At 33.8% G+C, this 72089-nt stretch overlaps 2 protein-coding genes across 3 annotated transcripts; both read right to left on the bottom strand.

The window, feature by feature from the left end:
• Positions 1–3942: 3942 nt before the first annotated feature.
• On the bottom strand, positions 3943–5187 carry LOC123665667. 2 transcript variants are annotated; one of them, XM_045599935.1, is made up of 3 exons: positions 4801–5187; positions 4463–4659; positions 3943–4071 (listed from the first exon to the last, which is right to left on the bottom strand). In XM_045599935.1, the coding sequence occupies exons 1-3, from the start codon at positions 5153–5155 to the stop codon at positions 4057–4059; spliced, it is 567 nt and encodes a 188-aa protein (XP_045455891.1). In that variant the 5' UTR covers positions 5156–5187; the 3' UTR covers positions 3943–4056. The 2 variants fall into 2 exon arrangements, with proteins under 2 accessions (XP_045455891.1, XP_045455890.1); XM_045599934.1 differs by having other exon boundaries at positions 4463–5187.
• Positions 5188–33394: 28207 nt separating this feature from the next.
• On the bottom strand, positions 33395–56070 carry LOC123665387. Its single transcript, XM_045599700.1, has 4 exons — positions 55979–56070; positions 54601–54755; positions 44500–44639; positions 33395–33532 (listed from the first exon to the last, which is right to left on the bottom strand). The coding sequence occupies exons 1-4, from the start codon at positions 56068–56070 to the stop codon at positions 33449–33451; spliced, it is 471 nt and encodes a 156-aa protein (XP_045455656.1). The 3' UTR covers positions 33395–33448.
• Between the last annotated feature and the right edge of the window lie 16019 nt (positions 56071–72089).

Consider the following 72089-nt stretch of genomic DNA (forward strand, 5'->3'; position numbering starts at 1 on the left):
AGGGAATGTACCCGCTAACCCGCATTAGACAACGTGGTGGATTAAGCTCAGATCCTTCTTCTACATGGGGAAAGAGGACTATGCCCAGCAGTGTGATATTACAGGCTGAAGCGAAGCGAAGTGAAGCCTGAAACAACAGTAACGATAGTAAACAGTAAGATATCATTATTTGGTGTTCCGAAAATACTGTAAACACAATTTCTATGCAAAAACAAGATGGCTAAAACAAATTAGCATGGCAAAAATATAAATTACTACCCCTTTTTTTTTAAATTAATAAATTCCATTTTACAAAAACTAGATAAAGATCATATTTTACAGTAGGCGCTCGGTCTACACACGACTTCGTAATTAATATGATTGATGTATAATACATTTCAAACTTCAAATACGCAAACACGTCTAATTAACGTAGACGCTGAGGCGTAGACGAGTTCTGATTTAATTTTCAAGTTCAAATCCAAGTTTAACACTAGACCAGGTTACATTATACCCGCTCGACAAATATGTTTAATTTGCTTTAGGATATTGAAATATATATGCACATACGTATGTGTATAAAATAACACGCACCGCACTGAATTTTAATACGATATTATAAATAATTGTAATGCTCGCAAACAAAAGTTCTGATGTAACATACATAAAAAAAAATAAAAAAAATTACAGTCGAATTGAGAACCTCCTCCTTTTTTGGAAGTCGGTTAAAAAAAGAGTGTGCTTTATTTGACAGTCCTCCCGTGACTACGATCGCTGTAAAGTAATTACTTCAATAATTAAACGACTCATACTAAACTACCGCATCCAGGATTTGAATTATGTGTCTGAGGTTCAGAAACACCGATAATACGAGTGCATACACTCCTACATAACAGATGCCAAAAAACAGCCGTATACCTATTTCAGCAGCAAGTACTAGTACTAGTACTAACCGTTTGCTACACGTTTCTTCCAGTAACTTCCAAAGATTCCACTGCAGGTTGGTGAATACTAACTTTCGAATTACAATACCTTCTCTCAGAAAAGTAATAAATTCTAAATTGTTCATCGAATTTTATTGCAGTGCAAAAATAGCATAATTAATTTAATTTCAAATCAAACATTTTCATCATCAAGAATAATTCCAGTAGCTTTAACGAAAAGCTCTTATAAAGACCTAATCGTCAATACCCATTTAATTTCACTAAAAAAAGAAAAAAAAAGAAACGGAAAATAAAGTGATTGCTTGCGGATATCTTAGGTATAAATAGAAATAATCTCTTCTTACCGAGGTCTGAGGACAAATAAACCTATTTCTCTTGAGTGATTAATTCACAGAAAAACCTTGTTTTTTTTATCAGTCAATAATATGCATAGTACATATGTGGGATTGAGGATGTCAGAGTACCAGCAATGAAACGAAATATCACCTTAACACGTTTATTTTAAAGTTATACCTAATTCACCGTGCACCCGCTCGCTCGTTAACCGTCTCTCTTCCAATTCAAATCTATAATGGCCGAACACACTATATCCCTTTCACTCATTCTTCCTTTCATTCACACTTCACAGATTAACTATTTAAATCATTTACATTCAATAATCATTCCACATTCGGCCCTTCCTGACAACATGGCTGTCCTCAGTCATCCAATGTAATAAAAAAAAAAAATCTTATAGTTCAAGTAAACAATAATAATAAAAAAAAATATTACAGACACTCTTGAGATACATCTTTAAACATTATATACTAAACCTTTTAAACATTATATACTAAACTTTTTAAACGCTATATACTAAACTTTTTAAACAATAAATAAACGGAATACAGAACTACAACTTGTAAGAAAAACTTAATCAATACTTTATTACCTGACAACTTAAATAGCATCTTAAATTGAAAAAAACAAAAACATTATACAAGTAAGTAACATCTTACATTATATACTTAATTATTATAAAGTAGGAAACACTTTTATAACTTTATACACTCTTTTATAACATCTTAATTTATACACTCATCATACATCCTATTAAATCTTTGAAAATAATATAACAAATCAAACCAAACAACTTACAAAAAAAAAAAGTAATTGCTTAATCATAAATCAGGCCATGGCTTCATGAAGTCACATGAAGTGGAGGTTCTACTAGGACCTTCAAAATTAGAGACTACCTTTTCAACATCATACCTATCATTGTTCTTTACATTAGTTACAATATATGGACCTAAAAATTTTGGTTTCAATTTCATACAACTTCCATATTGAGTGCGTTTGATAGCAACCTTATCACCAACATTGTATTTAAAACTTTCTTTCCTATTTTTGTTAAAATTTTTAATATTTTCTTCTTGTGTTTTTAATATTTGTTCCTTTGCTTGTATTCTCAATTCTTCTCTTTGCTGTGTAAAATTATCTATATCTGCTTGCTTAATTAAATCGTAAATTTCTAAATCTTGTTTATTTTTCATTTTTACTCCTATTAAAAGCTCAAATGGTGTAGAACTTACACTTCTTTGGTATGTACTATTAAGTGCTCTTTGTACCGAGCTAACATGTCGATACCACAGCGCAGGTGATTCTATGCACATCTTGGTAAGTACCGCTATAATAATGTGATGTATCCTTTCAACTTGACCATTTGCTCGGGGAACTCCTGTTGTAATTTTCACGTGCTCAATACCTTGTTCTGTACAATAATCCTGAAACAAATGACTAGTGAATGCCGTACCTCTGTCAGTTATAAATCTTAATGGGTTACCAAACGTTTGTTGATGAATTCTAATTTTGTCTATTACTTCATTCGCAGTGAGACCTTTAGTTGGAAACAACCAAACAAACTTTGTAAAACCATCGATAGCTGTAAGAATATAGTTATATTGTTTCTTAGTCTCCGTCATGGGTCCTACATGATCTAGATGAATTGTATGTAGAGGCCTTTCTCCTTTATCTATAGTATGTAAAAATCCTTCTTTTTTACCTGCTTTATTAACTGCTAATAGGCAAGGAATACATGCAGCTATGAACTCTTGAACCTTTTTATTTATATTTTTAATGAAATAATTCTTATTTATCAATTCAGTAGTTTTCTTTATAGAAAAATGGCCATTGGAATGAGCATTCCCAATAACAGCTAATTCCATACTTTTTGGAACAACTAATAATTTTTCATTTCCTTTATAAAGTAATCCATTATCCAAATAATAGTCATCGTAGGGTTTATTATCCTTTAATATGGTCGCAATGGCCCTCAGACCTTCATCATCCTTCTGTGCTTGCCGTAAGTTCTCATGCAATGTTGATACCACACCTACATAGGGATTACGACTTAATGCATCAACGTGTCTCATTAAACTTCCAGACCGATGTTCCACTGTAAAATCAAATTCCTGTAAAAACATTGCCCACCGTGCTACTTTAGGTGTTAAATCTCTTTTTTTAATTGTCATTGTAAATGCTTTGCAATCTGTTACTATTTTAAATTTAACTCCAAATAAATAACATCTAAATTTTTTTACCCCTTCAACGACTGCCATAGCTTCTAATTCATAACTTGAATATTTTTCTTCCTGTGGACTATTTTTACGGCTCATGTAATAAACAGGGTGTAGTTCATTATTTTCATCACATTGCATGAGTATCGCTGCAATAGCAAAACATGATGCATCTGTATGTAATTCAGTTTGTAATTTTGGATTAAAAATCTTTAAAACGGGGCTACTAGTTAACTTTTCCTTTAATGTATAAAATGCTTGTCTTTCTTTTTGATTAAAACTAAACTTTACATCTTTTTTCAAAAGGTTTGTTAAAGGACTTGCTATTTCTGCAAAATTTTGAATATATTTTCTAAAGTATGAGGCTAAGCCAACAAAACTTTGCACTTGTTTAGTTGAGCTTGGTTCTGGGAACTTTGTTATAGCTTCTATTTTATCAACAGAGGGACTCACCTTACCATTACAAATCTCATGTCCTAAGAATGTAATACTTTTTGTTATCAAATTGGCTTTCTTCCAGTTTATTATTAATCCATATTGTGATGCTACTTTTAAAACTTCTTTTAATCTTATTAAAGCTTCTATTTCATCTTTTGCTGGAATTAAAATGTCATCCAAGTATATTAACACCCAACCCCTTAACATCAGGTCACGAAAAATAATAGTTATAAATCTCATAAAGTAATTCGGACATATGCTCATACCAAATGGAGCTCTAAGAAATTCAAATTGTCCAAGGTGACAAACAAAACTTGTGTATTTAACCGACTCTTCTGATATTTTTAAATGAAAGAATCCATCTTTAAGATCCAAGGTACTAAATATCTGTGCATCATATAATTTATCTATGTAGTCTTCGATTAAGGGAATAGGAAATTCATCTTTAATTATTTTCTGATTTAATCTGCGGTAATCAATGCATATTCTGAGTGATAAGTCTTTCTTTCTTAAAAGGACTAAGGGACTTGAATAATCAGAATAACTTACTTGAATAACTCCTCTGTCTAACCATTCTTTTATCTGCTTTTCTACCTCACCTTGCTCTGTTTGTGATATGCGACGTGGACTTGACCTTATGGGGATGTCATCTTTTAATATAATTTTCATTTGAATAGGCGCTTCTTTGATTTGTTGAGGTTGGTAATTGGTTACTAAATTTTGCACTTCATTTTTTACACGTTCATCTAGAATATGATTAATGTCAGGGAAATCACACAACTCATCATAACTACTCATCATACAACTCATAAAATTATCATCTGTTGGGGTAAACCACACTTCACAATCTTTCATACATGTTAATACATTACGCAAAAAAGTGTTACCTAGAATAACTTTCCAAGGAATTGAATCTTTAGGAACAATGTAAAAATTAACATTTTTATATTTATGATTATCTATCAATATATCTAAGGTAGTCGCACCACGGGAATAAACTTTAGCATAACCTATACCAGTTAAAGCAATGTTCATATTTTGATTTATGGGAGCACTCAGTTCGTTGAAAAAATCATTAGCTATTAAGCACACGTCACAACCGGAATCTATTAATGCACTTGTCGTTTTATCGCACAAACTTACAGTTTTTAAAGGTTTTTCACGATATGATTTATTACTTAAAATTTCGCTTACGTTTTCTTCACTTACAACGCCAATGTTGCATTCCTGTTCATCTTCCATCTCTTTCGTTATATTATAACAAGCGTTATTCGTCGTGTGAGTGGCCAATGCTTGTACTTGCCTAAGCGCGGGATCTCCGATGATATCCGAACGCTTCCGAAACGATGACGCTATGTCTTTCTTTGTTGTATGAGTGGCTGGTTTTTGTACTTGCCTAAGCGCGGGATCTCCGACGATATCCGAGCGCTTCCGAAACGATGACGCCGCACAATTTGATGAAATATGGCCGTACTTATTACAATTGAAACATTTTTTACCTTGAGTTCTATTTGGACATTCTTCTGAAATATGATTTTTCTCCCCACAGCTATAACAATGTACACTACGACGATTTTTATGTGCCTTATGCGAATCAATTATTAAGTTATTTTGAAATGTTGCTTTTTTCTTATAAGTTTCATATACTTTAATTTTTTCTTTAAGTTCAGCGTACGTCGATGCACCATAAAGCATAATTTTATTAATTTCTAAGTCTTGAATACCTTCGATAATATATTTAATAGCAATATAATCAGCCATTTTACCTCTTTTACCCATTTCTTTCATTGTGAATACATAATCTAAACAGCTTTCATTTCTTTTTTGTTTGCGGGTAGACATAATTTCATGTATCTTTTTTTGATCGATTATATCAGGAAATTCTTTGATAATAGCTGCTTGAAATTCAGACCATGACTTATGTGTTTTTTCAGCTCGTAACCACAGTGCCGCAGTACCAGCTAATGCACGTTTAGCCACAAGTAATTTTTGAATTTCTGTCCAAGAAAATATTTCACCGTTATCTTCAATTTCTTGAAGCCACTTTGTTATCGGGTAGCAATCGTCTTGACCAGTAAATTTAGGTATAAGCTCCTCCGCCATGTGCAACATAGAATTGTGTTCTCGAGGCATCCTACTTTGCGTTGCCAAGTCCTGTCCATCGTATGGTTTCGACATCTTTTGAAACACTACAGGGCTTAACAAGTTCCACTCGTTTGCAAAATAGTTCCTCGCCAACTACAACCAAACTCGCCGCCGACCACGTTGCCGCTTAACGTCTTTAAAATATAAATTTTGCCTCTTCGTTTGCTGGTATATATCCTCCTTATCCTCCTTATCCCGGACGAGCCCCCAAACATATATGTATAAAAGCCTCACAACGACCTGCAGTAGAATAAATATTATATGGAAGGAGTTCAGAAACACACACACACACACACACACACTTTGTATTTGTTGTAAGTTGAGATTGAACTTGGAGCTGATAGCATACAGCCAGTTGCTAGCAGCACCGCGCAAAGCTTCTGCTAAAATATTGTTTATTATGCTAAATTAGGTTTATGTGGGTGAACGTTTTCAGTTTAAATTGGTAATTTAACTTTGAGATATAAAATAGTTTTCCAAAATATAAAAAAAAAAACTATTTAAGTAGTTTTAGTAGGTAAATAAAATTAATCATAAGATCAATTTTATATCAACTCTTGATTGTAATGCCAATTAAAACCAATTCAAAGCAAAAAAGTAGTCGGAAGCTAATACTTCACACCATTACTATAGCTTCATCTTTTAATTCTAAGGATGAAATAAAAGAAACATACAAAATCTACGCGGTATTGGTGGTGAATAAATAAGGCTAGAGTAGTACCAACCACCACTAATAATAAATAAAAAGCTACCTCGTATAACGTGTGGTCTAATTTAGAAGATGACGGAAAAATTATGGTATATTCAAAGTAAATTATATTTTAAATCTGTATATATTAAATTATTATTGTGATTAGGTCACAACGGGACTGCCATTTTTAGCCCTGCTGAAAAAGTCACTAAACTAAAATAAGTAATAAGCTATTAAGTAACTTTTAAGTGATCTTTGATGCATTAGGCTAGCAATAACCAAAACATTTATGGAAAATAAATAAAAAGGAGTGTATAAAAAAAGAACAATGGAAATTCTAATTAAAGGGTTTGAATTTTTAATAACACATGTGGTACCTTTATGTATGTTATTCACTAAGGCGTCTTCAAGCCTTCTAGCCCACACTACTTTATCATCTTTCTTCAACGCGTCTCTTCAATTACTAAGACTAAATAGTCAAAATATTGATGTTTGCTTGCGAACCAAAACAAATGACTTCAATTACATTGGCAAGTAATACAACGTAGGTAGACAAAAAAATAGTCCAATAAATGCGCATTATCAAAGATTACGTATAAACACTTCATTCAGATCTAGAATAAACTCAAAAAGAGATACAATACAAGCATCAGCTTTCGATTAAAACAAGAATCATCAAAATCGGTCAAGCTAGTAAAAAGTTCTGAAGTAAAATACATTTAAAAATACATTCGAATTGAAAACCTTCTCCGTTTTTGGAAGTCGGTTAAAAATACTAAATACCATTCTCTCGTAACTCGTACCATGCAAAAAGTCCGTGGGGACCGAACAGGCTGCAACTCGGAGTTTGCCAATTAATATTGCATCAATTAATCACAACTTAGAAGTGACAGTGAGCCGTTGTTTGTCTTGAATCGCCGTGGGTGCAGTCGCGTTATAGTTTAAATAGACTAACTAGACTTCACGTAAACAGCTGTTTATTTAACGCCATTTTGAAATATTAAAACCTAACTAGCTTTATTACTTTTGTAGGTTGTGAGTAGATCATACTCATATATGTATGTAGTATGTATGAGGTAGGACACAGCAGGTTATATCATTTAATGAAACAACTTTTTTCGGGTTTTATCGCGGTTTATTAACTTTTTTTTTTTCATTCCCGACGTTTCGGATACTCTACAGCAACCATGGTCACGGGAGGACTGAGTCCGTGACGTCCTAACGTTACAAAGTTATTCGAAACTACCCGACATACATCAATATGTTATTTAATCCTATCTACGAAGAATGTGCTAATTGAGTAATTAATCTGTGGTAAATTATGCTTGGTTTTTTATTTAATTATAATAATGATGGGGTCCCAAGCCGGTGGTAATAGTCAACCATCTTTTCTATTGAGAAATTAAATGAGTAAAATTCGCGTAAACATTAGAAAACAATAGGTTATATCATGCTCAAAATCTGGAGAAGCTCGACTGTGGAAGTATCTTGACCTTACATAAAATCACAGCTAAATAATACTGCTTTGAAGCAGTGTTGTTTTCCTGCGGGGTGTAAGTTGACCAGGGCTCCTGGGGTTAGAGTCAACAAAGCGCTTGCGATTCTTCAGCAGGCCTAGCATGCGCACCACGACAAAATTTTGTCTACCCCTTTTCTCGTATTATCTCTCTATGTCTACAGTACCTAACATGCGTGCACGTGAAACTCTTCTCGTGACGTCAATAGAAGAGATAAACATTAAATTTTAGTGATCTGTGGTATTTATCTCTACGGAAGCTAACATGACATCGTAATTTTGTCGAATTTAGACGTTTTAAGAAGAGAAACTTTTCGTCTTCAATATTATCGACGAGAAAGACGTTAAATAAAAAATAAATAAAACCGGGTGCCTATTTTTCGCATACCATGGCGTTTCCCTATTATAATTATATAATTTCGGTATACAAAGAGCGGGAAGCGCGAAAAGTCGAGTGAAGTGTGCCATATAATGGCACAAAAAACGTATAAATTTGCGCCCTGTTGCTTTTTATTCTAAAACAACGCGTGATAGAATTACAATTATCTAATGTGCGACAAGATATAAATCACAACACGAGCATATTGTTTTACATATATAATTAAATTCATTTAGTTACGCCGTTTTATTTTCCATATTATATTTTTTAAATTAGATATACACTTTTAACTTAGCCAAAAGGCCGAGAACATTGTTCTATAAAACATGTGTCACTCGTTTGAAATTATACTGTGAATCCAAACGTTGGCTCATCCCGGTTTGGTCAATAACCTTGTAAATTCAATTTTACGACATAAGAAATAAGAATGATATTCAGTTGTGATTATGGTAGATAATGTTTAATTTTTGAAATTCCTTCTTTATTAAAATTTCATAATCGAACGAATTACAAAGTGTTTTGAATTTTGGAAGTGATAGGCGAAATTTTAAGATTCTTGTATTTCTTGTTTATTAAATTCGTTTAATAGTTAGTTAGTCAGTGTTGTTAGTTAGTAATATTTAGTTAGTGTTTATATTCATTGTATATATAGTTTAGATTTCGATTAAAAATAGTGTATAGTTAGTTTGTTTTCTTATTATTTGTTAGGACTTAGGTTTAGGTGTACAATTTTTACCTATTTAGGCATAAAAATGTCTTTCAATAAAAAAGTGAGTGAAACATCGGAATCGGTCTACCCAGTGAAAAGTTCTGAGGTAATACATTAAAAAAAATACACTCGAATTGAGAACTTCCTCCTTTTTTGGAAGTCGGTTGATGAAGGGAATTGTTTAGTTTACAATTTACAAGAATAAAATTCGTTGTTCGCATAAACTTAAATAACAGGTTGTTATTTTATAACAGGTATTGATATCTGTTATTTTTCTATAACAGTAACAGATATAACAGGTAACATGTTTCACCAGTTATAACCCACGTCTAATGCTGACAAGTGTCAATTAATACTCAATCAAAGTACTCAATAAAAAATTAAATATAATTAAACGTAGTGTAAATTTAGAATGATACCAGTGTTGCATTATAAAAAAATGGTATATTTTTTTGTAAGGGCAGCACAAGTTTCTCTACTCGACAAGGCGAAGTCTTCGGAAGAGAATTTTGTCTCTCGTAGTGCGCATGTTAGGGTAATCGAGAAAATACTCGATGTAGACATTATCTCTCTCTCTCGTCAAGAGATATCTCGTTGTATGCATGCTAGGCCTGCTGGTGTTGCTGGCGTCTATAAGTTACGGTAATCGGTTACCATCAGATGAGCCGTATACTTGTTTTAATTTTATTTTATTATTACTAGCATTCACTATGAGTCACATTTATGCTTTTTGTACATTAAAATAAATAAGAAATGAAATTTATACCTCATAATAAATTATGCATGCAAGAAAAAATTAAAGAGTGGCTGACTCCGCTTAGTTATGTGGAAATAGAATCTCTTATACACCATGCTAATTAGCAAATAGAGGATACGGTGATTATGAACCCTTTCAAGGACTTCTCCTTAATAAATTTCCGCTACAAATCACATTGTACGCACACACATATACATACATAACTTTCATACACCCACCTAAATGACACCTCACGTGTTATACTTGTATAGAAACATTTGTAATGTTAATTAACAAGTAGTGATATTATGTAATGTTATTTTTGTGTTATGTCAATGTAAGAGTGAAGTCTCCTGGCACAGGCATTAACATACTTAAAAGGAGACTACAATCGTTGGTCCCGTGGTTGTAAGAAATTTATTTGTTTTAAATTGTATGTATATACTCGTATATAATATACACCATAATATTCATATAATCTCCGAGGCACGGTGCGAAGACCTACAAGAACAGACATCCAAACCGTAAAAAATATTTTTGCTAACAGAAATATCTAGCCCAAACGGGAATCGAACCTATAAGTCAATCAGTCAGTCAGTTCAGCCTATTGCAGTCCACTGCTGGACTAGGCCTCAAAAAGACGTATAAAATGTCAGTGTTTTAGGCGACTACACGCACCTCTACACCAGACCGGTTGTTGACTTATACTTCATATAAACTATACAATTATAATATCTAATATATAAAATTCTTGTGTCGCGGTGTTTGTAGTTAAACTCCTCCGAAACGGCTCGACCGATTCTCATGAAATTTTGTGTGCATATTGGGTAGGTCTGAGAATCGAACAACATCTATTTTTCATCTCCCTAAATGTTAAGGGTAGTCTACCACTAATTTTTTTTTTAATTTTTATATAAATTATTTATTCTTTATTTTATTATGATTTGGCGTTGAAAAATACATACAACCCAAAATTTTCACCTTTCTACCACCAACCCCTATTTTTAAATAGCGTTTAGCGGGCAAGACAACGTTTGCCGAGTCAGCTAGTAATTATATAAAAACTAATTGATGTTCGTAAGTCTCGCTAAAACACGAGAATGCCTGGAGGGGTTTGGCAAATTTTGATCTTGAAATATTTGTGGAAGTTCAAGGAAGGTTTAATCGGTAAGAAACAAATAATAAGAAATGGAAAATACTGAAAACGACCACTTAATCTTTCAATATAAATTATAAATGTTCCTAGCTGTACAACCCTTACGTTCCCGGAAAAAGGTTCCCTCGGGAGGTAGAGAGAAATGAAACGCCCAGTGTGTATTGTTTACCACGATTTCACCAATACTCATATACAGAGTTCGATATAATAATAGCGTGATCTAAATGACGCCTAGCGCCATCTAGTGGTACATAACTTTCAACTATATTAAAAGCTATACATAGTGACGCCTTGCGCCATCTATTGTAGACGTGGTAAATCACACTGGTAAAAAAAACTTAAATAATTGTAAGTTGTAGCGTTAACACTGGCTGTGAAATGTCGTCTCTTTTGTCGAAAAATTTGTAAATTGATTGTCCAATATTTAGAGGTGGGTTCAGAAAGTGTTTTTTTATAATATATTTCTCACAAATATATATAGGTCATACGAAGTTACAGGTTCGTCTTGTATTAAATAAAGTTTATTAGTAGCTCGTTATGAAAATAAAGCACTTGATATGGCCGATGCCTGAAACAAATAAATATGAATTGATTGGATTAAATTCTATTCAGAGTCAGAAGTAAACATTTCACAATTTCTTTTATTACATTTTAAAACTATTACAAAATAAATATTACACACGAATAAATATTCAACGATGTAACCTTTATTAATTTCAAAATGCACTTCCCAGTTAGATAAATAAAATTTCCATCAAAAGTATCGTATCGATTTATTCAATTTTTCCCGTTCGATTTTTCATATATTTCCATAGTTTAAAAAAAATACGCCGCTAACCGGGAAATTCAAATTCAACATAGGCACGTACGTTTTATTTACGTTGAAAACATATTGAAAGGTATGGATGACCGATTTTTTCAGTAAATTTCGACGCAGGGCGAGAGAATGAAATTTTGTGATGAACCTGAGCCTATTATGTACGTTACCTGTCACAAATGACATAAGAACTATAACTACCCAAGGATTATAAATTCTAAAATTACATACAAAATAAATAGAGAGTGTTACTAAGAATTTCGGAGTAGCCTGACTGGGGTAATAAATAATAAATAAGTATCTTATATAATGTAACGACTTTTTCACGGCGTTTTATCACGGCTTATTAAGTTTTTTTTTTTTAAATCTATTTATCTGTCTTAATTTTTTTGTTTTTTTTTTATCGTTTATATCTATTTTAATGTTTTTTTTTTTTTTTATTGGTTTTATCTATTTTAATTTTTTTTAATCGACACGTTTGAAATTTTTAGAGTATGCTGACTGAGGAGTACATCAAACACAGACAATCATAGTACAAAAGATCATAGTCACCTAGTACTGCTCCCAAATTGTACTGTTTTCCTGTGATGAGTAAGGTACCCAGAGCTCCTTAGGAGAGTCAGTGGGTAGCGTTGGCCACATGCTTACATGTGTTGTATATATCCATAGGCTACGATATCTGCTCACCATCAGGCAGACCGTTGTTTGTCAGTCTAGAGCACAGGTTTCTAAACATTTTTTTTCTCATAAACCATTTTCAAAATTTTCCTGGTTCCGGTGGACCTGCTGCAACAACATCTACCTCTCCCGTGGACCCCTGGGCGTCCACCTGGACCACTTTAGGAATCGATGTCCTGAAGGCACATAAAATAACGCTCAAGACAAAAACCGGGACAACAAAGTCAAAAAAGCTAAACATAAAATGCCAAACTTTTTTATATAAAATAATACCAAACTTAAGAATTGCTCTTTCCTTGAAGTCTATTTAAAATCAACGTTCATTACAATTTAATCGAATGAATGTCAATATTAACAACCTATCCCATCGGCCGAAAGCCATTGATAAAAAGTCTCTACAACGGACACACTAACTTTTTCCATTAACTGTCTTCGGAATAGATTCAAACCCGCGTCGAAGTAAGCGATGTACGCTTCGGGCGTTTCCTCACCGCATATTCAATTTTATATTGCATTTTATCGGAAAAGTCTGCTAGATAAAGAAATCGTACATTTTTTTAATCTTTTAAAAACTTCACGGACATTCTAAAATGAGTTTTGCGAGATGTAGGTGTTTTTATATTATTTTTAAATAATTTTCTAAGGATTTCTTCGCACACTGATTGTCCAACAAGATCCCTATTACTAAAAATTCACAGTCCATCTAAAGTTTGTATCTTTGGAACCTATTATATATTCAATGTTCTAAACATTTTTGAATATCATATCAAAAATTGACCGTTCCAGCGGGGATCGAACCTGCGTCTCCGACTGACCGTGTCGGCGCTCTAGCCAATTAAGCTATGGAACGATGTACCCATTAGATCGAAACTTTTTGATATGATGATTTTATTTTCGGTTTAAGCGAACCAATTTTTTATATGATATTTAAAAATGTTTAGAATTCCTAATGTGTGGGTAGCACAAAACTAAAATCGTACATATTAAATGTTCTGTTGTACTCTTTGTACGTACTTCATCACTTATGTACACAAGAAATCTTAAATATGCTTAATAATGCAACTTATACACAAAGCAATAAAAATTTGAGCGTACCAAAAAGATTTTATTTCAACATTAATTGATACCAATTAATCTTTCATTCTGATTTAGAGACATCAGATTCCATAATGGGGTATTAATCCTATTATATCAAAACAGGGGATCCCATTTAATTCATAATCAATTCGTTAAAACGAAGTATCCTATAGAATTTCATTGAGTGAATTCTGACCCGAGAGAAAGTCCGAAGAGGGATAGGCGTCGATATTTCACGTCAGTTCCGAAACGTATCTAACGTTACGAATTGAAAGACCGATGTTAGCGTCGTTTTTATTTTACCTTTTCGAACATATGGACAGTTTTTGCGACGAACATTTCAGTTTTATTACTATAAAAGTGAATTTTATTAATATATAATAACATTGAAATAAAATCTTCTTGGTACGCTCTAATTTCTATTGCTTTGTGTATAAGTTACATTTTTAAGCATATTTAAGATTTCTTGTGTACATTAGTGATGAAATACATACAAAGAGTACAACAGAACATTTAGTATTTAATAGATTTCAAAGATAGAAACTAAAATATAATATATAATAAAAGTAATTTAATGCCTTGATTAATTTAATATGTAACATACATACAAAAAATTTAAAATACTTATGAGGTATGGCATTACAGGAAATACCTTGCTCAATATCTGGAGCAGCCTTACTAGAAAATTACGTAAACGTCACTAAAAACCACAGTCAAATAATAATAATTTGAAGTAGTGTTGTATTCCTGTAGTGACTAAGGTTACAAACGTTCGTAGCTTGTTCGCTAATCTTTTGATGAAAAAAAAAGTACTGAAATGTTTCCATCACTAACTTATTGTTAGTATAATGATTGCGACTTTATTGATAGATTTTCTACAAAAAAGTTTGCTTCACTGCAAGTTGGAGATAATACACAATTTTCTCAACGTCTCTTATCTATTTTCACTGTCACTAGATTTAGGGTGAAACTCAGAAATACCTGGATTTAGACCTTAACTAGATTAATTACTAGTTATTCTCAATCTCATCGTTGTTTATCCTATCGATTGAGTCTGAATCAAAATAAAATCAAAAAATTACTTAATTATTCAAATAGACTTCAAAAGTACTTTCGAATCGTCATATTACAAATTCAAATTTTAAAGCGATTATTATTTTTAAAAGTAAAGCTACCACCAAATCGGAATGTAGATTCAGCACAGAAGAATCAGCAAGAAAATCGACAGTTACTCTTCGAAGTCGGTCGAATATAGAGCCGTGTAAACCAATTCCTATTAAGGCGAAATCACCGAGAGGACTTCATGTACTTCAGAATGGTTTAATGATTTGTAAAGCCTGCCCACTGGCTCACCTGGTGCACTGGATTTATATTGATGGTAGAACTGACAGCTAGTTACGGAGTCAATATAACTGTACTACACTAAACTCAACTAACTATACTACAGTGTGAGGGCTTTGTGATAAGAAAATATAGTCAAAAAATTGTGTGCAAATAATTATTATTTTAGTTTGTTATTTCTTGTTCATTTCTCTCTCTACATTTATTTATTTAATAAAATTCAATTAATTACATTTTCAACAATTTATTACTAACACAGTTAAGTATGTACTTTTTGTATAAATAAAAAAAATATATATCTCAGACTGAACATACGCTGTATGGTTACGGCATTAAGAATATAGCCACCCCCTCTCTTCCTGTGGGTGTCGTAAGAAGCGACTAAGGGATAACACAGTTCCGCTACCACCTTGGAATATAAAAAGCCGACCGATGGCGGGATAACCATCCAACTGCTGGCTTCGAAATACACGGGTTGAAGACGGGCAGCAGTCACGAATCCGCCTGCCCAGCGTAGTGTCTATGGGCAACACTCATGAGTTCGCGCTATTTTTGGCGCAACCTATGTCCAGCAGTGTCCAATCTAATAGGCTGAAATGATGATGACGATGATGATAACTGAACATACTGTATCTATAGCCTACTAGAGTAAAACATTCTAGATGAGTCTATAATACTAAGTTGTAAAGAAAAGAAAAAATATTTTAGAAGTAAAATTTCACCGTATAGTTAGTTACAAATTTTAAAAATGAAAAAGAGTTTTTGAATATTACTATTTTTTTTTTAATATTTCTAAGTCAAATTTATTGAAATAAACATAAATAAAAAAAATAAAGCTACAATATTTCTAGGAAGAGACGTCTGTGCACAGCAATAAGACGTTTCTTCAGACTGTCACAGTACAGTAAGCACATAACAGAGCTTATAAGATTCCTCAAATGTAAAAAGGATTTCGAGGAAACAAACTGTAAACGTTTAAATCTGATGATAAGGTCTGATGGGTCACTTATTTAAATGAAAAATGAAAATATAATTTCATTAATAACTACGAATTTAAACTAAATAAGATTGATTAATATTTTAAATGCTAAAGTTGACAATACAATCTTTTTCTTTTTTTCCGCAGAGGTTTTATTGGACAAAAGGAGGACAAAAGGAGGTTGTGTTTGTATCCTGTATGAATATTTTTTCTATTTCCTTGTAAACAACTAATTTGTTAATTGTTTTGTTGCACATTATTAAATTCGTCTTGGTAGCGGAAATAAACAATAAGATGTTAAATAAAATAGAATCTGTCATATCTCTTAGCTGCTGTCAGTTTTTTTTTTTAATTCTTGTTAGTCACTTTATTTAAAAGCAATCTTAAATTCTTTCAATTCCAATTATTATTACGTCCAGTGGTCGAAATTCGACCCCAATTAATTTAAATTATAAGTTTGAACAACAAGGTTCTGTTGTCAAAACTACACTTCTATAATAATAAACAAAAGAGTATATATGCGTGTGAATGTGTGTGTCAAATACATGGTAGTGTGTAATTTTTTTTATTGATTTTTTGTATTTTTATACATAATTTAAAAAAAATATTAGCATTCTGCACTCTTTCTCTATATAAACTATAAGTGTGATGATGTGTGTGAAATTTCACTCTCCTCCGTCCGCGCTTTGTAAAAAGGGGTACAAAGTTTTTGCTTCACGTATTAATATATAGATTTTGCTATGTGAGATATCTTGAATTCTAGTGCAATATAAATAACTAGCACCAGTATAATATAAAGTATTCATACTTCTTAGCAATGAGCCGAGAAATTATATTAGTATTGAGTGAGCTTTCCTGTAACGTCAAAGTAAGTAGGTCATTTTACATTTAAGAATACGGCCAGGAACCGTTACTGACGGACAGACGAAGCGGCTTAATAATTCAAATTGGTACAGCGTAATTGACGGCAGATAAAACATACAACTATTTTTAAGTTCTTAAAACTTTTTTTAAAGAAAAAAGTTTTATTTGAACAGGTTTGGGTCAGAGTCAAAGGCCTTTGTTGTTTACTTTTAACCGATTTCTAAAAAGAAGAAGGTTCTCAATTCGACTGTATTTTTTCGATGAATATTTTTTTAATTAAATGGTGGTCTTTGTCATATGGCCGGTGTGCCGGTCTATTTAAATTTAATCAAAATCGAACGAGTACTTTTCGAAATGTCTCTAATAATTCGTATTTACTTGACTATTTTTTTCGTCTACGTTGTATTACTGGTCAATGTAATTGAAGTCAATATTTTTCGCTTGTACAAATCAAACATAATTATAATTACGTAAAACAATTTTATTTATTAAATAATACCCATTAAATTTATATAATTAATAAATTTATATTTAAATAATTTATACAGATGATATGACTTTTAAATCAATTTTGGTAGTTAACCAAAATCAAAATTTGTATCGCAATTCTTGAAATAAAATACATTATTTGATATCCACTACGCTTATTGACCGGGAGTTGGCAGACATATTTCCCTACTATGAGTAACAATCGATACCAGGCATCTCTGGTAACAACCGGTACCAAAATCTTAACGTGCTCTCCGAGGCACGGTGGGGTGACCCATAAGGACAGACCCTGTAACAATACCCATTACGAGCAGGAATCTAATACGCGATCATCAGTGTTTTTTTTTATACATAGATAGGCTGGCGTTTGACCGCTATTTTTTTTTTTTTTTTGGGCGCATACACGCCAAACGTACCGTTACACCAAGAAAATGTTAGAGATTGCTTAAACAATCAAATCCCAGCTCCTTCTAAATTGCCTAAAACAGAAGTTAAAGAGTAAAAAACAAGAAATTGTTTCTCTGATCATCACTAATCTAAACCATTCACTAATGAGTATAGTTAATGAACAAACGAACGACAGATGTCTTCGGAGACTTTACTAATAGATGAAATGCATTATTTATTGATCCCTCGTCAACGGGTATTTGTTACGAAAACAATTGTTTTCTAGGTATTACTTATAAAGTTAAATAAAACAATAAAATTAAATTTTTATATTTATATTTTTTGAAGACGCAAACAAATATGCTATTTTGAAATTAGTTTAAACCAGACTTAGAAAACGAACTTTTGGAGGAAATTTAAAATTGAGGGATTCCGATACCCAACATTGAATTCTGGTCTAGTTATTGATCTTACGGAATTATAAATTGGTACTGTATGCTATGTATATTATGGTTGTATACTATGGTCTGTTCCGTTTATATCAGTAAACAGTGTGTACATATGTCTCAAATAAAGGATTTTCATTTCCATTTTAATGCAAATTAAAAAATTTAACATGATGTTATTTTCACCATTATATAATTATACACATACATAAATTGTATCTTATGTGTGTGTATAATTGTGCTGAAAAATAACTACGCGTATCTCAGTCATGACATATTAAATTTTAAAACTTATTCCATTTCTATTACTAACATGATATAAGTAAAATATTTTAAAATCGAAAGGTTAATTTGCGTTAAACCTTACCTTACCTTACTGTATACCTAATGTGCTTATAATAACAATGTAAAAATATGTATATTGTTAGTATCCTTAAATAAATAAATAAATAAAATAAACCTTGCATTTTGAACTATTAAATTTTCTTCCATATCACGAGTTGAAATTTTTTCGTGTTCATTAGAAGGACTGGACCGGGAATGTCTGATCTGGACCGGATAATAACGCAGAAGATTTGTCTGGACCTGATCCGGATGAGTACAGCCGGTTCATTCCGGTCCTTTTAAAAAACACGAATGTATAGTCTTGAAAAAATTAAATTAATAATATTTAAAAAAAAATAATAAAAAAAGGGGAATTGATATTATAAATATGTTACTTAACATAATTATTATGATATTTATTTCCGTTTATTTTTTCCGATTTATTATTTATTTATGTTTTTACTTTAAATATCAATTATTTTTCTTTATTTTTATATTATTAATTAGCTATTGCTATTAATTAAATTTTATGTATGAACTTCTAATAATTAACTACTAATTAACTACTATTCACTACTTACGTTTGCTCCACTGTGTAGAAATGGACTCCCTGCTAGACTATCCTGATAACTGTATATATACTAAGTGCGCTTAAAAACATTGATAGCGCGATTCAGGCTCAGTTTGCGTAATTTCCTTCGGGCTATCCTGATCTGGACCGGACCGGGTCCTGATCCAGTATGCCTTACCATACTTAATTACATTTTACATCAGGCTGTCCTTATCTGGACCGGACCGGGTCCTGTTCCAGTATGCCTTACCATACTTGATTATATTTCACATCAGGCTATCCTTGTCTGGACCAGACCTGGTCCTGATACAGCTTGCCAAATCTGGCATACCACATTCTATCCTGATCCAGTCCTGACCTTTTTTCTAGTCGGGGTGGATTATAAAAATAATAAAATTGTGTTTTGATAAAACTGCAAGCGAAGTAATTCCAGAGTATCTCTTAAAGATAGGATAAGATATTAGACAATTCGCAAAAGAACGAAAATAACCGACATAGTCCACAGAATTAACAAGTTGGAATGGCAGTGGGTTGATCACCTATGTTGCAAGACCGATGGCCGCTGGAGCAGACGTGTCCTGGAGGGAGCATGTTGGCAAATAGACAGTGGGACGTCCTTCGGCCCGCTGAACCAACGATCTACTTAAGAACGTCGGTGGAGGCTGGATGAGGAAAACTTGCGGAAAACTAGGATATTTGGCGCGAACTTGGGGAGACCTATCTCCAAAAGTGGATTGCGATAGACTGATGTAATTTGATGGTGTGATAAGGTTGATTCGCACCCAAAATCTCGGTATAATATATATTTAATTTCATATGTATTACAAGAAGAGAACACATTTACTATATTATCTGATTGTTAGCTCAAGCACGGGCATTAAGTTGGCTGCATTTAGAACAGACGACGTTGTGTGTATGCTAAAGATATTATTGAAGATAGAAAAATTGTAACGGAAGAGAAAATAATTTACTTGTGTGACTGAAATCTGATGCAGTGGAGGGCGTGATATAAAAACGAAAACACCGAAATTGTGGGCCAGTTCTCGATTAGCAGTGTTGTCGAGAAGTTGAACTTAGATATATTTTACTAAGTTATCTTGAGCTGAGTTGTGTGAAAACAATTTTTTTTCATAAAAAAATGTGTTTTACTTTCCAAAACATTTCACTTTAAATATAATATATAATATACTTACAATTTCAAAACCCCTTATGGTAAAAGTTAATGGTGGTATTTGTGTAACTTGTTCATGTTACTAAATATATTTCGTGCAGAGTAAACAAAGCTAAGTGAGGGTTAAATAAACACTGTCCCCAGTATCTTGGAATAGAGATTGTAACTTGGTATAAAGGGGACGAGTACATATACCCTGCTTAAGTAACGACTAATATAAAATTACATGATTTAATATTCCGTTAGCTTTATGTATCCTTAATTTACTGTAATATTTAATAATGACTTTAAATTATAAAGCGACTATTCCTGCGAGAACAAAGAAAGGTTATCGTGCAACTACTATATAACAAGAGCAGTTTTAACATCCGAAGATCTTCTCTATCTTGACTGAAATTGTGTCTTGTCCGAAATTGCCAAAATAATTCAACTTTATCTGAATATAGCTCCTACGGTTAAAGGATAGCGTGGAAACCTTAGATTAAGCAATTCAGCATAAACAGCATTTAGGAAACTACATGACGTCTTGTCATGCAAGAATTACCAATGTCATAAGACGAAAGTCTTTGAGGGATCGTTGCTTTGAGTTGAGTAGTTACAAAGTAAGTTACACGGTTGCTAACTATGCTTTTTTTTACGTGGGGAAAATCCATCATGGATACCCTCCGGCGCGGGGTGCCAGATTATGTCAGACTCCTACTGACTAAAAAACCACCACGTGTGAACAGTACCTGGGTGGGGCGAGATGGGGTCGCGCTAGCATTCGCCACCTCAATTGCTAACCATGCTTAGCCTAGCCTAATAGAAAGGTCATAGCAACTTTTTTAACGGTTTTAGCTTTATCTTAAAAAATATCTACCTAGTGTTACACAATTTTTCATATTACAAAGCTCGTCGTGAACAACATGATTCGACTAGGCTATTTTTTGCTAACCATTCATTGTAAATTGTTTTTAAGTATCAATTTCTTTAATAGAAAATTATCCTATTCCATTGTTTTATCAATTTACCGCACGATCAGTGTTTTACTTTCCTCCCTCTGAAATACGATAAATATTTTTATTTACACAATACAAATATTTCTCTTTGGAACGAATTTTATAAGAAAGTAAACAATACAGCAAAACCATTCTAAATTTACATGATACCATATAAATTTCAAATTTAAGTAACAAAGTAACACAATCTATCCTTATACCGCTTGTGCAAAGTTTGTGGAAGTTGTTTATCTTAACAAGGGTCATTTTATCAGTTGTTAACATCTCAGTTGTTAAAACGTAATTGTGGAACGGATATAACGTAATTTAAGTTAGCGGTCGTAGTAGAATGTAGCAGGTAATCGAGTGAAAATTTTATATAGTCGAATAGAGTGATCAATGTATATTATTAGTACTTGTAGATAATATATATACATGCACCTACTTCTATTTTTTATTTTCTTCCCTAATATTTGGAAGGGTATATATGCACTCCCAAACGCCATCTTCTGGGTCAATGGACAAGTGTGTGACGCACAGCGGCCTTTATGCTTTTTTGATCTAGGTATATTATATTCATGTATGTCGAAACAAAATCTATATATAAGTCAAATTAAATATATTTGAATCAGTACATAGATTACTAAACTTTGACCAGCACGTTGGCGCAGTTTGTAGTGAAGCGACCTTGCTTTCTGCTTCGGAGGTTGTGTATTCGGCTCCTTCCCCGAGTATGGGTGTAATATAAATATTTATTGATACGTATTTGTATTATTCATACCTTTGTTTATCGAAAAAAATGAAGGTATATCAGTCTGTTACCTATAACACAAGCATTTATTTGCTTAGTTAATGAACAGACGACCATGTATGTAGATATGTTATAGATCACTTCAGCCTATCACAGACCACTGCTGGACATAGACCTTCCTAAGTTCGCGCCAAATTTCGCGCGAATTTATGTGTTTACCCACGCCCAGCAGTGGTCTGCGATAGACTGAACTGATGAACTAAATACTTGAACCAAGCTTCTTCTGCATTGGCTTCTCCTCTTGAGTTAGCCTTCCTGACATAAGAGAGAATTGATATATGGATGCAATTGTGTTATCCAATGCCAATCAATCTCCAGATATAATCTTATACTACAGCAAAATTCAAACATTCCATACACTTCATACAACCATTTAGTGTTGGCATGCTTGCTTATAATTTTTATGAACTGTTGCGCTGGCGTTCGCGGGTTTATTCTTCACTCACGACAGACATTTGTATTAGCCGGACATTGTATGTCATTGTGTGTTTCTGAACCTTTGACACAGGATAAAATTCTACTAGGGGCCGTTGAGTGTGAGGCATCCAAGTTTTTTTACACGATAAGTAAACATCATCATTACAGCCTATACAGTCCACTGCTGGACATAGGCCTCCACAAGTTCACGCCAAAAATAGCGCGAACTCATGTGTTTTGCCCATAATCACCACGCTGGGCAGGCGGATTGGTGACCGCAGGGCTGGCTTTGTCGTACCGAAGACGCTGCTGCCCGTCTTCGGCCTGTGTATTTCAAAGCCAGCAGTTGGATATACAAATAAGTAAACATATCATATACTAAATCCTTCTCCGAAACACACTGCATCTTATGGTATAATTATTATTCCGATCGGTTCAGTAGTATTCGCACTATAACCAAACAAAAAGACCGGCTCTCCATTTATTAATGTACGTTTATTAATTTTCATAAAAAATGATAATAGCAATAAATTTACCAAATATAATAATAATAATAATAAATAACTTTATTGCACACGGTAACATATAACAATTACATAAGAATAAAGCTTAAAGAGAAAAATAAATAATTACGTCGCATGCAACTGGCGGTCTTATCACTAGATAGTGATCTCTTCCAGACTACCCACCATAAAAGAGCTTGTTGAATATAAGGGCTTGTGCAGCTTAAAAATATAATATAATCTATAATTATATAATATATACAATCTATATAAATACATACATATATCTACATCATCATATATCATAATTATGTGTCTTTATTCCTTTGCTTAATCGTAAGTTTAAAAATTATTCTCAATGACCACAGCTATTTTAGGAATTACTTCATCAACGAGCATGAAACTATTAGCATCGTCTGTGTCATGTAAATTTGACGATAATTACTATTTCGAATGAAAACAACGCAGTTTCCAAAATAACATATTACCATACATTATCTGATAATTACGTGCACAATCATGTACGTGAGATAAACATGCAATTAGTACTTAATTACAATTATTATTTTGTATAGAAATATAATTATAGTGCGATTACTATCAATTTGCCATTCAATACAAAAGACCGTTGATATTTTTTTTAACATCCAATTATCAAATGTCAATTAAACATTCAAACACTTGACTAGCCCGTTGGCGCAGTTTGTGCTTTCTGCTCCGGGGTTTGTGAGTTCAATTCCCACCCCGAATCTGGGTGTAATATTATATTTATTTATATACTTATGTATTATTTATATGTATGTTTATCGAAAAAAAATATATGTAGCTATTACCAGTCGGCTGATACCTATAACACAGGCATTAAGTTGCTTACTTTAGGAACAAATGACCGTGTGTGTGTATGTTGAAAAAAATAATAATCGATCGATTAAAAACAAACTCTGTCAACTGAGGTAGGGCACAGCAGGTTTAAATATATCTAATTGTATTATTTTAAATTGTCATATTTTCGTAGATGCCCAAACTTCTGCTATACTTTCCTAACTACCCTCAAAAACCTAAAAAACAAAGTATCGTCATAGTATTAGTTAATTAAAAAGTCTGCACTTTATTTCTTCGAATGTTCAATTTCTCGTCCAAACCTGTGTATCTACAAAATTGAATTCCGCTTTGACCCAATAAAACAGACAAAGCCCCGTTACTGAATAATTAGTAGTGTCTCGATGGTCTTGTGCGAAATTCGCAACTGACTAATCAAAGGTGGAAACTACTGTGACCAGTTCAAAGTTATAGATTATGATGCTAGTATGAGCATTATAATAATAAAGGTCATACATCAAAGGTCCTATTTGTATTGAGTGCTACATTTCTGTAGCCTCATATATAATGTTGATCTAGAATTTTTATCGTTCTTTAAAATAAGTAGAAATATTGTTGGTTTTTTGAAACATATTTAATTTAGTAAAATTAATTTTAATCCGGTTAGCAGATAGTAAGTGACTTTAGGATTGTAAACTAATATGATAAATTTATCGAATAAACAACCAGGTCGGTAAAAATAAAAAGTAATGACTAGTGTTAGTGATTGTATGTGCATGGAGTGCTTGTAGTGTATGTTACACCTACACTTCATTTTTTAGTTTTTTTTTTAATGTAACTTGGTCGGAAACAAGCTTACGGCTCACCTGATGGTAAGCGATTACCGTAGCTTAAAGAGGTCTGCAACACCAGCATCACAAGTACGCACAACATCGCAAGTACGTTTTTGATCTTATCCCAAACTCCCCCATTAGCACTGGTTACCTTACTCACCAACAGCAATACAACACTGCTTGAAAGCAGTATTATTTAGCTGTGATCTTTTGTAAGGTCAGGTTCTTCAACAGTTGTCATATTTTGAACAGAAAATTTCCACCTGTGCCCTACCTCAGTTAGTATTTTGTGATGATTGTATGTAATAATACAATCATACACACATACATACATACAAAACATAAATACATCCCGCGCCAAAACTTTAGCATACTATACATTTATTTCTATTACAACTCTTTATAGGATATAGTTTTTTTTTTTTTTTTTACGAAAAATTATTTATAAATTACACTCTGAAACTTTTACATTGATATCTCTTCGAACTTAAAATTGTAGAATAGTATAGAATAGAATAAACTTTATTGCACACCACTCAAAAAAATTACATAAAACAGTTATTTACACATAGAGATAGTAATGTAAAAGGCGGTCTTATCGCTTAGTAGCGATCTCTTCCAGACAACCTTTAGAAATAGGAAAATATGCATTGAAAAGGTAGGTGCAGCAGCGCAATAAAATTTTATTAGTGGTCTAGGCTGGGTGTTGATAATATGTCAGTCGGGATATTAGCTTGTATATAATTTACATATATAGCTTAACTGCGAGCTTCGTTTTTAATTTTTAATGTATGTCATAGTTTGGACGTTTGTAATTGTGTATTGTGTGTCCGGACTACCGACACAGGAGAAAATGGTACTGAGGACCGTTGAATATGAAGTGTTTTTTTTAATATGCGTCTTAGAGCAAAATTATTTGGAGCAAAACCCAAATGTTTTGGATAAAATTCTTAAGTAAACTGCATTTACTAGAAAAATATTTTCAACATTAAACAAAACACACTGTCGGTATGAAGTTAACTTAATATCCGTATTATTTCTTTAAACCAATACGCCTGAATACTTAGCGACATTTTATACGTAACTTATTATTGAAGCATTGTGTGAAGTTTGTGCTAAATTTAAAAACACGTCATATTAAATATGACGTGTTTTTAAATTTAGCACAACTTTGTTTCAAAGTTACCACGTCTGAATTTTGCTGTTCGATTCTAGAATATTGATGAGAAAAAAAATCACAGTTCCGTTTTTTTTTTCATTAAAATATAGCCTATAGCACACAGTGATTACGTAACATTCTATTCGCTCAGTAGTTATTCTATTTATCCATTACAAACAAATAAAAAATGAAATATTTTTTCTTTATATATAATACTAGCTATGCCCCCCGGTTCCACCTGCGTTACTTAGAATGAAAAAAAACCTTCCTCAGTAAATGGCCTATCCAACACATAAATAATTTTTAAATTTGAACCAGTCGTTCCTGAGATAAACGAGCTTAAACAAACAAACATACTTTTCCGGTTTATAATATTAGTTTAGATTATTATAAATATCGTCAATCATTAACAGGTTGGTATACGCTATACTAAAATAATTGTGTTTGCTCGCAAACGAAAAAAAAACCGACTTCGATTACATCGACGAGTAGTACAACGTAGATCGACGAAAAAATAGTCAAGTAACTACGCGATATCAAAGATTACTCAAAAAGTAGTTATCAGGTCTCAATCTATATCTATAATATCTATAATCTATAATATATATAAAAGCGAAAGGTCACTCACTCATCACGAAATCTCCGAAACTATAACACCTACAAACTTGAAATTTGGCAGGTAGGCTCCTTATAACACGTAGGCATCCACTAAGAACGGATTTTACGAAACTCGAACCCTAAGGGGGTAAAATGGGGGTTGGAAGTTTGTATGAAAGTCCAATGTTTTTGAAGTAAAAGACTTGAAATTTAAAATGTAAGCTCTATAGATGGTGAAAAGGTGTCCAAATAATGTATGTCTAGAAATCAACTCCCTTTTGGGGTTAAAACGGGGGATGATAGGTTGACTCACTCATCACGAAATCTCCAAAACTATAATAACTACAAACTTGAAATTTGGCAGGTAGGTTCTTTATAAAGTGTAGATATCCGACAAGAACGAATTTTATGAAACTTGACCCCCAAGGGGGTAAAACGGGGATTGGAAGTTTGTATGAAAGTCCTATGTTTTTGAAGTAAGAAACTTGAAATTTAAAATGTATGATCTATAGATGGTGAGAAGGGATTCAAATAGTGTATCTTTAGAAATCAACTCCCTTTTGGGGTTAAAACGGGGGATGGTAGGTTGACTCACTCATCACAAAATCTCCGAAACTGTAATAGCTACAAACTTGAAATTTGGCATGTAGGTTCTTTATAAAGTGTAAATATCCGATAAGAACAGATTTTACGAAACTCGACCCCTAAGGGAATAAAATGGGAGTTGGAAGTTTGTATGAAAGTCCTATGTTTTTGAAGTAAGAGACTTGAAATTTAAAATGTATGCTCTATAGATGGTGAGATGGTATCCAAATAATGTATCTTTAGAAATCAACTCACTTTTGGTGTTAAAACGGGGGATGGTAGGTTGACTCACTCATCACGAAATCTCCGAAACTATAACAGCTATAAACTTGAAATTTAGCAGATAGGCTTCTTATAGGACGTAGAGATCCGCTAATAATGGATTTTACAAAACTCGACCCCTAAAGGGATAAAATGGGGGTTGGAAATTTGTATAAAATCCTATGTTTTTGAAGTAAGAGACTTGAAATTTAAATGTATACTCTATATATGGTGAGAAGGTGTTCAAATAATGTATCTTTAGAAATCAACTCCCTTTTGGGGTTAAAACAGGGATGGTAGGTTGATTCACTCATCACGAAATCTCCGAAACTGTAATAGCTACAAACTTGAAATTCGGCAGGTAGGTTCCTTATAGGGCTTAGACATACGCTAAGAACGGATTTTACGAAACTCGACCCCTAAGAGGATAAAACGAGGCTTGGAAGTTTGTATGAAAGTCCTATGTTTTTGAAATAAGAGACTCGAAATTTAAAATGTATGCTCTATAGATGGTGAGGAGGTGTCCAAATAATGCATCGTAATCTATATATATAAAAGAGAAAGGTCACTGACTCACTCATCACGAGAACTCGAAAACCGCTGGATGGCCATCCATCCAGGATGGGCAAAGATGAAATTTGGCAGAGAGGTAGATTATACTTAGTAGACGTCCGCTAAGAACAGATTTTGCGATTTTCCACGGCTAAGAGGGTTTAATTGCGGTTGATAGTTTGTATGAAACATATACAGCAACAGTAAGTTCGCTTGATAGGTTATTTATATTGCAGCCTGAAAATAAAACTAAGAATGTGGTGTATAGAGAGTTTTTATAAATACAACTATTAAATTATACTTAATTGTGCCTTTTAAAAAGTTCCTCAGTGTGATAAGCATTTCAAGTGACTTAAATAAAAAAATAATTTGCGTTAAACATCTTAATAATAATGCATATCTTCATAACCACGCGAACGTAGTCGCGGGCAATAGTTAGTGTATTATAAAACAAAGTCCCCAAAAGTGTATGTGATCGATTCCCTCAAAATCTACTGAATGGATTTTCATGCGGTTCAAGAGGAAGGTTTACGGAACCTTAAAGCCGATTTTGATGAGAGTTTCGCTGTAAGTTTGCCGGGAAAACCTTGTGACACACTGATTACAACGCGGGCGAAGCCGCGGGCACAGCTAGTAATATATATATGTGACCACATGACAAACATCAGCTTTCGATTAAATTAAAAATTATTAAAATCGATATACCCAGTAAAAAGTTATTGCGGATTTTCAAGAAGTTCCCTCGATTTCTCTGGGATCCCATTATCAGATCCTGGTTTCCTTATCATGGTACTAAACTAAGGATATCTTCTTTCCAACAAAAAAAGAATTATCAAATCGGTACACCGAGTAAAAATTTATTGCGGATTTTCAAGAATTTCCATCAATTTCTCTAGTATCCCATCATCAGATCCTGGTTTCCTTATCATGATACCAAACTAGGGATATCTCCTTTCCAACAAAATAAGAATTATCAAAATCGGTACATCCAGTAGAAAGTTATGCGGTATAATACAACGTAGGTCGACGAAAAAAGCGTCAAGTAAAAACGCATTATTAGATATAGCTCAAAAAGTAGTTGTTAGATCTCAAATAAATTTAAATGAAACTAATTGGCACACACCACCTTTCGATTAAAAGAAAATTTGTCGAAATCGCTCCACCCAGTCATAAGTTCTGATGTAACATACATAAAAAAAAACAGTCGAATTGAGAACCTCCTCCTTTTTTGGAAGTCGGTTAAAAACGTTTGCGGGGTCAGCTAGTATTATTGTATCTATCATTAGCAGCTATTATAGTATCGTTTCTTATGTAGCTGAAAATATAGTTTTTTTTATAAAAGGCTGCGGTGACAACTCCTGTAACCGCGAGGCATAAATATGTATCTAACATGTGTATGTGATTAACGTATGCGAAAATTGTCGTATAAATTCATATGTATCGCATCAATGTGATCTAATTTTACGGATTTCCTCATGAAAATCTGATTACAGTAATTTTGTATACGTTCGAAAATGTTTCGTTACAATAACATTTCGATATGGATTTTAGATGTAATGTTTTGTAACGACATTAATTTAAGTATGAAGCCTATTGAATTGTATTAATGGTGTTAAAACATTATATCGTGCTGTGTTTATTTAATCAGTATGTGACTATACCACTTTTTTTTTGAATTTATACCTCTTATGGCACGTTAGAGAAAAATAATATGATTAAATTTTTATGATGCGCGCGCACACCGTCACAAAAAAACCTACACACTGAAGTTAGCTAGACAACGAAGAAGAAGTTAGCAACGTGAAGTTAGCTAGCCAATGAAGTATAACTTCTTACGTGCGTACATAAACACATACTTTTTTTCTACTTCAGTGGCGGTAAACAAGCGTACCTATCGTCTGATGGTAAGAGGATACCGTAGACTATGGATGCCTGCAACACCAAAATAATTGCAAACTTGTTGCCGACTGCATAGTAGCAGTAATTCCCCGACACTCTCCGAAGCCTTACTTACCAATGGAACACACAGCTAAATGAGAGCAGCATTATTCAACTGTGATCTTCTATAATATCGAGGTACTTTCTCAATCGGGCTACTCCAAATTTAGAGGAAGGTATTTTCTGCGTATGTTTTTTTTAAGATTGAAGCCATATTTTGCTGATTAGGTACTGAAAAAAAAATCTCGCACACAAGACTGATACCGAATCTGACCGCCTGTGTCTGTACGTAATATCTCCCACGTGAAGACATCATATATGAAAGACTAACACTTTAAATAGCCAACGCATACGGAAATCTCAAAACGTTGTCAATATGCCAAAAGAATTAAAAGAACACTTGATAAGGAAAACTAGTGAATAACAGTGACAAAAGCCTTTGTAAGCCACAGAAAATTCAATAGATTTATTCGTAATAAACAATTGTTAAAACACTCTCGAACCGCGCACCATAGATTGTATCTCGTTAGTAAGTTTCGCTCAATCACAGCGCTCAACGTGTTCCAGATACGTCACTAATACGTAGATATCGTTGGTAAATAATTGGATGCACAGCTACGTGCACGCAGATATTCATCGTGTACCTTTAAAAAAGTTTTTATGCAAACTTTATAGTTCTCGACGAACCTCTAACGATATTTTATATTTCTATAAACTTCTATAATATTTAATGATAGGTCTTGTAAATATAACATAAATATTTTTTTTTGCGTACAAACGACAGTACTTATAAAATACAGTACCGTTATAGATTTAAATCAAGTAATTAAATAATACATTACTGAAGAAAAATTAGTACAAGAAGTCTCTTGAAAACTAAATCACATTGAGGCTTGATAGTTATCAGGTTTGTTGAATTGTATAGATCTGCTCTGTTCCTACAAGTATGCTAGTAAGATATTTGTTAATTTATATATTTTTGAACACAACAACATCTAATAAGGGTTTTATTTTTTTAGATTGTACTCCTAAACTTCTGATAAATAAGGAATAAAGCCAAGCTAAGCCAGCCGTTACTGAGGATGGGGAAAGTCCCTCAACCTTACTGATAATCATAGCTAAATAACACTGCTCTTAAGCTATGTCGTGTGTCTATGGTGAATAAGGTAGCCAGAGCTCCTGAGGAGAAGGATCAGGACTACTGATGTTACTGGTGTTGTATTGCAAGTATCAGTAGCTTTTAAACAAGTTTTTAAGGTAATCATTTTATTGTGGTAACAATGTTTAATGATATTTTGAATTTAGCATTTTGTTGTTACTATATACTACGGTAACTTAAAAAAACTGTGCATTCAAAGTAATTTGTTACATACTATTTAATAATTAGTGTGAGTTAATAATACTGTAAAAATAATAGACTGAATTTTCTATTAAGCAAAAGGGAACCTTAATTAAGAAAAGAAAATAATCTATACAAATACAAATAAATCTATATAAATATTAATGAACGTTGCTGAGCGCATAACTCGAGATAGCTCAACCAATTCGGCTAATTTTTTTTTTTGTGTGCTCCTTACGACTCGCGGAAGGTTTTATATTTAAAAAAAAATTAATAAATATTTTTTCTGTTAACCTTTGACATAGCGAAGTCTGTCCCGACAGCTAGTATCAAATAAAAATCATAACATATTAATGTAATATTTCATATTACTCATTTTTAGCACACATTAAAATACTAACTTTAATATGTATATTCAGAACGACTCACACCCTCGGGAAATTACGGCTTCATTGAAGTTACACGTTTGTGACCTGTCGTAAACATGTCGCGTTTAGTTACACTTCGAGAAAAAATCCGTTTTAACATTTATCTTACAAGGGATTATCTACCAAATAAATTGCCGTGTGGAGAATAAATCACAAACCAATGTCCCTTATCCACTAACATTATAGCGTTAAGCTTTTGTTTGAACGAGCTAATCTTGTTATTTACTGGTCTGATTTGAAACAAATATCTGCTATGAAGTGGATACATGCAAAATGTATTAAGGGTAAACTATGTAATTATACTATATGTTATTTCTAAACGGTCACCAACCCGCCTGCCCAGCATGGTGACTATGGGCAAAACACATGAGTCCACGCCATTTTTTGGGACGAACTTGTGGAGGCCTATGGCACTGGACTGTATTAAGCTGAAATGATGATAAGTATACAAAATATCAGTTATAATTCTTAGCTTTTCGTATTCTATCTAGTATATAGACGACGCGTTGGCGGTCACAGTACTGACTGTTGCGCTGGCGGTCGCGGGTTCGATCCCGCTCACGACAGATATTTGTATTGGCCATATAGATGTTTGTCGTAGTCTGGGCGTTTGTGCAAGTGTATTGTGTGTTCCCGGACTCCTAACACAGGAGAAAATCCTACTGGGGGCCGTTGAGTGTGAAATGGTTATTTATTATTATTATTAAGCTATTGCATAGCTTCTATCGCGGGCCTTGAGCGCGGGGACCGAATCCAGAAATTCCGCAACGAAAAAACCTCACGCTCCCCACTCCGACGGGCACGGAGGTGTGGCTTGAAGGCCGTGCATCGTCTAACGTCGTTTCAGTTCGGCAGTCTTCGACACGGCGTTGTGTGCGTGTGATTAGACGTATTGTACGACTCTACGAAACTCGCACGAATCGAGACGAGCTGCTCCGAAAACGGACGAATACATAAGCAGCTGTTTATGAGAAAGTATATAGGTGTATAGGTATTTATTTATTTAATAAAAGAAAAAAATTTGTTTTCTTATCGGTTACCATGCTCAAAAAGTGTAACTTGAATTAATATCAAAGAAAAAGAAACACTGCATAAATAAAATAAATAAATAATTATAATTGCATAAGTTGATACAAAATGCTATGCAATAGCTTTACCGCGGCAGTCCCCGAGTGCCACACGTCTTTTTCTATTATTATTTATTTATTATTCTAAGCTATTAAAATCTAAAATTACTTCGTTCAAGTAGGCTTCAAAAGTACTTTTGAATCATCGTTTCAAAAATTACATTTGTTTTAATAAATTAACAGCTAAAAAATTAAGCTACAGTCAACAAAGAAGAGTCGGAACCAAATTCAAAGATACGTACTCTTCAAAGAAATTACTTTATTATAAAATGAGGCATATTTTACATAGAAATACAGCGCCACTAAATCCCACCATTTTTATCATTAACTAGCGACCCGCCACGGCTTCGCACGGTTGCAAAAACTATCTGTGTTCCTCTACTATATTATGCATGTATTATACATATAAACCTTCCTCTGGAATCACTCTATTTACTAAGAAAACGGCATCAAAATCCGTTGCGTAGTTTTAAAAACCTAAGCATACAGCCATACAGACAGCGGAGAGTGACTTTTTTTACACTATGTAATGATGATGTAATCTGAAACCGAATAATATGCTTTAGAAATAAATATGTATTATATATTTTATGGGGTACCATCAAAATGTCCATACAAATGAAGGGGTGAGCTTTGTCTAGTAAACAAATAAAACAAAATTCATCACAACATATATTAAAACAAAGTATTATTTTAAAATAAAAATTAAATCTTCAATATGAACGTTTTCTGTCAAGACGTTTCGTTCCCTTTCTTTTCTTAGTGCTACTTGTGGAGCTCTGTTGATATGGAAGTATCTAGAACACAAAAAATTATAAGTTCAACGATTTTGTTTAATTTGATACATACCTTTTAAACTTTCATTATCACTAAGTATCGTTGTAGAAGGCCCAAGTAGTGGGGATGTCTGGCGCGAACTTGGGGACGCCTATGTCCAGCAGTGGACTACAATAAGCTAAACTAACTATCACTAAGATATCATAATGTTTGAGATATCAACACATAATTTTTTTAATAATTTTACTAATAGTCAATTTTTCACACCTACAAACGTCTGCTCTGGTACGTTATAAGGTTGGCTAGTAGAGAATGCTTTTAGCATTAAGCCCGCCTTTTGTACAATTATTTAATGTATTGACCAATAAAGTATTAATAAATGAATATATCATGGTTTTGAGATTGATGTTTGAACGTGGATCCTGTAAAAAGCACTTCTAGTCATGGCGCACCAGTACCGAAATATCAAAAACCCAAAATGATCAACAACAAACATGTTAAATATCTCTTTTTATATTTAAATCTGAGATACGAAAAAAAGGCCAATAACGTCGTGCTTTTCTTGCGTAGTGTTTTATTGACCTAACGTCTTATAAATTGACGAACATCAGCTGCACGCACAAAAAAGTGTTACGTTCCACCTGAGCCTGAGCGTGCAACTGAGAGCGCGGAACGAGCGATAGATAGGCACGATTGACCCAAGTATTGGCTTTTGACACATTTATCTCTTTTCTCGCGTGATGTCAGAGCTAGCAGTTCGAAATGATTCTGTAATAATAATTCAATTCAATTCATAAAAAGTATGCAATTTTTCATCAATGTTACTTTATAACGTTATCACGTAAAACTATCATCCATGAACCGATTTTACAGACAAACATTTTTTTTACAGCCACAGCTCAGTACAAACTAATAACAAACTTCAGCGTAATTAATAAACCGTGAAAATTTGTTAAAACGTCATCATTTTTAAAAAAAATTCCATCATTTAAATGTTCATTCGATCGAATTATTCAAAAGTAAAATAGACATTGAATTACGATTCAAATGAATCAACGAAATAAACTTTTCCGATCGCTATTAGCCTTCCCATCGCTGTACGTAGTACCTACCTATGCGTACGTACGTAGTAGCGGCTTATTTGGAGTTTTGCTCTAGTTAAATTTGAAGCAATGAGCAATCTATAAACAGTGACCAAACGAATGTCAACACAGAAACTTATTATAACGTCCTACAAATATTTATATAAGAATGGAAATGTATAAGATATATTTTAAATAATAATTTGGAATTCAAATCCACTATAACTAAATAACATATATGGAAAAACAACGTTTTCGGGGTCAGCTAGTTTTAAATATTTTTGCTTTCATGTTAAAACAATTGTTTATATTGATTTAATGATTTATGTGACTTTAAATTAAAAGAAAAAAAAACTTCTACAAGAAACACTTTTATGTTACATAAATATCTACGTAAATGAAAACGAATCGCTATTTTTTAAAGGTTTTTTATACTTTATATCAATGTTATTAGCATTTCATTTTTTTGTGTTTTGACAACCGCTATGGTGTAGTGGTGCACTTAGTTGCATAAATACCTACCGTTTGGTCTCACTCAGCCAGACATTTGTAATTTTGTATTTGTCCAAATATTATTTTCTCATCAGCAGTTTTTCTTTAAGTACGACCTTTCAAGTTAACTCATCGCAAATATAAAGTCTTTACAAAGTAATACATCACTATTTCATAACTACTCTAGTTGTATTATACTTTCAAGTATACAGGCATTTGTCACTGCCTCCGTCAGATAGAAAGATGGAACTTAAAGTTCAGCGTCAAATTTACTACGCAAGTTTAAAAGCGGTTTATAAATTTCTCTAGACGATGTCGCTTCGCTGATTAGTTTTTAATCTATTCAATTAGCTTAAAAAAAACTTATTTCTAGTCATGGATAATCACCGCCATTTGACACGATATTATTGTTTTCTAACGTTTTCCCCAGTGATCATGTTTTTTGTAAAGTATCCAAAATGTCAGGCATCTTAAAAACTTAATAAACCGCGATAAAATCCGAAAAAGTTGTTTCATTATATTGACTGACGATATTATAGTAATTGTAAACGCCCAATACTAGGTCTCCATGAGTAAGTAAGTAATTATCTAGCCTTAAACCTTTATGATTTCAATTGGCTTTACGGCCTTTCCTAGATATGATACAATTATTTATAATAACGAAAACACGGATCAGAAAAACATTCATACGAAGACAAATGCTCGATCCGAACAGGAACTGTGACCGCGATCTTCGCCAATACTGGAATTATTGCCCACATGTACCAAAATGTCTAGCTTTTGTATTGTAATGAAAGATTTTTCTTTAGAAGCGCTTTAGAATATACGCTGGTACCTACTTAATATTGTTACTATAAATTTGGCGTTGACAATGATCATAAAGATGATTTCTCTGTTCTGCCGGAATATTAGTTAACATTAGTTTTAGTATAATTTATTAAAACACCCTTTCTTATTTGATATTCTTATATTAGACTACTAGCTGACCCGGCGAACTTCGTATCGCCTAACACAAACTTTATCGTATGGTATTAAAGTTCAAATTGACTTTTAAGTATTATCACAAATCTTTTGTATGGGAGTATAGAAAAGTGTTGTTTTTAGACTTTTTCAGGAAATTTAAATTTTTTTTTTTTGAATTTTTCTCTCCGTAAGAACCATCCTCGTACTTCAAGGAATATTTTAAAAAAAGAATTAGCGAAATCGGTCCAACCATTCTCGAGTTTTGCGCTTAGCAACACATTCAGCGACTCATTTTTATATTATAGAAGATATGTCATTAAGAGCATTCAGGTGACACAGTTTGAAAGTCACGCTGGTTCAAAACTTAGCAAAATTATGCAATGATGTTTCATTGCCCTAGCGTAGGTAGGTCTGAGCACTGTCTGGCCTAAGAATTAGTAGGTACATAGAAAATTAAAGATTTTCAACTATTATGTAAATGTATATACTTCACAGTACATGAACAGATAATACTTTAAAGATTATTCTATCAAATCATCGTCAGATATTCCAATCTATTTTTTTTTATATCCAATCAATTTGTCATAATTTTGGCAAAGATCATCGACTTCTGGCTATAATACGAGTAGCTGTTCTGAAGATTGTCTTAAAGGGCTCACATAAATCTATTTCTACAATTACAATAAATTTACAATCTCTTAGCGTTCGACTCGAACTAATATATTCGTGTCGGAGATTAAATTGCAGAAGTTTATGTTCAATCGTTAAATTTGAATAGTCCTCATCAAATTATTTAACAAATCGAGATTTAAACTTATTTAGAAACAGTCTCCGAATGTAAAACAAAGTGCAGCTGAAATGGTTATCGGTTATGCTAATAGCGTAGCCTGGTTCCTGCGACGCAAATGAAGCCGAAATTTCGTCGACTAGCGAGCCGTGTGGAAATTCGCACGTTAAAATTGGAGCGAATATTGTCGGTGCATTTGACTGATATTGCAAATTCATGCCGGATATAATCGATGGGATGTTTTATCTGTTTCGGTATTGTCGTTTTGATGAGGGTTAATATTGTCGAAGCGATAAAAGTGTAAAGTGAGGCAGATAAACATTAATTATAGAAAATATGACATAATTGGAGGATAAAAATACTATAAAGCTTATTTTTTTTTCAGGCTGCTCATCAGGCTGCTCCTCTGCTGGTTGGCAAATATATTCCCTACTACGAGTATCATTGCGATCATTGATAGCTCTCAGTTATTTATGCTAACAACCGACACTGACACTGGGTCTGACAGCTTAAAATACTCTCAGAAGCACGGTCGGAAGACTTACAACGACATCCAAACCGGAAATAAATATCAACCGTCCCAAGCGGGAATCGAACCTCCGGTAAACCACGGTACCCAAACCGGCTGTATTTAGGCGCCGTCACGGCACACGCATCACTACACCAGAGTGGTTGTTACAGACAACCACTGTCAATTGATGTGTGTCATGGTCTTAGCACTTATGCTCATGTACTTTCAAAACTCCGACAAATGATTTTATTTCACTTAGGACGAAAGAGCGAGTGAAGCTTTTTGCTTCAGCCTGTAATATCCCACTACTGGGCATAGGCCTCTTTCCCCATGTAGGAGGAGGATCAGAGCTTAATCCACCACGCTGCTCCAATGTGGATTGGCGGATATATTCCATACTATGAGTAACGATCGCTATCAGGTGTACATGATAACAATCGGGAACGACGGCTTAACGTGCTCTCCGAGGCACGGTGGGGAGCCCCACAAGGACTTGGAGGGAAGGAGCGAAGCTTATTTTATTATTATTATTATTCCTATAATTTCCAAAAAAATAAAAAAACCTTAAAAATTAACATTAAGCACTTCTAATAATTTACCTGAAGGAACTCTTTACACTTTTGGGTACGATTAGTCTAAATTCATAAACACTCACTTGAAATTCTAGAATGATCTATAGCGATCGAGAGAACAATAAAAAATAACCGAATGAATAAAACATTCAAGACCTTCTGCGATATTTCTCAAAGAATATTGTAACAATTCACTTAACATGGTTCTTTCTGGAATAATCCTTGGTACATTTGGAGAAGCGATATATTTTCAAGGTAATGTTAGTTTAAGACAGGTATTATTTATTTTCTTTGTAAATTTATTTATGTATTTATTCGTTGTTTTATTTGCTAACCACTCAATCAATTTGACATGATATTAAGTATGAGGATATCTTGTAATATGATATAAATATGTATAACTAGCAGTTGCCCGCCGATTCGCTCGCGTAGAAATTGACAATATTTACAAAAAAGGACAGTTACAAAGAGGGGTTAGAGTAGTGTGATCTTTATATTAAAACAACTTAGGACCTCTTTGTACCATATTTATAGTCCACCTTCCGTACGCTATAACTACCAGACTACTCACGTAGCTCGCTATCAATCACGCTTCATGGAAAAGTCGTGCGAAAAATAGTCTTCCCTTGGGTCTTCTCAAGTCATTTCAATAATACCAACTAATCTCCTATTTTCAAAAATTTGACAAAAGATGAAATGCGCGATTATTATTTTTTTATCAATTGGACAAAATTCAAAATTGATGTTTCCAGCTTCGAAAATGACGAACTATTCATTTAAGCTTTAAACCCCTATTTCACCCCCACCCCCCCCCCCCCCCCCCCCTTTAAGAGTAGATTATCCACTACTGCTGAAATAGAAATAGAGTTTAAGTAGTCCAAAAATTAAGTCTCATGGACAATGATCAATATGGACTTGTCATACAATCTTTCAACCCCTATTTCATCCTTTCAGAAGTATAATATTTCGAATTCAGTCCTTAGTAAACGTCTTTTAAATATAAACTTGTAGAACGAAAATTGAAGGAATTTTATACAAACATGCTCGAGACCTTAGACTAACTTAATCCGGCCCTATCACAAAATTCATACTTAGTCAACATTTAGAAACTATTAACTGTCTCCCTGATAAATTTCAAGCTTGTAGCACAATAACTCAACGACTTTCATAGAAATTTGAGAGCCCTTTGTCACCTTAATCCGGCCCTATCAAAACAGACGTGTTAACTATAAACTATCTCCGTGCCAAATTTCATTTTTATCCGTCCAGTAGTGTTTGATATTCGGTGGTGAGTCAATGAACAAAAATAAGCTTACTTCAAATTACATCAACAAGTAAGAAAATGAGAAGTTTATCAACATCGCCGACGTCAATGCCTACTGCTCGTTAGATCTCGCTCAAATTTAAATAGGACCTGACATGACATGACAAGCACTAGCTTTCGAATGACAAAAGAAACATCAAATTCCGTAGAACCGGTAAAAAATTACGTGGTAACACATATAAAAGAAAAAGAAAAAATAATTTAATATAGTTCTAAATATATATAATGGTTTTCTAAATACAACATTGAAAAATAACTTCTTCACAATGGATTGACACATCCACGTGAAATAAAGCAGATAGTAGATTCTTGTAACTGTCCAAATCTAAACAAATAGTTATCAAGCAAGTACTGTAATAAATATATATTGGAGACCAGCCGGGAATCAAAGTCGGTACCTTCGTTTATCACTTGGCTTTAAACTGAGATCCAATGGGGGCAACGAGTGAAAAATGGAGCGAACGAGTGCCAAACTATCCAACGATACAAAGTTTCTATTAAAGAATTTGGTAATGTGTAGACAACTCAATTCTTTAAAAGTTAAAGCGTACTCTACTTCTCTACTCACAAACGATAAAAAAATATCTTTAATTTACATAGAAAAGTAATACAGCTAAGGTAAGCGAAAAAAAAGTCAGCCACAACAGTCAAGAATAAAAATCAACCAAACGGGGATATCAGACATTATTAGAGGTAATTTAAAAAGTTTTTACAGTTCAAATCTCGATGAAATTAAATCAAAATCGGTACACACGGTAAAAAATATGAGGTAACCAACGTATATAAAAATAAATTTATTTTATTTTATTTATTTATACTTTATCGTACACCACAACTACATTTTTAACAATTAAAACACATTTAAATAATTGTGTTTGCTCGCAAACGAAAAAAAAAGCCGACTTCAATTACATCGACGACTATACAACGTAGATCGACGAACAAATAGTCAAGTAACTACGCGTTATCAAAGATTACTCAAAAAGTAGTTATCAGATCTCGATAAAATTTATGTGTGACCACATGATAAACATCAGCTTTCGACTAAATTAAAAATTATCCCACCCAGTAAAAAGTTGTTGCGGATTTTCAAGGGTTTCCCTCGATTTCTCTGGGATTCCATCATCAGATCCTGCTTTCCTTATCATGTTACCAAACTTGGGATACCCCCTTTCCAACAAAAAAATAATTATCAAAATCGGTACAACCAGTAGAAAGTTATGCGGTATAATACAACGTAGATCGACGAAAAAAGCGTCAAGTAAAAACGCATTATTAGATATAACTCGAAAAGTAGTTGTTAGATCTCAAATAAATTTACATGGGACCAAATGACACATACCTACTTTCGATTAAAAGAAAATTTGTCGAAATCGCTCTACCCAGTCAAAAGTTCTAAAGTAACATACATAAATTTAAAAAAAATACAGTCGAATTGAGAACCTCCTCCTTTTTTGGAAGTCGGTTAAAAACATTTACAGACTGTACAATGGGCGGACTTATGGCTATTTAGCCACTACTTCCAGACAACCCAAAATAAATATATGTATAAAGATTTGTTTTATTACGAAATCAACTCTGTATTTTCGAAGCTCTATTCACGTCGGTTAAGAGCTCCCCATCGTCCCGTTATCACCCTCACTTTCAATGTTTAAACCCTATTTCACGTGCAGCCCGGTACATAGACCTAACGTATATGAGAGCCTATGTACTATCATACAAAAACAACCTTTATTATCAAAGTGATAACGGCCAAAATTGCTAGCATTTATATTAATCTAGAAACTAAGTATAACACCAATATGTGTCAGAATCCCTACTTGATTATATACCTATTACAGTAAGTTTACTCTTGTGTTTTCGAAATACCACGACCTTATATTAATTACAACAAACAACTATATCAGATAGATGTATTAACTGTAGTCTTCTATATTCAAAACCACCTAATATCACATAATTCCGAATATGTAAATGTCCCTTGTGCCGTTAAAATCTATCTATGTATAAATACAAAAGAACCGCTAAACGCAAACGTCATGATCGTTGGGACTAAATTTTAGTCAAATTTATTTCTAAGTTTTTTTTTTTTTAAATACTTGGTAAAATATTCTAATAGAATGAAAAATCAGAAAATATACAAGTTTCTGAAATGATAACGTAATGTATCAATGAAATTTAATCTTTTCAATATTTATTGTTTTCTAATGTTTACGAAAATTTCACTCATTATAATGAAACAACTTTCCTCCCATGGTTGCTGTAAAATATCCGAAACGTTGGTCATTTAAAAAACCGCGATAACATTCGAAAAAGTTATCTTCTCGTGTTTTTCAAATAACCTCATTATAAGCAAAACATATTTTGTTAGAAATAATTGCATTCAAAATCAGTCACAGGAAGATCACACCAAAGTTTTGGGACCAAAATGAACTACGAATTAGACGGACACACGGAATTCGTCACTCGTATTTCCTTCTTTCTTTTCATTTATTTTTATATAGGGTTTGATCTCTATGAACAGAATTAAAGTCTCCTATTTAGGTATGGCATAAATAAAATAAACTATAGACATGACTATAGACAAATATGATAAATTTTACTTCATAGTTTTGCTGATCATAGTTTTTAATTAAAGTACTTGCTTCGCAAACACTACTTCATCTACGAAATCAAGCGCAAGAAAAGTTGCATGCTTCTAAACAACTTTGTAGCAAATACAACTGACCGTATTTTTAATTAAAATTAGATAAGTTCCTAAATTATCTAAAGAGAGAAGAAAACATTTTCAAAATAAAACAAAATTAAACTTTGTTTTTTTTTTTTGTTGTTAATTTTCATATAAAATTTTAAATAAAACTAAAACACTAAAATGGAAATTATAATTCCTAATGCTATGATGATGATGATGAATTATTGCTATGCTTATTTCATATCATTATATGTGAAGCTTACACCTGAACATGACCGTGACAAATATGCCGAAATCCAGGGAACTCTGACCAACAAAAAAAAATGGTAAATGTCTCGTTTTACATTACACAAAATTAAAATGTTATGATAAAGTGATTTCGAAACGTAAAATTTTATTTTTTTGTCTTACCCCAATAAATATTTATAATTTTTTTTAAACTAAAACACTGGTAAGAAATTTTACAATATCTATACATATAATAAAATGGTAGAAATTCAAAACTGTACATTGAATATTTTTTTTTAAAGAATACTTGGGGTTTGATCTACAATCGATACCGAAGCCAAAAATATAGTTTTTAGAATTTTTGTCTGTTTGTCTGTTTGTCTGTTTGTCTGTGTGTATGTCCGGAATAAACTCTAAAAATATTCCATGGATTTACTTCAAATTTGGCACGAATGTTATTAAGAATTCGGGTTAATATATAGCCTACATATTATCACGCTATCACCTACGGGGGACGAGCAGTGAACCTTTATTTTTTCAACGCATTCTGTAACAACGTGTAATCTAACGACGCATATTTGAATGTTGTTATTACGCATATTTGAATGTTGTTATTATGTAAATAACCATGCTATAAACTAGCTTCACACTATAAAAATCACGCAATACAAGTAATTTAGGCCGATAAACATAATTAAATGAATGTAAGTACAATTTTAAAGCAGTGCCATCTATGTGATTTCAAAAACATCATCATCAATCCCTTTTTGCATATAAATAATTTAAATATGATCATGATGGCGAGGTTAATAGTTGTTTTTAATATGTTATAAAGAGTAACTTAGGCTACTTTTAATTTACAAATTTATTAATTTTATAACTCTGTGAATAGGGTTGCCAACCATACTTTATAATAAAGTATTCTACTTTATTTTTGGTAAATATACTTTATACTTTTGCATACAAATAAAGTATGTGAAAATACTTTATTTTCAATCTTTACTGTGATGCGTGAAACAAAATACTCATTATGGGTACTTAACTATTTAACGGTACACATAAGGTAAAACGGATGATGGAAAGGATTTAAAATTACTGAACGAAATGTTAGATGTCAGATGTGGTGTTTTGAATGTGACAGGACAGGTGACAATCTGACATTTGTCACAGATGTCACTACTCACTACCAACGATATTGTAGAAAAATTGACCGTTGGCTTTGTTTATATGTAGTTAAGGAATCAATGGTTGGAAAAATGGTTTGACCTTAGCGAAAATAACTGGCTTTCAATACTTCCTAACGTGTCCTTAAAAAATGCGGTTAAATTTGAACATTTTGAAATGATAATTATAAAAACTAAATTACAAGACGGATTAAATATTAAGATGCAGGATATATATTCCGAATGTATAAGACTTAAAGAGATCCAAAAAAAATCACTAATGATGATAAAGAATTTTCAGTGAAAAGTACAGTTGAAAAATGGCAATATATACTTAAAAATGCACCTGGTAGCTTACAAATATAAAAAAAAAAAATCTTACTTACTCTCTGTTCCCACTACTTAAGCTTTCACTAAAAGGGTTTTTTTAGTAATGAATCTAAAGTTGCGAGAAGAGAGAAATATAGCGTCAATAAATTTAATTAGAAACGAATTTTTATTTATATAAATTTAAATATTGATTGTTAAACAAGTTTGAAACATTTAAACATAACAAAAAATTGTTAGCATGTGCTAAAGGCACACAAAAATACGTTTTTAAAGCAATAAAAACATAAAATTTGAAAAATAATTTTTTTTTTCTTCCAAATATTTTATTTTTTCCTATCCAAACCATTTTATACGTTTTTTTTGTCAAAAAAAGTTGGCAACCCTATCTGTGAACTGAACAATAACTTTTTTGTTAAATTCCAAGCGAACGAAATCGCGGGCACAGCCAGTATTACATTAAAAAAAGTCTAGTGTTGTTTCTTTAACAACCAAAAAGGGAATTTTGTCAATGTTATTAAACTGCCAAAAAACTGGAGCACCCGACTGGGAAATGTACGACGACCTTACAGAAGACCACAGCTACATAATACTACTACTCTTAAGCAGTGTTGCATTTCTGTTTTGAGTAAGGTGGTGGATTGGGGGGTGGGGTCGGCAACGCGCTTACAACACTTGTATTCTTGCAGTCGTTCATAAGCTACGGTAACCGCTTATGTTCAGATGAGCCGTACGCTTATTTACCGACCTAGTTGTAGAAAAAAAATGAAATATCCATACCGAGCGAGAATCGAACCACTAAAGTAGTTGTAAATGCTTGGTTATCATAAATATAGCCTGACTTACACTAGTATTCTTCCTCACGACGAGGGCCACACCGCCACCTCGACCAGGCTTCGCCCCAGCTGGCCTGGGAACCTGACCGACCAGACAGCGATCTTGAGTACGGAACAGTCTTATCGGTTCGCTGTCATCGTCTTCTGATGCTGAAAAATATTACACGTCTATTTGACATCCATTAATCGTTCGGATAGATGATCTAAAAGTCATCTAACTCATATAATTTAAACGGCAACTTTGTTTTTAGGTTTCGCACACTATTGTGGAAGTCTTAATGATTGCCACAATGTTAGGCTATAAAGCAAAGTTTTGGGTAGTTTTTGCGCAATTTATAACGCTTAAATAATTTTAATCTTACCGATGGAGTAAATGTTTTGCAACAACAATAAATTTCCTAAAATTCTTTCAAAATATAAATCGTATTTCACGGCTTAAATCGTTATTTTATAAAACGACTAACTGCTAAACGTCAAAAAGGACCTAATCTTGTGTATAAAAGCGATGATATTTATGTTGTCGGCCCTTTTCGCTCGCCACCAATCAGAGATCGGATCGGATCAGTGTCGACGTGAGCAATTTATTTTATTAATTTATTATGATTTGTGTACTGGGAGTAGCCATTATTAGTCCCTCTTGTATTGCTGTATATTTGTAGTTATATTTTTTTAACTATTTTTAATTGTACGTTGATTGTTATTTTGTTTCCAAATTGGAATTGTATAGAAGTTAAATTATTTGTTGTAACTAAAATTATAATCTTCTACCACTTTTAGTTCCGGAAAATATAAATAAGGCCTTAAGCTTTTCAAGGAGTCAGCATCAAGCGTAACTGTCTAATTAAATTTTAATTACGCTTATTATTTTAATAATAATAAACGTAAATTTGAATTATAACCTCATATTTCAAAATAGAATATCTACATCCTAATTCACAGTTATCTTACGGTCTGCAACTGTGGGGTAATGCTACAGATATTGAGACTGTATTTATTTTACAAAAAAGGGCTATTCGCGGTATTTACGATTTTGGAGCTCGAGTCTCTCGAGTACGGGGTGTTTTTCAAAAGGTAGACAGTTTAACAATTGCGTCGCAATATATTTATAACAATATTATGTATATTCACCAGAATATTCATTGTTTTGAAATAAATAGGAATAATCGCATTGTAAACACGAGAAGGAATAACAAAATTGTAACTCCAATTTTCCGACTGCGCAAAGTAAACGTTTCCTTTCTGGATCATGATATTTGCATGTATAATAAAATACCACAAACGATTTTGGAATTGTCTCAACATAAATTTAAAGTTTTTATTAAAAAAAAAATAGATAAAGCTAATTATTCGGTGCAGGATTACATAGTTGATAAAGATGTGTGGACTTAGTGACGCTGCATTTTATGCAACATGTTACTAATTTTGTACTAAAACACAGTTTATATATTATTTTCAAAAGAGTAACTGTGGAGTTTCTTGTCGATTCTTGTCTGCAAAATCTACATTCCGAATCGGTGGTAGCTTCACTTTTACAAAAATAATAATCATTTCTAAATTTTTAATTTGTAAAAAGAGGATTCGAAAGTGCTCATGAATGCTATTTGAATAAAGTTGTTTTTGATTTTGCTTTGAGTTACATATATCAAGAAACAATAATAATTTTCTATTTTCAGGCACATTAATTGTATTTTACGTTGACAAAATTGTAAAAGTTTCACATCCGCCCAACTTCCATATATAGATCTCTTAAGAACTCAATAAAACAGTCACAAAGACGATGTTAAAAATAATTATTCTCTGCTTGTTGCTCTAAAAAATCTAAATTTTAATAAACACAAATCCTAAACACGTAAAATTTTACCTTCAGAAACGTCCCTATATAATATTCAGAATACCCTCTCTAATACAAACTGTACAATGTTTGTCTGCGACCCTGACAAATGACCCCAAACATATACCCGTTACAAGGGCACACCTTTGCACCGTAATTTAAACTAGCTTTAATATTATATCGGTGTCCCGAATTTGGTGTGTCGCGAAATTACTTCATCAACTAAGTTACTCGTTTTGAAATAATTCACGGCTGAAAATAGGAACGCAGACTCGACTAGGTATTTATATTTGTCTAAAATTTAATCTATACGCTACTAATTTTACTGTAGTCTATGATAAAATACAAATTTTTCACTATTGCAAAAGGTCCTTAGTTAACAAATTTTTCACTATTGCAAAAGGTCCTTAGTTAAAAGGAAAGCAGTCGGGAAAGCCGAAGTCGATACCATAACAAATCGTGACATCAATTTTATTTGAAACTAGCTGTGCCCGCGACTTCGTCCGCGTGGAATTTAACAAAAAAGTTATTGTTCAGTTCGCAGAGTTATGAAATTAATTAATTTCTAAAACAAAGGAATTCTCAGTTACTCCTTATTACATCAGCTATCAGCTAGTGAATATCCCGTCAAAATCGGTCCAGCCGTTTCAGAGATTAGCCGAAACAAACAGACAGACAGATATAAAGACAGACAGACAAAAAATAAAGAGACAGATAAAAATGTTATTTTGTTATGTACCGTGTATACATGCATTAGAGCAGCGTGGTGGATTAAGATCTGATCCTTCTCCTACATGGGGAAAGAGGCCTATGCCCAGTAGTGAGTTATTACAGGCTGAAGCGATACATGCATTTAGTAAAAAGCGGTTATTTTAATATCATAAACAGACACTACAACTTTATTTATTTGTATAGATAGAGCATAGCAAGAAATATGTTGCTGAGAATCTTGTCGGAATAAAGAAGTAGGTATGTCAATCTTATAAAAGATCACAGCCAAATATTACTGCTTACAAGTAGTATTACATTTCTGGTATGCATAAGTAACCAGAGCTTCTGATGAGGTATAAAAAATATAGTCTGCGACACGCTTGGGATACAGCTAATCTTGTTTGCTTACCATCTGACGTACGCTTTTTTGCCACCATATTGGTATGAAAAAAAAAAACTAAGTATTCCAAAATGTTTTTATACACTGTATTCAACAAAGTTTAAAGAGGTTTTATTTTTGAATACAAGAGTACTATTTTAACTAGAAAGTAAACGAAAATTATGCTAAGGTAATAGATATTTTTTTTAGAGTAAAGTTGCTGAGTGAAATAAAGTGCCCTCCGCAGAGCAACTTTATTTATTGCCTGTTCTTCCCCGTGCGCCTTTTGAACCTGTTTTAGAGAAATTACATACATATGTATGTAGCCTAAACTTCTCAACCACTTGATATATAGTAATACTTATTATTTGATTAGGTATATATTAAATAATGATGGCTAGCTCGCTGGCGTTGTTCATAGCGACGGTGTATTCTCTCTCTTCGAATCTGGGTATAATTTTAAGATATATAAATCTGTGCCTCCTGAAAAAAAGGGATACTACTGTGTTAAAAATTTGTGAATATCGATATTTGTCAAGTTGTACCCTTTTGTCAGTAAGCAATCACTCTTAAGTATATATTAAACAATATTTTTCGTGCTTGGTGATTTAAATACAATTATATTTAATTTCACATAAATTTTACCATACATTTTCTGAATACTGATGCATCTAGAGTTATACTAGGCCCCGCTGTCTTCTCCACGGGTTGTGGGTTCGATTCCCGCCTGAGTCTGGGTGTTATAATATACACAAATTAAACAAAAGGTTACCAAAGGAACAGACGACATTTTGTGTATGTTAAAAGATATTTATTATTTTATTTATATATCCCTTTGAACTTAATACTTTCGTAAACTGACTATTCATAATAAACAAAAAATTCTGGTAAACTATGTGAATAGACGAGTAATCATAGATCACAAAAAATGTAGTAGGTTATTATCTTTATCTTTCATTTGAAGAACATTGCATTAGGATCACTATCCTGGTGCGCCAATTGTCGGCGACCTTCCGGTGCTGGACCTAGAGTAACGGGATGGCCAAGTCCCACCTCCAACCCATGGCCCTATCAACCGGTCGTGGTTATACGGGCCCAAACATGGGAGTGCGCACCCTACTGTCTCGGGTTCTCTCCCTTCAGGTGCGCACGCTTCCATTCCCGACAAGTTATTTTACTCTCGACTTCTTGTCCCTTAGTCCTTCTCCCCTTTCTGGGGCGGACGACACAGATACGCCTTCGGTGTTCGCCGACAGTGCGCACTGCTATCTGCGATGGGCTTCGTTACCTATCGTGGTTTCCGCTGACGTTGCCTCCGTTCTTCTCGAGGTCGTTCCTGATTTTATGCCATCGCCGCGCGAAATCCCGCAGTCTACCAAAGTTCGCCGCCGAAGCCACGAGATCGCGGTAGTAAACCGGACCCACCTCTTGCACCACGATGCCGTCCAGCAGATGGGCACGCTCTTCCCTATACAGAGGACATTCCCAGAGTGCGTGGTGTACGTCTTCCTCTGCGGCTTCGCCGCAGTAGCATGACCCCACAGCGGACAACTTCATTCTGTGAAGCCTCCCCCTAAAACACCCATGGCCTGTCAAGATTTGGGACGTTTCATAGTCAGGCTCGATCCAAGTCGCCTTGAAACGAGCCTTCACATCCGGGAAAAACCGATACAACTCCCTCCCGTGGGTCGACGTGTCCCAACGCTCCTGCCATGCGGCAAGAGCGGACTCAGCCTCTGTGAGTTTGGCACGCCGTAGCTCCTCCTTGGTAGCCGCGGACTCGCGCAGAGCGCCTAGTCTGCCCGCCCGGATCACCTCGAGGTCGGCCGGCAGCACACCGGCCAGAACCGCCAGTCCGTCAGTGCTCGTCGAGCGATACGCCTTGGTTAGAAGAACCAAGGCGGGTCTCTGGGTGCGCAAAAGCGCGCTCCGCACAACGTGAAGGGACGCACGCTCATACCAACATGCTGCAGCATACGTTACGGTCGACACGAAAGTACCCTTGTACAGTACCTTAAGGGCACTGTACCGAACCCCCCAGGAGCATGCCGACACTCTCGACATCTTGCCGAAGCAATTTGCCGCCCTCTCCCCTATGTCCACCGCATGCTGCGCGAAGGACAGACTTGCGTCCACCACCACCCCCAGTACCTTGGTCGACGTGACGCTCCTGATCGAGTTTCTCCCGAATCTGATGGTGGGCGGACGCTGGAGCTTACCCCTGATGGTCATCGTGGATGACTTGGCAGGGGAAAACTCCAGTCGATTTCTCGCGCCCCACTCACCGACGAGCTTTAGTGCCGCACTGGATTTTTCCTCCAGGCCCGCCCGGGCACGGGACTCGACCAGGATCGTCACATCGTCGGCATATGCCACGATACTGACCCCCCCAGGGAATGGCAGCTTAAGCAAATCGTCCATCAACACATTCCAAAGCGTAGGTCCCAGCACCGATCCCTGCGGACAGCCCATAGTGGCCTCCTTCCACACTACCGAGCGGCCCACGAACATACCTACTCTTCGATCGACGAAGTAGTCCGCCAGCATCCTGTAGATGTTAGGCGGGCAACCCCCCCGCTTCGATTTCAGCAGTATCATGGGCCACCAGGCATTATCAAAGGCCCCAGAAATATCCAAAAATACCGCCTGTACATATTTCGACGAGCTCCCACGAGCCACGCCAAGGATGCTCCTCAGCGCGGAGACCGTCGACCGCCCTCGCGTGAATCCGTGCTGGCAGTCCGACAGACCTGGGATAACGGGATGGCCAGTAGTTCCGCTACTGTAGAAACGCGGCAATTGACCGACTAGGGAGGATGCGCTCAGGGTACTTCTCTGCCCTATAATAGAGTGGACCCATCGAGCGCATTCCATCGGGGAATCTTTGAGGGAGGACGCGAAAGCGCATCGGGGCGTTGAAGCAATAGTCTGCGGTGTAAGGGCTATAGCCACCCCAGTCTTGGTCCACTTTTGTTGGGCATGGCTATCCTGGGCATGACTAGTGACGGTTTTTAGCTCCCGCCATGCCTCCAAGCCTCCAACCTAGTAGGGTAGTATACATATTCAATGAGTGTTGATACTTAGGGCACTGAAGCAGAGCCGGGGAGGTGCGATGTAACGGGAGTGGGGACTTTTTTTCTCACTCGCTGGGACGGACATATGACAACGAAATAAATAAGAAGCTATATAAGCCAGCTAAAACACATACACCAAGTTGCCTTGATTGGAAACAGCCGACCGTGTGTGTGAATGTTTAAAATGAAATATATTTCAAATATCAGAAATCAGTACATGTTAAAAGCAAGAGCAATGTAAAAGTCATTAATTTCCTATCCATTCTAAAACTTCAACGGAAAATTCCCATAATCCTGATTGCTCACCCTTCTTACTTTCACCAACATTGTTTTTCATGTTTTCATTCTACTGGGATTATTAAAATCTTCCATCTTATCGTGAACAAACATTTAAAATTTAAAGCGTCTGTTAATATTCTTACTTCTAAAGTACATTAAATATGTATCTATATCAGCCTGCTGTTACTTATAACACAGACATTAAATTGCCTACTTGAGCAATTAGGCGACCTTGTATATTAAATGAAACATATAATTTTTTACCCCTTTGTGGTTTTTGTAATGTTATTATTTGTACCTATTAATATATAAATATTTACAAATAAATAAAATTGGAGTGTCTGTTTCTAATAATAAAATAACCACTTTTAAATTAATGCATATACACGGTACATATACCAAACTAACATTTTGTATAATTTTTGTCCGTCTGTCTGTCTGTTTGCTGTTTGTATGTTCCGGCTAATCTCTGACATGGCTAGACTGATTTTGACGGAACTTTCACTGGCCGATAGCTGATGTAACAAGGCGTAACTTAGGCTACTTTTATTTTAGATATTGATTTATTTTATAGCGCTGCGAACTGAACAATAACCTTTTTTTAAATTCCACGCGGACGAAGTTAGTAAATAAATAAATAAATAGCTTACAATGATGATACTCAAAACAAGGCAATATTTATAAAAAAATATTTCATTTAAATTGATATACCGATTTGAATGACAATTTAGTCTGTAACATCCCACTGCTCGGTATAAGTCCTTTTCTTAGCTGAGCTTACTCCACTACGCTGTTCCACAGCGGGTTAGCACATACATCTCATCATCTCATCACGATGTTTATAATTATAATTTGCCTTACTTGAAAATCAAAACAAATATATAACTTCTTTACTAGTTAGGAAAAGTAAGAAGGAAACAGATACATATTCTAAGCATAGTTATCATTTATAATAATTAATTGGAAGTACAAATACCTACAGCCGGATAGAAATTTTAACGCACACAATAACAAACCCACGCACACAAATAGCTACATATAAAACACGCATGGCTTCCCATAGTAAAATGCTAAAAATAGTAAAAATTTATTATGCTTTCTTGAGTCGTTTACATTTCTTTTATGTGTCCATAATACATTGACGTACAATCACCAACAACGTAATATCAAATTAAGAATGAGCCTATAAAAGTGTAAATCAACTTAATACATTAAAAAGTGTATTACCCAAAAAGATGTAAAGTACCCAAGTAAGTACCCAGGATACCCAAGATACCCAATATACTATACCCAAGATAGTAAGTCTCCAAAAAGATAATAAATGATATATACAATCTGTGTGTAAGTGTGCGTGTGCGCGTCTGCGCATATGCGCGTGTGCGTGTACGTGTGTGTGCGTGTGCGCGTATGCGTAGGTGCCCGTGTGCGCGTCTGTGAGTGTGCGTGTGTGCGTGTTTGTAAGTGGTACGCTTACGTGTATGCATGCGCGATAGATAGAAATAATAAAGGCGATGGAAGTGACAACTTCAGTAGCAATCGCATCAAGCAATGACGCAATAAGTCCCGAGTTCACCCGATCGAGCCTTTCACCTCAGAGCGTGACGGATCAGCCCAACTTACTATCTACTAAAACATGTGTGTGCGGTGCGCCAAAAAAAGTATTCACTTCAAAAAATCTAGAAAAATATTACATTGTATACAACTGTACGTGTATTTATAACTACAAATTTATATGTAGAGGAACAGGCTTATTATCCTTAACACAGATTATTTCTGTCGCGCGTGGATGATAAGAAATCACACAATATTTCCGGCGATACAATTTATACGTTGCTTTTAATAAAACGCTCGTTTTATATAAAATTTGCTATTTGTAGTATTAAATTAATGGTGTATTTATAATACATACACATTATATACATACATTGTTAAAAATCGATAATACCATTGCAAACATTATAAATAGTTAGTATTGTATTATAATAACAGCTGATCAGGCGAATTTCTCGCCTTTTTTCGTGATTATAAGCTATTATATACAAACTTTATCCTAGCAACAACGGATACAAAAAAAAACTAATTTGGTGCAGACTAAATATTTATGGTAGTAAAAATTACTATTTTCTATTTACTTACTATATTCTCTTGACGCTAGCTCTACACAACCACCATCTTTGCCTCGATGTGACTCTTCTATGCAAGAGATCACGATCCACAATAAAGAGGTCCGTAGAGTTTTGCTGAATCTTGACGTGAATAAGACTAGTGGACCTGACGGTATACCTGCGCGCGTCCTAAAGGCCTGTGCACCTGAGCTGTCTCCTGTTCTCACGCGCCTGTACCGCCTCTCTCTTCAAACTAGAACGGTGCCAAAATCTTGGAAGCTGGCTAATGTGCAGCCAGTGCCCAAAAAGGGTAGCCGAGTGAATCCCTGCAACTACCGACCAATCGCTATCACCTCCATGCTTTGCAAAGTCATGGAAAAGGTGCTTAACAGCAAGTTGCTGAACTACCTAGAAGACAATGAACTCCTCAGTGACCACCAATACGGCTTTCGTCAGGGGCGGTCTACTGGAGAACTTCTGGTGTATGTCACATACTGCTGGGGCGAAGCCATTGAGAAACATGGTGAGGCGCTCGCTGTGTCACTAGATATCTCGAAGGCCTTTGACAGGGTTTGGCACGCAAGTCACCTTAGCAAACTTCCTGCTTACGGCATCCCTGCTGACTTTTGTAGCTGGATTTCAGACTTTTTGAGTGAACGGTCGATCAGAGTGGTCGTGGATGGCTGCTCCTCTGACCTGATGGATATAAACGCCGGCGTCCCTCAAGGTTCTGTTCTCTCTGCAACTATTTTCCTGCTCCATATTAACGACATGCTACGACCAGGCATTGTTGGATACGCAGATTGGATTGGATACGTACGATTGTTGAGAGATATTTGTCCAGCGCAAGAGACAGCAGAGACGTAATACGTTCTCAGAGTGAGGCCATGGTAGAACGAACAAATTCAATACTGGGGCAAGTATCCCAATGGGGTGATTGCAACCTAGTCACGTTCAACGCCGCCAAAACGCAGGCTTGTTTGTTCTCCGCCAAACGGAGTCCTTTCAACTTGACTCCTACTTTCTGTGGTACACCTGTCCCTGTGTCCGATACCCTCGACCTCCTTGGCATAAAGTTGAATTCTAACCTCAACTTTGGCAATTACATTGAGTCCAAAGCGCAAACTGCGGCCAGAAAGCTTGGCATCTTAAATAAGGTTAAGCGATATTTCACGCCTGAACAGCTTCTTACGCTGTACAAAGCTCAAGTCCGATCGTGCATGGAATATTGCAGTCACTTGTGGGATGGCTCAGCTAAATATCAACTCGCCACACTGGACTCAGTGGAACGCAGAGCCAAGCGGCTAATCGGTAATACCAGTTTGGTGAAATCACTTCACACTCTGGCTCACCGAAGAAAGGTTGCCAGTCTAACGGTCTTTTACAGGTTGTACTTTGGGGAGTGTGCCCTGGAGCTGCACGAGCTCATACCCCCATCTCCTTTCTTCCATCGGACTTTCAGACGTACCGCAGGCTTTCATCCCTACCTGATTGATATACCTTTCATACGTACAAAGCGCTTCGAATCATCTTTTTTAATGCGCACAGCCAAGGAATGGAATTCCCTGCCGGCGTCTGTATTTCCGAGTTCATACAACCCGAACATGTTTAAAGCGCGAGTGAACAGGCTTCTTCTGGGCGAACTCGCTCCATCTTCGACCTCGTCTGTGCTCTAGAGCTAGACTGAGGTCAAGAGTAAGCCCATAACATAATTAAAAAAAAAATTACTTACATTCTCGCTCAGAATGCTTCAGTATACCACGCAGCTTCTGCTTAAACATCCTCTGACTGGACCGACTACGGCTGCGGAAGTCTTCATCAGGTTCTGATTTACTGTGGACCTTGCATTTCTTCTTTTTCACATTCCCGCTTGCATATTTTAAGATCCTGCGAGTTTCAAATATTTAAGTAAAGAAATTTGTGATTTTACTTCTTCTAAAGTCTGTCTCATGAATTTGTTTAAGCTACAACTTTTTTTCTTACGATTATTTATAGATAAAGAGACCTTTATATAGTTAGGAAACTTACGATATAGATATGGGTAGCAAAATTTACAGTACATTCAACTATATAGATTGAATATTCGGAATATCCCAAAATTGCTTAGTATCGTTATATTATTACATACTACTAGCAATACCCGTGCAAATAATTCGCATTTAATAAGTAAAAAAATTGCCGACCGTCAATGTTGAAAACGTTGTTTCTAAATTAAAGTTTAAAAAATATATAATTTTAATAATAAATTAATTTACAAAAACATAATCCATAATACATTTTTTAGTTGTGGATGCCGGTAGAGCAAGCAATTATCTATACAATGATATATAATTGATGTGGAGTAATTGTGAGGTTTTTTTCTAAAAGGGGAGGCAAACATCTTAACCTTACCGTATTAATATATATGATGTTTACGCAAACAGTTTCTTCGTGACAATAAAAACTATGAAGTTATTATAGTTATGACCTATATGCGTCACGAATTATGACGCATATTGCTATATTTCTAAAATGCCGGAAACTCAAAACCAACCACAAACATTATTAAGCTAGCTGACCTTCTTGACTAGATAACGCCATATTTTTACTATAGCGAATTTAGTACAGCCATATATAATAAATAAATATCTACACAATACACACACGGTCGTCTGTTCCTAAAGTAAGCGACTTAATGCTTGTGTTATAGGTAACAGATGACTGGTATAGTTACATATTTTTTTCGACAAACATACTTTTAAATAATACACATATAAATAAATATATATTTATTTTACACCCAGACTCGGGGTGGGAATCGAACCCACAACCCTTGGAAGCAGAAAGCAGGGTCACTAAAAATTTCGCTAACGGGCTAGTCACGGGCTAGTCATATATTTATGTAATATGTATCAACTTTTTATCAGAATCATCCAAAAAGAACCGCAGTCGTTTAGAAGTAGTACCCACACATACATTTCGATAATTAATTTTTATTTACATGTAAACGTGTGTCACAGACTCACGATGTACCACAGAACACTATTACTCCTACCGAAGGGGTGTACTGACCACGAAAATTTAAAGTCTTATAGAGACGGTTGTTACGAAATAATATGATTTATACTTACGACATCCGTTTCTTCTTTTTGACATTTTCCACAGAGCTAGAGGTATCATCAGTCTCCTCGGAATCGGAATAGCCGTATGAAAATTTACCCATTTTACTTAAATGTAGCAGTTTAAAACTTTAAAATTAAATATTTTGAAAATGTGGCATTTTTATAAACTATAAGTTTTGTTTGTTTGAAATTAGTTGTTTATTGTAGCAGTTTAAGTGATAATAATTATTCGTTTTGAAAATATATTTTCCGTTGTATTTTTTTATTTTTCTTGGCGGCCATTTTGAATTTGAATGTCACTGAACACAAGACTGTCATAATGTCTGAAATAGTATTAAAAAAAGGAATTAATCTGTAAAATATTTATTATTCATATTATAAAAATACAGATATAAAAAGAACAAAATTTTGTAATAACATATTCAAGTGGAAACGTTTTTATAAATTATAATTTGTTTTTAATTTTATAATTTTTATCATTTCATTTACATTTTTTACAATTCATTTATGATAAAAAATATTAAAAATTATAAACCACAGATTAAAAAACTTAAAGTGTAGCAAACGCACCTCAAGAAAAGAAACGATAAGTGGCTTCTTACTACATTTGGGTTAGACCAGGAATAATCTGCCGATGGAATCGATGTTCAGGACGTTAATAGGCACGCAGCAACAAAATAGAATGCACTCACGTACCTTAGAGAATCGATGATGACTTCCACTATCGATTCGGCACACCAGCTGGTGGGATTCTGCACGTCACATCAAAAGTCTTGGAGTTGATGATATTTCACGATAACTCAATCTCAAGTTTCTGTCAAAAATCTCAACTCGCGGGCAGTGAGCACATAACAGCTTTACAAGGCTGCGTTTTGTTGCTGCATAAACCTACTTACACAGAACATCGATTATAACGTTAAAATTACGATTTACTACGAAAAAGTACGATGACGGAACATAAGGACTGTATTTAAAATTTAAACATTCTTACGAGAACCGTCTAACAATAAGCAATTAAAACTCTATTATATCCTAAATTAATTCCCTTTATTCTATAAACTTATTTAAATATAAAATCACGTAGCATTCAAAGCGGATAGTATAAAAACTTTTTGAATCAGTCTTATAATGAATGCAGTGTAATCAAGATTATTAGCGTTTCCCTCTATATACAAATGTTCTAAGAGCTGACCGCTTTTTTAGTCATTATTTTCTTATATATTTGTTATTTTTATATTGGACTGATAAATATATGATCAGGGTTAAAAAAATGTAACAAATAATAAAGAAACAAATAAATTATAATATTTGTAATGAAATTAACTAAAACAGCTTGTAAGCATCCCAATGCTCATTTATCAAAATTTAATAAACGCCAGCGTAAGTGAACTTGTAGTGGGTTTGATAACTGCTTGGGAAAAATATTTGTATAAATGAAGGATTTTAGCTTAATCCGCTTTTGCTCCGCTGTGCTTCGCTGTGGGTAGACATACTAATTCTCCACTAACAAAGTAAATATCTCTGTCAGGTACCTTCAAAATAAGCGCTCTTAAAATAATATTATAAAATCTTATAGAAACTACAGGTTTTTGTTTAGTATAATTATTATATTGTATGTAATAAACCATTTTATGCATCTGATAAACTTTATTTGACATATTATATACATATAATTTAACGAACATGCTTTGTTTCCTAACAAAATAAAAATTTAACAATAATCAAGTACAAGTAATTAAATTTTCAGGCCAATCGGGTAAATTACTTGTCGCTCGGAAATTCTTACGGCTAGCTAAAGATATGGTCAAACGTAATATATGCCTAGAGTATGACTCATTTTAAATATCTTCCTCTGGAATAAAAAGTATATCGTGTAGTCTTTTAAATTTGATTAAGATCTTAGTACTAGTTTTAATTGAGTTATTTAATTGACTATTTATTCAACGTTGTATTATGTTTAGTCTCTCGGCTACTACGCTTAGATTGGAATGTCATAGTCATGCGTCAGGTACGGTCCTTAAATTGCGTCAGTTGTGTCTGAGATCACAAAACACGCCGTTTCATTTTTTAATATTTTCTCATAGTCCTGTCAGTTCTTGTTTGTATTTTTTTATATTTCTTTTTCTTGTTTCTGAGCTCTTTCTCTAATTCTGCAGATGTTCCGGCTATTAATGTATTCCGAAAAAGTCGCTATCATACTCCTAGTTGTCATCAACTACAGTGACACTTAATATATATATATTTTTTATTCTTGGCGTATTACCCGAAAGATTTTCTGAGGCCCCGCCAGATCGCGACATTTCGTTTTGCAGGGTTGCTATCAGAGTATATAAAATCATCTTATTTATATAATATTTATTTAGATTTGTAATGTAAAATGATCCATCTAAATAAAAATAATAAATTGCTATATATTTTGCTAAGCGCAAAACTCGAAACCCATTTGGATAGCTTTTTTTAAGTTTTCTAACATTGTTTGAAATTATAATGAAACAACTTTTGAGGACTGATGCTCCCGTAACCGTCGTTGCTATAAAGTATCCGAAACGTCGGGAATGTAAAAAACCTAATAAACCGCGTTAAAATCTGAAAAAGTTGTCTTATTATAATGAGTGGAATTAGCGTAGACAATAGAAAACAATTGTGTGGAATGTTCTTACGAAATAAAAAAATTAAAAGAATTGGTCAGAAAATTGGAAAAATCAAAAAAAAACACAACAATTTTAACCCATAATCTGAAATTCACGCGTTTGACATTTCGCAAGACGGTACAACGACTTTCCGATCAGCTTTTTTATAATAATGAGATAAGGTTGTCCGTTGTACTTATATTATTTTTTTTTATTTTTTATTTTTTTTATATTTGTTTTATTTTTGATTTTTGTTTCTGTCCAATTAAGAACAATTAAATTATTATTAACCTTTAGTTTGTCAAACACAAATTTTTTTACCGAATTCAAAAAAAGACGATTCTCAATTCAACTGAATTTTTATGTGTTTTATAATCGAAATCTGATGCTTTTCGTGTGGTCATATTTAAATTTGATCAAGATCTGACGACTATTAGAGTAATACCTAATAATGCGTATTCAATCGACTATTTTTTCCAGTAACTACATGTATTACTTGTCGATGTAAATTATAGACAGTTTTATTTTTTTTTTGAGCAAATACATATAGATGAATATTATTGTTTCTCGTGTTTAATTAACTATTTAAAATAATATTTGCTTTCAGAGATTTTTGACTCTAGCTCTTAGCCAAATATTCTAATCTCGAATGCGAAGTCTTCGAATTCAAATGAGCCTTAAATGGCCGCAATCCATTTCGCCGGTGCGTTAATACATTTCGTTGGAATTGAATATTTTTTCCATTTGTAACAGCTAACGTGTGATGGTAATTTAAATGTGACGTATTAACGTTTTAATGAAATTGTAAAAAAGGAAATGCTACTTTGACATTTCTTAAAACTTATTGAAGAAGATTACAGAGTATAAATTAATGTGTAATTGTTTTAAAAATGTCTCAATAATTTTATTAAGATTTGGATTTTCGACCACAATGAAAAATCAAAATATGTGAATACCTAATTAATTTTGATATTTAATCTCTTTTATATAATAGGTTTTCATTTTTAAGCTATTTGCGCCGTGTGAATAGTCATGTAACGTTATCTATACTTTCTTTATAAATAGAGATTGTCATCACATCACTATCAGTGATTAGACCTCCTTTGTGCTTCGCTAAGTTCATTTTATTTAGTCTTACAACATTGTTCGAGCTTTCACGTAACAGCGCATGATTTGAAATCAAATTAAAATCGTCGTTTTGTTTTATATTTTAATAACATTAGTGTTTAATAAATTAATTATGGTATTAACCATAGTTAATTTAGTACCGTTCTGGAATAAAGATTCAAAGAGGAATAGGCAAGAAACTTCAAAACTTTTTTTGCTCGTGTTATACTTTACAAAGCATTGAATATTTTGTTCACGTAATGATATAATTTAATGTCTGACTGAGATTACTTCTCACACCAAAGACGGTCACAGAGTGAAAATTGAAATACTATAAAAAATTCATGCAATTTTTATCTTACTTCACCGGAGTTAAATATAAAAAAATAAAAAAACAATTTACTTATTGAATAAAACGGGTCTTAAAGAAAGAACATCATAAATAGAATATCAAAAGCTTTTATCAAACCTCGCTTCGTTGAAAAAACTTTTCGAGGTCGAATCCTGAAAATTCTGTTTTCCATAAAATTTATAAGTGCTGTTCTAAAAATAGATTATACAAACAAAACAACCAAATTCTCCGTTACAATTCTGTTACTCAATAATAGGTTTCGTTTTTTTTTTTCTCAGCATTACATTTTTTTAGTAAATACCTCACATATCTGCGCCCAATAGGAACTTCTCCTGTATCAGGGGTTCGGGAACCACACCATACACAATCAAAACAACAACAACCGCTCTGATGTAGTGGGGTGAGTAGTCGCCTAAATCACCGACGGTTTGCGGGTTTCCTCACCTCTCGTGCACTTTATGTACTAACAAATCACTATTAAGTTTGTTTTGATACTGGTCCATCCATAAAACCTGAAAATTTCACCGACGCTGCAAATGTTATATTCACTCGACCAGCTACGCTCACCTCCAAAGCGAACGACTAATCAAATCAGTTGTTTCGCGTACATAATTTGAGGAGTTACTTAACGGTGTTTCTGGAAAGTTCCAGCAGAATCTAGATAGAATTTATTATGAGACAACAATGCGAGCGTAAAGTCAAAACGCGGGTAACTTTTTAATCGTGTTCGTTGACTCGCTTTTATGTAGTTTGTCTCGCAACTGAGGTTGTATTGTATGTGCTTATAATATACTAGCCGGCTCGGAATCACTTCGTTGGGCGTTAATTATTATTTTGGTGATGCAAATATATATAGTATTCTTCGGCATTCCCGGTTTGGTTTAGTAGTTTAGGTCTTAAAGCGATGTTTAAAAGAAATACGCAAATTTCACAAATTATATAAAAAGTTTAAGAATCCTCGAGATTATGATACATTTGCCATGCTGCGTGCGAGGGGTAAGAAGTTAATGGTGTCTTGTTATAGAAAATATTTGCAGATGATTGAGGAGTCCCTGTGTTGCAATATAAAGTCATTTTGGAGCTATGTTCAAGATAAAAAATGTAGCAATAGCAATATCCCCAGCACCATGAATTATATAAGTTATGAAGCATCTAGCAGAAAAGAAATATGTGAATTATTTGCGAAATACTTTAGTTCTGTTTACTCTAATAACTCGGCCAATTGCGCTCAACATTCGGACTTTCTAAACTATCCAGAACCTAATGATTCCATTAATTTTTTGGCCGTAAATGAACATCAAATCAAACTTAAAATTAAAAATATTGATGAACACAAGGGATCGGGACCGGATGGTATCCCTCCTGTTGTATACAAGCGTTTTATTAAAACAATATGTGTTCCTTTATGTGTTCTTTTCAATAAATCCTTAAAGTCTGGTACGTTTCCTACACTGTGGAAAACAGCTCATATTGTCCCTGTTTTTAAATCAAGTGTAATCAAATCATGTTGCGAAAATTATCGTCCTATAGTATTTTGTCTTGCTGTGCCAAATTGTTTGAGTCACTTGTTTATGATGTGCTGTATAATCATTTTAAATCTTCTTTATCTCCTAATCAGCATGGTTTCGTAAAGGGTAGGTCGACTACGAGTAATCTGTTGGAGTATAAGAGTTACTTGTGTAAAGTATTTGCTAAGTGTGGGCAAGTTGACTCAATCTACACCGACTTCTCTAAAGCTTTTGATCGAGTCAATCATTCCATTTTAACACATAAGTTGGCACGATATGGTGTTCATGGTAATAATAATGGCTCAGTTCGTTGCTCTAAAAGGTGAACTTTCATCTGTCTTTACGGTACCATACGGCGTTCTTCAGGGGTCACATTTAGACCCATTGTTTTTTAATATTTTTGTGAATGATCTTACGGTGTGCTTAAAAAGTCCCTGTCTTTTATATGCCGATGATTTAAAAATTTATCAGACCATTACTTGCATCAACGATGCTAAGAAGCTCCAAGAAGATTTAGATACCATAGCAAGATGGTGCGAAGTGAATGAGATGGACCTTAATGTTAACAAATGCCTTGTTGTTTCTTTTACAAAAAAGAAATTCCCTATTAATTTTAGTTATTCCATAAAAAAATACAATTTATCCCGTAAAACTGAAATCAAAGACTTAGGTGTTATTTTTGACAAAGAATTAAGTTTTCGTACGCATTATGACTTTATTAACCAAAAAGCTTCAAGTTTACTTGGATTCATTCTAAGAGTATCTAAACCTTTTAAAAAGGCTTCATCTTATTTAGCTTTGTATCATGCTCTCGTAAGAAGCATATTAGAGTACAACACTGTGATCTGGTCGCCAAATTACTCCGTTCATGTTAACCGCATAGAAGGAATACAAAAGCGTTTTCTTAAATCGGTCTGCTTTCGTCTCGACCTGCACTGCGAGCTCCACACTTACGAAGAAAGAATGAAAAAGTTCCAAATGATATCTCTAGCCTGTCGTCGTAAATATTTAGATCTTATGACACTTTACAAAATAATTAATTACTTCATTGACTCACCATACTTGCTGTCTCAACTTAATTTTAACATAAACTATCGTATTAGAAGGCCTAAGGTGTTCTCTCTTGACATTTATCATAATAACACCTCTTATTATAATCCTTTATCTCGTATGTGTCGCCAGTACAACCAGCTTGTCAGTACGTGTATCGATATAGACATCTATCACTGTTCTCTCGCTTCTTTCAAAACCAAAATTTTAATAAATATAACTTGTTAAACAATCTTAGTTTTTAAGTTTAAATTTATATATGTATATTCCATTCCATCCACTTCTGTTCTGCTTAGTGTATTATGTTACTGTATGTCGTACACATTAATGGTTTCAACCTAGATATTATGTTATGTATACAAACAAAAAAGTTAGAAACTTTACCTCTTTGTAATATTAATATAGATAGGAAGAAACTAGCTTTCCGTCCATGTCTTCACGCGCTGGGATGTCATTTTATTGGCTATTCAGTTTCCATCCAATAAAATATATCCTCTGTCACTCAGGAATAACGAAGCATTTTCCTGGTTTCCAATTTTTGAAGTCGGTCTAGTGGTTTTCGAGTACATCTATCACAAACATTCAAAAATACTAGTCTTTCTCTTTATAATATTAGTAAAGAAGTACAGATAACGGCTGAAATGTGGTACTTTATTCAGTTGACTTGACCCTATCCCCAATTCCCACCCAGGGGCTCTGGTCAGCTTACTCACCAACAGGTACACAACACTGCTTGAAAACAGTGCTATTTAGCTGTGATCTTCTGTGAGGTCGAGGTACTACCCCAGTCGGGCTGCTCCATATTATTAGCAAGAAATTTCGTGCTGTGTCCTACCTCAGTTAAAATATATAACGCCAGTGGTTGCAGGTGTAATCACAACTTACCTATAACTAATATTTATACAGGTCAAATAGAACTTTGTTGTGGTATGTGCATTTGTGTTGATAATGTTTGGGGAACATAGGCTTAAATTTTACCGGAAGAAGTTAAGTGTAAAGAATTTTTATTACGACTATAACAGATAATATATTATTCTAAGTTTTCCATAAATCAACAATTAGTAACCTTCTTTAGACAGACAAAAGATATATACAAAACATTTAACTCCATTATATATTTCATAAATTTCTTCTTTATATTTTAGATTCAGGTATATGTAATATTACGGATGCTAGGAATTTGTAAGTGCTAATAAATTTTAGTAGGGACTATCCTATCCTATTTACCACATTTTTTATTTATGAAATGCTTTTTTGCTTAAAAAGTTTAAAGGCGGTCTTATAACTAACATTGATCTCTTAGAGACAGACAACATAATATATCAACAGAGATTTCTGTTTCATATATTCTGGAATGTCTAAACAAAGTGTATAAAATACATTTAATAATGTAAAATCACGTTCATGTGGAGAACCCATCGACGCCGCGCCCAGACCGAAACCGCAGCTATCTAGTATCTATTCAGTTGAAAACAGACTATTACAGCTCAGAGAATACTTGTTTAGTTATAAACTGATTCTAAAAGGTAAATAATAATTATTGCTTCAGTCAAATTATGGCTATCAATTATTGGCACTTGATGTGCTGAAATAACATCCCACATCGGAAAACCGATCGCAGTTGACTGGTCGTACCCAAAACGAACAGAAATTCACTTGTTTGTAATGTCTCAAGACTAATTAGAAGTTGTTGTTGGTTACAGAATAAAAAGAAGAAGTTAAGACATCGTCTAGCAGATATTAACCATCAGCTAACGAAATCGAGATTAACAGTATATATTTATAAAAGTAAAAAAGCCCATACACAAAGCGCTGCATACGCTTAAACCTATTTCTTTTGACAATTTTCACAATAAACTTTGGTAAAAAATTCCTAAATAAATAATACACCGAAAAATTTAACATTTTAAGCCCACGTTGATCATAAATTTGAACACGACTTTACACTAAAGCCTCTATTTCGATATTACTCTGTGCTCACACAGATACAGTTAGCCAGGGAATATATCTGCATTACTTATAGATCACGCCCGTACCTAGTGTTCCAGTAACGTCTAGGAATCATTTTACAATTCCTTTAGAAGTTAAAACTCACATAGTAAGAAAGAATTCTAAATAACTATGTTTCTATTACTTCTGTATAAAGATTAAACAAACTTCGTTTTCTTCATTTAGACCAGCGACATCTAGTTTAATTTTTTTTTTTTACTAATTTTATGATTTCTTGGATCATATCGTCTGCAACGTCATTGAAATATCGAAGTTGAAAAAATAACCCTAATTTCATAGAAAATGATAACAACAACAGATGTTACCTGTAGAAAAATATAAATCCAACGTTTTATGATTCTTCTGAGCTTTAAAGCCTCGATTAGCGCTTCTATCCACGTGCCAATCAATCATCACAATCCTCATAATGTCTGTCTGATTGCGCGTTTTATCCTGTCTCTTATATTCTCAGTCAGTTTACTTCGACGTGAAATCATTGTAAACGTCTTCTATATTGGCACATCCAAACAACAGTAAGTGAACATGTTACGTAGCGATCTGGTGTCGAAAGTGTTTAACTAACTAATTTTTATTGCTTAACTGATCTGACTGATGACTGATCCATGTTTGAGAGAAATTTAGAGCTGCATGTTCTTCAGACATACATTCTCTATCAGATATGTCTTACATTCAGTCCTGCTTCCGCAGAATAAGAAACTTATATATTGTCCAACTTTACAGCTGTATCTTACGAGAGTATTAATAATAATTTAACTGAGGTAGGGCACAGCAGGAAATATCCTGCTCAAAATCTGGAACAGCCCGACTGGGGAAGTACCTCGATCTTACAGAAGATCACAGCTAAATAATACTGCTTTGAAGCAGTGTTGTGTTCTGAATAAGGTAACCAAAACTACAGGGGAGGAGATTGTGGGGGGTCGGTCAACGCGTTTGCGATGCTTGTAGTGTGGCAGGCGTCTATCACTACATAAAATCTACTTTTTATATCTGTCGTCAACGGCCAATATCTGCATAGGTTTCTGTTGATTGAAACCAGCAACACTGCATTTTTTTCCAATGTTGTAGGTTCACATTTTGAGTTCTTTCGACTCTGTGCTTCATATTATTATTTACAACTCTAGCGTATCTAAACTGTAACGATCTCCAGTTCTTAAAGACATGACAAAAAATTTTTGATTCAATCATGTACATACATTATGTCGAACATTGTTTTTTGAACATTGACATCTTTCTAAATTTAACTTCGCTTTAAAGAAGGCGTTGTCTAAACACATTAAAACTTTTAAACGAAAGCCCATTTAAATCTTAAACATACATACATCTGCTAGTAATGTCAACCCGAAATAATTGTCGTCAAGGCACTTTTATTACCACCACGTCATAACAATATTATTTGGAACAATGTTATAAAAATATTAAAATTCTATTAAAGGTAAACATACTGCGCCGTGCTCACAGCACTGCAGTATCGAGTTTTAATAAAATGCGGTACACAATATTATACTGCACTTCAATGTTGCTGAGTGCTTTCTTTACAAAGTTAGTTCGTATCGAAACTAAATACCCTAAGGATCAAAATATTTACTTTAATGTTAGTCTTCCTAATCCGCTAAAAATGAGCTCAGATTGCTATATTTAATATTTTTTATTTCTTCAAACGCTTATTAATGCAACGTAGCTAGACTCTCCTACTATAAAGAGATGGCTGGAAGCTTGATTTGTCTCGTCGCTCTACTGCTGTAATCACTTGAGCCTATCGCAGTCCACTGCTGGACATAGTCCTCCACAAGTTCGTGCCAAAAATGGTGTGAACTGATGTGTGTTGCCCATAGTCACTACGCTGAGCAGGCGGGTTGGTGACCGCAGAGCTGGCTCTGTCGCACCGAAAACGCTGCTGTCCGTCTTAGGCCTGTGTATTTTAAAGCTAGCAGTTGGTGGGTTATCCCGCCATCGGTCGGCTTTATAAGTTTCAAGGTGGTAATGGGACTGTGTTATCCCTTAGTCGCCTCTTACGACACCCACGGGAAGAGAGGGGGTGCCTACATTATTTAATGCCGTAGCCACGCAGCTGCTATATACATACTCAATTACTCCTTTTCCTGATGGTCACTAGTACATATATTTACAACGAGTTAAATCGTATTTCCCTTTAGAATTCCACAAATCCATACTCTTAATAATGTCCTGTCACGCTTACGAGTATATAGTAAAATATACGAGTATTTAGTCACAGTTTTGACAAATCAATCACTAAACATGTAATCTTAGCTACTTTTGTACAAAACCCAAATAATAAAACCGCCGCCTTAAGCGTATTGTTCAAAAGAAAATGAAAAACGTAAGAGCGATGTGTGAAAATAAAAAATGTCTCGAATTTAAAAGGTCAACCGCTTTAAGCGCTTAACCAAACCCTCAACGATTTCATAAATCCGAGCTTTCGTTAAATTTATTCGGCTCGAGTCGTAAGGACCGCAATACGTCTGCAACAGCCATCACAAATCACATACGTGCCTACTCAAATCGAAATACAGTTATTTTTTACGATTTATTATTATTATTATTATTATATACTTAATTGCACAAAAAAAATATACAGAAAATTACACGTAAAGTTGATGGCAAAGATGGACCTGTCCCTAGAAGAGATCTCTTAAAGTCAACTAATGGTCACGAGAGAGAGTGTAATAACAACGTAAAGATAATAGCTAAATTACTGTAATATATTACATACTTACAAGTATCAATACATACATTTACATAGATATATATGCATATCACACACATAAATAAATTTTCTGTTCATTTTAAAGGACAATTCAATGTTTAAAAAATAATTGCGACTTATAAAATCAAATACACTCCTACCTGCAGGCTAAATCGTGACATGAAGTAAAAACCATTTCCAATTTTAAAAGTCAATAAATTTTTAAATCTAGATGGGTAAATAAAAGCAAGTAAAATAATATAAAGACAAAAATTAAATCATGTTCTATTAGTTAAAAATTACAAATATGGTTAGAATTCAGATATCAATGAAAGCATCATTTGAAATGTACGTTTTTTCTACCGAATTCCGTGATGCTCCGTAGTACCGCGTCGATCGAAGGGCTCTTTAAAATTGACTTCCATCCGAGCTCCGAGCGAGCATATCCGTATTTAGATGAACAAGCGATACACGTCACATTGTCTGGATATTATTATTTTTTTTTTTTATTAATTATACTTTCTATAATAATGAAATTCGTTTAAAAACGCAATGCTAATATAACTTGCAAAAAGCTTTTTTTAACTTAGTAGGTAATAATAATTTTGGAGAATTTTTTCATGGAATATTTTACGGACATTTATTATTTTCAACAGTTAACAGTAACAGTCTGATTGCATAGTTGAAAGAAATACGATAATTTAGTGATAATATATGACTACTCTATGTCACTAAAGTAAGAAATTCACTTCGCTTTTATGTTAGAACTAACACTCATATCTTACAAAACCGTTTAGCGTATCATACTATTAAATACGAAAAATCGATGTTTTCAAACCTGTCATCTTTGTTATATATGAAATTATGAAATTTTAAATATTCAATATCAACAATTTTACCAGTAGGAGGCAAAGAATGCTATTCCCATTATCAGACAAAATTTGCGAATTTCTTTTATTTGGATACTGATATATTTTAGACTAGCTGTGCCCGCGACTTCGTCCGCGTGGAATTAAACAAAATAGTTATTGTTCAGTTCGCAGAGTTAAAATAAAAAATAATCTAAAATAAAAGTTACTCCTTATTACATCGGGTATCTATCTGCCAGTGAAAGTCCCATCAAAATCGGTCCAGCCGTTTCAGAGATTAGCCGGAACAAACAGACAGACAAAAATTATAAAAAACGTTATTTTGGTATACGTACCGTGTATACATATAGTAAAAAGGTTATTTTAATATTACAAACAGACAATCAAATTTTATTTATTTGTCCAAAAGTATAACTATTAATATATTAAGACAGTGAACGGGAATGATTTACATGGTCTCCAGAACGTGATTGGCAGGCTCTCCAGAAAAAATGGCTAGAATGGATTTTCAGAACGTGAATTGGACTAAAGAGTGGTCTTTAACCTAAGTAAACATACCTAATGTTGTTGACTACATTTACATTTAATATATACTACACAGTACCTACTCAGACAAGGATTTTTACACATAAGTGGTGTATTAACGTAACCATTTACTAAATAATACATCTGCAAATTAACCACTACACACACAAAATAAATACACACACAAACAAGGCCTATTTTCTCTATATATCAAGTAAACAAAAAGCGAATCGGCTTACAGTACCACTTGTTTGCCACTTCTCATCTGTAGAGCCCTTACTCCACGTATCTTAAGGCTTTATTAGTATGAGAATCGTAGTCTGGATAGCAGAAATAAGCGCTGTATTTCGTACAATTGCTAATTATATGGATAACAATGCTAGACAATTTTTACAAACTTTATTTTTACCTGCAATGCAAATATCTGCTAACATTGTTGCATATTTGAGTTGTCTAGAAGAAAAGACTAATCAGCGATGAGCTCACCAAATATATTAAGCATTTTGTAACTATCTTATAACTACATATTTTTATATCGTATTTGTTATGTAGAGTTAAGTATAAATAATTACACACGTGTTTTGATTGCACAGATATCAGAGACCGCGAATATAATTTTGTAAGATATATATATACCTATTATTGTTAGTAAATAATAATTAATTTTTAATGTATTTTTTATGTATCTAATTATTTTTTATGCATATTATTATGTAAATATATGTATGTCTCAATGTAGTTATGTATGTGTATGTTATATGTATGTATGTATGTATGTATGTGTGTGTATATGTGTATTATATACTAATATATTTACTTATTTATATATTTTTTTTCTTTTTCAATAATTATGTAAGTTGTTTTTGTCTATTTATAATTGATTTTTCCTCCTTAATTTGTGTACACCTTAACCGCTGCTACTGTATCGTGTCCAGTACCCAAAGGTTATGTGGAAGAAATCGCTATTTAGCGATAAGATCGCCTTTGTACATCTTCTGTTGTATCTTTCTTTATTTGTGTCTGTATTTCGGTGTACATTAAGAATAAATAAATAAATAAATAAATTGTGGCGACAATGCATGAGTGACTTGATATAAATAAATTAATTATAATTGATTACATATCTATCGAAAAAATGTGTCCAGTAATAAAACTATATCTAAGCACAATTATCAATAATTCACAAACTATCTATTACAAATTGATGAATTGTAAACGAATTTAAGAAATAAAAGATGTATTCTTACATCATTTAGTGCATTAAAATATCGATTAAGATGCAGCTTAGACTGAAAACTAAAGATTCAAAAATTATTACTTAGTTTGTTACATTCAGATAAATAATAATGCTAACAACTGCTGCTTGATGAATTTGACGTGACAAGAACTTTCCAAGCTTCACTGTAAGTTATACAAACTACATTCTAATTTGTAAAGCTTATTGTTAAGCTTTGGGTTTTCTAATTTACTCAGAACATTCCAAAACCGTAGGTACTAGTGTACTCGTGCAAGTAGTCGCCTTGTTGCTGGCGGTTGCGGTTTTGATTACCATTTGTTATAGATATTTGTATTTGACAAACATTTGTTTGTTTAAAAGTTCTACTCTGATTACTTTTGTGGCGGATTAATGAAATGGTATACTAACTTTATTTTCATCTAATCTGTACCCAATCTAGATCCGTGTTTTATGATATTATTTTATACAGATTTCAATCTTTTTACGTGCACCATCTGTCCCTCATCGAAAATTAAAACATTAACAACAAGTTGTTTATGTATAACATAAACAATTTGCTGAACAAATATTTTAACGTTCTCATCATACAAACGTTGTATGATGCAAAATTTCCATCGTTTTATTGAATTGAGTTTGTATAAGCCTGAGCTAACATTTTGTGTGACAAGTATAATAAAATATTTATACAATGACGTTGATGACTTTGTTTATGTATTTTTATACTACTAGAATAAATAACATTTTTTTACGTTCCACCTTATTGTAAGCGGCCAGCATTCCTTACTCTAGTTACTTTCCTCTTCATAGGACTACAACACTTGACTTAAAGGTCGGTCCCATTTGTCATTATGAAGACCTGATAGCTATCATTACTCTTGATAAAAAAAAATTGTCATCTTATATTAAAGCAGAATGATTGATTAACCCCGTAGCCCATTATGTGGAAAAAACTCCTTTGCCAATCACTGATATATTAAGAATCAAATTAATTTCAATTAAGTTAACAAAACCAGACAATTTAATACCTTTAAACGACCATATGTTGTATATATATATTTCGACTTTTAACTATTTTCACGTCGCAAGAATTAAAATAGAAGTTGATCCACAATGTAGGCTTAATGCTATTTACCGAGCCAGTGTATAAAAACTTTATTTAATCCTTAGCATTGTCGAATTAGGGTACTGCTAGAAATATTCATACGGTCAGAAGAATGCCTCGACATTACAGAAGACCACAGACACATAAGCTCACAAGTAGTGTGGTATTAATGTGATAAGTAAGATAACTAGAACTCATTTAGCTGAGGTAGCAAAATATGGAGCAGCTCGACTGGAGTAGTACCTCGAACTTACAGAAGATCACAGCTAAGTAATACTGCTTTCAAGCAGTATTGTGTTTCTGTTGGTGAGTAAGGTAACCACTGACCAGAGCTTCTAGGGGGGTTGGGGATAGGGTCGGCAAAGCGCTTACGATGCTTCTGGTGTTACAGGCGTCTATAAGCTACGGTAATCGGCTAACAACAGTTGAGCCGTACGCTTGTTTGCCGACCTAGTTGTATATATAAAAAAACTTCTAGTTAATGCCGGGGCTAGGGTCGGCAAAACGCTTGCGATGCTATTGGTCTTACAGGTGATGTAGGCCAATCTACGCTTACGGCGGTCTATGTTGTACCACCTGCCTGTGGTACAAGAAAACGATAAATATTTAATAGAATATTAGATTAAGAAACATGTAGTACAGGATATCAGGATTTGTCGAATATCGGCTCACTGGTTTACCGATGAATAAACGTATCTGAATCGATTATCGTCAATCAATTGAATGCCTGACGAGATGGAGCTACTGGAGACAATTAGTATTTCATCAATATTAAATTGTTGAAGATCGAATATAGTGCGTATATGTGCATTCAAACTATATTCCATTCCATTTATTTTTATTTTACCAAAAACATCCCTCAAAAAGTTTAAACTGCTTAAAATGACTTTAGTAACTTCCTGGCATATTATCTAAACAGTTTATACAAATAATAGTTATAAAAATATTATTATTATTTGTTATTGTAAGCCAAAAGACAATAACAGAACACTTACAATTAATTGATTATACAAAAACAAAAACATT

Source organism: Melitaea cinxia, chromosome 24, assembly GCF_905220565.1.
Source record: "Melitaea cinxia chromosome 24, ilMelCinx1.1, whole genome shotgun sequence".
Taxonomy (NCBI): domain Eukaryota; kingdom Metazoa; phylum Arthropoda; class Insecta; order Lepidoptera; family Nymphalidae; genus Melitaea; species Melitaea cinxia.

Excerpts from the sequence above, each read along its gene's own strand:
- LOC123665387 (XM_045599700.1), bottom strand. The coding sequence starts at position 56,070 with ATGGGTAAATTTTCATACGGCTATTCCGATTCCGAGGAGACTGATGAT. Across the intron at positions 54,756-55,978 it reads AAAAAGAAGAAACGGATGTC|GATCTTAAAATATGCAAGCG; the intron begins GTAAGTATAAAT and ends TGAAACTCGCAG. Across the intron at positions 44,640-54,600 it reads GAAGCATTCTGAGCGAGAAT|CATCAGAAGACGATGACAGC; the intron begins GTAAGTAATTTT and ends AATATTTTTCAG.
- LOC123665667 (XM_045599934.1), bottom strand. The coding sequence starts at position 5,155 with ATGGAAGATGAACAGGAATGCAACATTGGCGTTGTAAGTGAAGAAAAC.